The following is a 72,089-nucleotide window of genomic DNA, read 5'->3' on the forward strand; positions in this document are numbered from 1 at the left end:
ATTCCAAACTATTTTCATTCAATTACATTATTTATTATAATTATAGTTATTTGTCACCTGAGTAAAATTAAGAACATTTTAAAAGTTTCCATACATAAAAAGAAAACATTTACTCTGTATTATAATTAAGGAGGAGTAGCCCTATTTCCAAATAACGGTGATATACATAATTTTTCATGTAACCCTTTTCTCCATGGCTAAAAATTCCTAAATGTTGGTAAACCATTTTACTGAATGTGCAAGTATCAGCCTAATTTTTCCAAAGTCAGTAGTGATTTTGGGTCCCCAAATGAGGCTATGCCTTCACTGATGGCGCAAATTCGCCGCTGTCAGATCGATTTCTCTGGATTGACTCAGCTATCAGTGAAGACCCGGTCAGTCAATCCAGAAATCAACATATTAAGACCACCTTCTCAAGTGGCGTAGCGCTGCGTTGATGAGAACACGCGCAGTGCAGTGAAGACGGCGCACAGAAGAGAAGCAGAGAAGTTGACGGGAGTTGACAGGAGTTTTTTGCTTAGCTTGCATAACTCTGGTCGACTGCCACCAAATCTCAGAGGTAAATGTAGACAAGCCCTGAGACAGCTTTAAGGGGTCTTATTTGCTGAGGGCCTATGCACAGCATTCCCTAAAAATCAGGCCCATTTTAAGACATCTCAGTATAGCCAGCCGTGGTCATCTCAGCCAAAAAGGAAGACACTCAGAATCACTACCCACCTTTTGGAAAATGAAGACTTTTTATTTTTCTCCCTGAAGTAGCAATAGTAATTAATGACTTAATAACAAAGGTGGAATAGTCATTTGTTGATACTCAGCACCTCTGAAAATCAAGCAATGTAGTTAGGCACCTAAATATGGAAGTGGGTGCCTAATTTCAGACACGCAAAACTGGAAATGTTGAAGTAATGATTTGGGGACTCTGTCTTACAAGTTATGAATTCTGGATGATGCTATAAAGATGTTCTTCTGAAACTGCTATATTTTGAGTATCTCTGCTGTATATCGATTCTACCTTTGCTTACAAGGGCTGTGCCACGTCTCTCCCAAACCAGGTACAATGGAGGGATGTTAGAATTTAATGGTCACTTATTCAAGTAGAAATGCTGTGAGGCATTGGGTTAGTTCAAGCCTCAAAGAACCAGTTTTATCTTATCTCTCTGCAAGGGCCTGGTGAAGTGGAGACAATGGAAATTCCCAAACAGCGTCAAGATACAAAGAGATACAAAACAGGGAGCTAAAAAGGACTCACAAGGGGAAGATTCTCAGATCCACTCAAGAAGTTTTGGGCAGGTGAAGGGAAGAGACCAGCAAGCTTTTGTAGCAGGGAGGGCTGGTTTAGCTACAGGACCAGCCAAGATCAAGGCAAGAGAGTAGGGGAGATAGAGACAGAAATGTTCCATGGTTGAGAATACAAGCCATGCACTGCAGGAGAAGGATCCCAGAGAACTCTGACCCCTTCAGAGAATGCTCTGGATTGGTGAGGCAAGGAAATGTGTGTAGGATTTATTATTTTGGTCTAGATCTGTGTATTAATCATGCTACTATTTAAAAAGCAATGGTATTTTAGAAACCCGAGCGATGTGTGTGTGTATGTATGTGTGTTACACTTTTCATGTTATACTTATCACATGCTCCAATTGACTGCATCATTGGAGTTCTGGTAGAGGCACTGTTTATGTTGCAGGGTAATCTGAGGAGTCAGCATTAGTCCCAGGTGTCCCACATGTCAATTGGACACACAGAATTATTGCAGTTCTCAGAAGGGGGTGCTAGAGAGAGGAGCTGCACCCCAAGAGTGGGTGTAGAGACCCCAGCAAGGGGCAGTTCCTGAAATTTGTTCAGATTCAGGAGGCTTAAAGCACATTGTGATTAAGCATTTGGATCCCTTCATAGCAGACGGGTGAGTGGCCAAGATTGAGAGCTCAGCTAGGTCTGAGATAGTGTGTATAAATGGTACTAGTTCTACCCTCTGCATCTACTGTTTTCCATTGTGAATAACAGCACCTGGCTTTGGAATAGGGTGTAGAATTTGATAATGACTTCAGTTTTGGAAAAGAGGTAAGAGTAGGTAAAGGAAACAGAGAAAAAGTGTGGCTTTTGTACAGATTTGTTATGAAGGTTAGTGCCTTTATACATAGATTATTCTCTCTTTTTCTGAAGCAATAATAAAATCTGACCCCTTAGCTGACTAGCAAGCAAATGAAGCAGCTGTATGACATCTATGCACAGCTGCCATGGCTGATTCACATACAGAGCATGCTACACACCAGTTGCTCATCTTTAGTTAGGACTGGAGGAGAGGTTTCCAACAGACAAAGGGTAAAAAGAAAGTATGCAGCAAAGGCCCTTGAAGCATTTTTCTACTCACTGCTCTCCTTTTATCTTCTCTTCTTTTGTTTTTGTGGGTTTTTTTTTTCTTTTCCTCCTACTATGGCAGTGCTGCTGAATGCTGATGAGACAGCACGCAATGTAAACAACTCCAGGCCATCATTTACTGAATCCAGGAACCTGAGCTGCATGGTGATGGGTGTGAGGTAGGTCCAGTTACCTGAGTACATGTGAACATATCGGTAGCAGTTGCAGATAATTACTTAAGCTGGCTGAGCTTTTTAATAGCCGGCTCAGCTGCAGCTGGATGAATACAGTAAAAGTGTGTTAATAAATATTCTTGGGAATAAAGCCCTATGGTTGGTTTTGCTGGAATTCACAACATTCACACAGAGCAAAAAATATTATGAGTAGCCCATTAAGAAATATCCATGAGGATTTTCCACAGAACTATTTGTGTGGCCTTTTCAAAAAGGTCTTTATATTATTGACACAATTAAAAATATTGAAAAATTCTGAAGATTCTTATATAAACCATAGACAACATAGGCATTCTACCAATTGATGAATCAGAGGATACCATAAATATAGTTTGCCTTAGGCGACATGTGACACAAAGAAATAATCCTTCCTTTTTCACACCTTTTGTCTTCAAAGCAGGACTGTGTGTTTGTACAGCACCTAGCACAATAGAGTCCCATCTTGGTTGGGATCTGTAGGTGGTGTTGTAATTTACATAGTAAATATAACAACAATAGCCACATTTGTAAAATTCATGACCTGCTTCCAGATAATTTGCAAACATCCAAATGTATTAAATTCATTGAATAAAATTGCTTGCTGAAGTGCATTTGCCCAGCTCTCATTTCTATATAGAGTAGGTTGGAGAAGATGAAGTAGAAATGTCACTGAAAAAATAATCCCCTAAAAGGAATATAAGGTATTGATGACAATAAGCACTTTGGGATACTCACTAATTTGATGGAAAACAGGAGATGAGTGTGAAGAGTCATCAGCATGTACTTTCTGAACTTCAGGAAGCCTTAAAAAAAAACCACAGAGGCTATCTGCAATGTGAAACAAGCTGTCAAAGTCAGCAGTGGGAGTAAAGAGTATAAATCAGCTCAAGAGGGAACTTGAGAAATTATTGGAAAAAGGAGAGATAGCCCCTAACTAAATATTTTCCCACAGATTTTCAAAAAGTATTGCACAAAGTTTTAGCTGTATGACTTCCAATAAGTCAGCGGGAGTGAGGCCATGTCTCGCCATTGCTGCAGAGACATGGAGTCAGCTCAACTCTGCACTATTATTGTGAGCGTTACAAAGACATCGTGGCTTATCATTGAGTATTTTCAAAGTAGAGCAAGAAGCCGAAGCACACACAACAGTGATGCCACCAAGGCTGCCTTGCTACAAGCTATCGAGCAGAACAATTCCCGATTGCTGCAGGCTGTGTGCATTCCGTGGAGCACCGGTTCTGGTGCAGGGAAACAAGCACAGACTGGTGGGACCGCATCTTTATGCAGCTGTAGGATGATGATCAGTGGCTGCAAAACGTTTGTATGCGAAAGGCAACTTTCCTGGAACTGTGCTCGGAGCTGGCCCCGTCCCTGAAGCGCATGAATAGTCGCTTGAGACAAGCTCTGACGGTGGAGAAGAGAAGCTGGCAACCCCAGACTGTTACCGCTCGGTTGGGAATCAATTTGGAGTCGGTAAATCTATAGTGGGCACCGCCGTTATTCAAGTATGCAGGGCCATCAATAGACTTCTTCTACGAAGGATAGTGACTTTGGGAAATGTGCAGGACATAGTGGAGGGGTTTGCCATGATGGGGTTCCCAAACTGCGGGGGGGCCATTGATGGGATGCACATCCCTATCTTAGCACCTGCCCACCTAGCAACGGAGTACATAAACCGCAAGGGGTACTTTTCCATGATCCTGCAGGGGCTTGTGGATCACAGGGATTGTTTTGTTTCACCGACATCTATGTGGGGTGGTCTGGGAAGGTGCATGATGCACGCGTATTTCATAATCCGGGGCTGTTCTCTAATATGCAGGCAGGCACTTTTTTCCCAAACCAATAAATTCAAATTGGGGGTGTAGAAATGCCCATAGTGATCCTGGGGGATCCTGCTTACCCCTTGTTCCCTTGGCTAATGAAGCCATACACCTGACAGTGACAAGGAGTGTTTTAATAAGAGGTTAAGCAGTTGCAGAATGGTTGTAGAATGTGCCTTTGGGCCTTTAAAGGGTATATGGAGGAGTCTCCTCACTAAGCTGGACATGACTGAGAAGAACCTCCCTTCTGTGATATCTGCGAGCTGTGTTCTTCAAAATGTGTGTGAAGTGAAGGGGGAAAGGTTCCCCCAGGTTTGGGCTGTGGAGGCAGAAAGACTGGCCACCAATTATGAGCAGTCAGATGCCAGCACTTCGCTGAGAGCTAACCGCATAGCGCTTTGCATTAGAGAACCTTTGAAAACTGGTTCTGCAATGAGATGAAGGACTGATTTCTGTTCCTGTATGTTGTTTGCCTTTGGTGAAACCACCACCCCACAATCGATATCTGTACTCACCGAATCCCTCCAGAACAAGATATGATTTAATGAAGATACGTGTTGAAATGATGCTTAACTTTATTTATGAATATTCAAGTCATGGGGGAAGAGGAGAAGTGTTTATTCATCACTCAAGGGGTAGGGTGGTAGCTTGCTGGCCAGCTGTCAGCATGACTGCCACTGCTTTCTGCTCGCCTCCACCGGGGTGGAGGCAAGCACGTACTGCAGCCTGGCCAGTCTCCTCAGAGACCAGCTGGGGACGGGGGAGGGAGCAGGCATCAAAGCCCTCGGTCGAGGAGCATTATGCAGGGGCTGCAGCATGACTTTGACCTTCCTCCGCTCTTCCTGAAGCTCCACAAGCCTCTGCAGCATGTCTGCCTGGTCCCGCATGATTTGTAGCATCTCCTGTGTGGTACTGTGATCATGCTCCATCATTTCTCTGCGAGTATCCATGTCCATGTTCATGTTCTGGGACAAGGTGAGCTGCCATGCTCTGTGCTCTGCAGCTGCTGAGGCATTCATGAGCTCGTAAAATATGTCATCTCTTGGGGGTTTTTTTTCCTCTTTCTAATCTGCAATTTCTTGAGGGTGGGGCCAAGGCCGAGGTGTCTACAGAATGAAAAAAAAAAACAACCCAAAAAAATAAGGTAGCCACTGTTAGCATAGTGAAGAAAATGATACAACTGCAACAATGTAGACAATAATCCGCATGCAGTGCACAGGGCAAACACAGAGCCTCATTCCATTCCTGATGTCCCAGAAGGGTTTGCTCGCTGTGCCCTTACAGAGATGATCTGAGGACAGCGTGGTGGTGGGGGTGGGGGGAGTCTCTGCTGGTATTTTAAACCCTTACAGAGACGAACTGCGGAGAGCATGTTTGTGTGGGGGGAAATCTCTGCTTAAAACAAAGATTTGCTAGACACAGCAGGGTACCAGCAGGGTTCCGCCATGATGCAGGCTCCCTTGATTGCAGCAAAGTATCCTACCGTGGAGGGAGGAACCAGGCAGCCCTCCCCTGAAAAGTTTTGCGAAGGATAACAGATTATATACACGAAAGTTTCCGTGAGATATCGACTAATGATAAACGTAGCATTTCTCATCACATAAATAAACTGTTCCCTGGGTAACCCTCCAGTATAGTCACCGAAACGCCTGAAATCCTCTTCATGCCCCGCCCTCCCACCCCATGTAAAAGGACAGAACTGCTAATAACTAAAAAAACTCAGCAGATGTGCCTTCCATGGGATCATTAGTGCTGTCCTGTGTGCTGCTGGACTGCTCTGGGATCAGGAATATGTCCTGACTTTCAGGGAGAAGGGACAGCATGCTCTCATGCAACGTGATCTCCCCAGCCTCCTCATTGTCCATGGAGTCCTCATCATTGTCCATGCACTGTGATCTAGCAGAGGTATCAATGCTGCGGGGCATCACCGTGGTGGGATTGCCACTGAAAATTGCATGTACCTCATCATAGAAGCTGCATGTTTTGGGCGAGGAGCCAGAAAGGCTGTTAGCTTCCCTGGCTTTCTGATATGACTGACGCAGGTCCTTGACTTTCACGTGGCACTGCTGAGCGTCCCTCTTGTGTCCTTTCTCCAGCATGCCCTGTGATATCTTCCCATAAATGTCCAGATTCCTTTTGCTGGCTCTGAGCTGAACCAGAACAGACTCCTTGCCCCACAGCCCAATGAGATCTAAGACCTCTTGTCGACTCCATGCTGGAGCATGTTTGGGCTTTGCAGTAGCCATGTAGAGAACAGTGACAAAGCTCTCTCCATGCTGGCAGCACAGGAAATGAAAATTTCAAATCTTCCTGGTGCTTGAGGGGAGGGGACATTTCCTGGTACGTGACCACAGAGCAGCACAGCGTGACTGTCCAGAGCGGTCAAAACGGGGCATTGTGGGATACCTCCCAGAGGCCAAAAAATTCGATTTAAGTGAAGTTGTGTCTACACTGACATTAAATCGAAATAACAAATTCAATTTAGGTGCTACGGCACTTGCAGAGGTGTTCTTATTAAGTCGATTTTCTAGGCGACTTAATTCGAATTAACAGTGGTGCCAGTGTAGACGCAGGTGTACGTAGGTCAACATAAGAGACTTTATGTCGACCTATGTCGCCAGTGTAGACCAGGCTGCAGACAGCTAAAACCTTGTGCAACTCTTTTAAAATATAAAGATGATGTATAGGGTGATGTTTATTTAATGGGTTTATAAAGATAAGCATTATAATGTCATCCTCAGGTCTTTAGTGTTTCTTGCTAACACTGTATACTATATAGAGATATTCAAAGCAAAATATCAGGACAACTGTAAAGGGGGAGGAGGATTTCCAAAGGTATGTTTCTGGGAAATTGTCAGGGAGTTTAGAGGAGGCTATTAATAGAGCTGGTTGGGAATTTTGTAATAAAATGTTTTTCATCAGAAAATGCAAATTCATGAGAACTGAAAGTGTGGAGAAGTGTTGGTTTTGCTGAATTTCCTGTTTCGAAAAAAAATAGAAACAAAGTTTCAAAATTGCCCAAGTGCCCTGTTTCAGCAATGAAAAGGGTTTTTTTAGTTTGAAATGACTTTTCATTTCAAACTGTAAGTAATTTTATAGTTCAAAAAATCTAAAAGAAAATAAAGGTTAAAATCAAAATTAAACTTTTTTTTTCCAATCAGAATAATTTTTTTAGATTTTCAGTTTGAAAATTTGCAAGATTTTGACTTTTTTTTCCTGATTTGGGATGGGAAATTTTTTTGAAATCTTAACAAATCTCACAGGATGGGAAAATTGTTTCTTGCCCAGCTCTGTGTTTTAGCAGCTGAAAAACATAAATGAGAAATTCAAGGTATCAATATGTGATAGACCTGATGGGCTTAGGCCTTGAGTTGCAATGTTATCAACAAGGTGTCAATTTCAACAGCTCAGTTTGAGCGACTCCTTCAAGTAGCTAGGAGATGTTTATAAAAACTACGATAAAGCATTGTTATTCATAAAACCAAGAGGGATAAGCTCTGAAATCAGGGACAAAGTCACTTAGTGTACAGTACATTTTTAAAATGTCACTAGTGAATTTGAATGGCTCAGTTCCTCAGTGTCCAACTTGAGACTACTTAATGAGGGCAGATGCTCAGTTTCTTTCAGGTGTCTCAAGGAGGGCATACAACATCTCTAGCCTTTTTTTTTTTTTTTTGAAAATCAAAATCTATGATATAGAGCAAAAGTTTCTTTAAACCCTCAGTACCATAAAAGTGTCACAACATTTATGTACTAGAAGTCTGCTTAAATGAGTTGCTCTGCTACAGCTCATTTGACAGAAGGGACTAATGTCTCCATAAAATATAGCAGCTCTCCTTCAAGCACTACAGCATAGGACATTTTAGTTCAGTAAGTCAGTCTTACAGTAAGGCCGCACTACGGCTGGGAATGAGTGTTCCACCACAGGTGGATAGACTCATGCTAGTGGGGTTTGTGCTGGTGCACCTAAAAATAGCTGTGTGGTCACTGTGGCACCAGAAGGGGACACCCAGGCTCAAGCCCAACCTATCCCCAGGATCTGTGAACGGATGGCTAGCCCAAGACCCTGACTGTGCTGCAACATCCAGACTGTAATTTTTTAGTGTACTAGCACTAGCCCTATTAACATGAATCTGTCTAGTCAGGTTGGGAGGCTCACTCCCAGCTGTTGTGTAGCTAAGTGGTTCGTGTTTTACTGGATGGCAGTGCTTGAGCTTGAGTGCGTGCAATTGTCCAATTAACTGTATTCTGTTCAGATGTGTTGTATGTTACCTAGAGTTCTGTTTTAAATTTCAGGGTTCTGTATTGTTCTGTATTATGGTTTCTCCTTATATGTTTCCCTGGAGTCTTATGGAATGCTACAGGCCTGGATCCATAACTGCCCAGCATCTTTGCTTCATCTCCTGAACTCCCTCCCATTCTAACTGAGCCTCTGGGAGCTGTATCACTCCATGATGGGGTTAGAAGAAGATCAATGGTTGCTGGAAGAGAATGTAGAAGTAAAGGGATTTCCTTGGGGATGTTGTGGGAGAGCAGAAGTAAGGTGCTGTGCTTCTTTGCTGAGGCCACTAATCCTCTTTTTCAGCACTCTGGAAGGCTGAGGATCATGGAGACATCCCCCAGCAATGTTTGTTTCAATAACTACGTTAGTTTGTGTGGCTTCTGAAGGTTGGGACTGGGGTTGAGTTGAGATCATGTGTCCTGCCTTCTCTGCTCTTTGGCCAGTCCTGATCAGGGTGGAAGAGAGAATATGATAGCCAAAAAGTTGTCTATTTGAATCTCCCAGGTCAGACATTCCTTAGGAATGACTATTTCAGAGAAATCTTGCTACCTATGTGGAGGCCATAGAAAACTCTTAAAAATCCCATAAGACTGCCCAAAACTTTAACGGTGTCCCACCTCCATCCTCTCTGAGTGCACAAAATCCAGGGCATTTCAGGACTTGAATGAAACTAAGATCCTAGACCCATAGATTATTCATGAATAAAAATGATCGTATTCTTATGCAGGGCCTGATTTGCATTTATACTAACGACTTGTCTATGCGATGGGGGTGTGATTTGTAAAGTGCAGTAACATGTTATGCATTAATTAGTTCATGTAAACTCTGGTGGTGTGCCTAAAGGTTCCCTAGTGTGTTTTAATGTAGCACTGTTTCAAACAGCGCTATGTTAAAGCATAGTAGAAAACTTCTAGTGTGCACCAGCAGGGTCAAAATGGATGACTTAATGTGCAACACATTAGCACACTGTACAAATCAGTACTTTGTAATGTGCATTACCTCACCATGTAGACATGCCCTAAAGCCACTTTACCCTACTCTGGTAGCTTAACAAAGCCTCAGAGTGGATGTAAATATATATTACTTCCACTTTAAGCCCTCTTTATACTGACAGAATGATTTAAGTGATCTTATTGTAAATGACAACTAGGCTGTCATTATTTATATAGTTGTGCCCAGTGGCCCCAAACAGGTTCAGGGCCCTCTTTTCTGCTAGGTGCTGTACAAATTAACATAAGGAAACGCTGCTTTACCAAAAGAGGTATTTAAAAAAAAAGACCACTAATACTCTTCCCCCTGAATGAAGCTAGATTAGTTCCCAGTTAATGAAAATTAAATAAGTTTAAAAGCACACTTTTATGGACTTCCATCTGGGACTGACGTTAAAGAGAAAAGACTTTTGCAAGCTATAGGGTATCTAAGAAAGGAAAGAATTCCAATGTGATGATTAAAGCTGAATACTTAATGATTAATTTGTTTAGACTGGTTGTGCACTTTCACAATTTTCCTGAATAGCAGTACATTGCTATAATATGAAGGTAGCTATTACAAATATACAATAGAACTTTTGTATTCTGTTGAGGGTTTTCATAGCTGATTATTTGAAAGAAATACAATAGAATATGTCTTTATTGCAATAATATTTTCTCTTACAGAAATTTTCATGGTACAATAGCAAAAGAGAAGTCTAAATATTTCAAGAAACTGACACAGTTTTATGAAACATTAACAAATAAGCTAAGACTTTACATGGAGTGTACAAAATCATCTGAGATAGGTTTGAGTACTTTCTCAAATAATGATATCGCCAGCCCATATTTAGTGTAGATACTCATTTGTCACCACTTACCAGGCTTCATGTGGAATTCTGGGTACTAACATCAAAATGAGGATAGTCCATAGGGAGACCAATGTGACTTAATGCCTACAGTCCCAGACATTATTCACAATCTTTGATTCCCTCATTGTATCACCCATGTTTCCTGCTTCATCTCTATGTCATGCAAAAACATGCCTTCTTTTTCAATGAGAAATACAACAAGATCTGTTGTGACCTCATCATTTCCCCTCCTATTCTGCTTTCCTGGCCTCTGTCCTTGCCCTTCTTCCACTTCTTTCTTTGCATCTTATCATTGTGTGATTTCATCTACTCAAATGGTTTCATCTACCATCTTTGCCTCAGTGACTCACAGATCTTCCTCACCGCTGTCTAATTCCGTCCAATACCACATTCCAACCTGTCTTTCTTTGTGAGCATAATACTCTGCATTGAGATAAGCAGGCTGAAAAGGGACCTAATTATGTTATAGGTATCCAAAGAGGTCTAATAAGAATATAAGTATGAATCTGTTCACCGTACCTGATCACTGTATAGATTAAGGTAAAATCCATGGGGATTAAGCCAGTTTCAAGGAAAGGAATATCCAAATTGGACATTAGGATTTTTTTTTCATTTGTAGTCTGCCAAATGAAACAGTGAAAGCTATTAGTGTAAGTGTACAAGAGTTTAAGAAGAGAATGGACATCTGTCTGGAGATGTGGAACATTTAAAAAGTGCCCACTGAGAATTAAAAGTTCTGCCAAAATGGAAAGAATCTAAAAATGTTTCTTTCTTGGGACAGTCCATGATTAACTCCATTTTAGTAGCATTACAAAGGTAATATTACAGATAATTTGTCATCTGATTAGTGGAGAAAGCAAACTATGATACTGACATTTCATTAGTGTCTACCACTATGATCTAAGATTAAGAAAACATGAGCAAAAAGAGAAATACTAGAACATGCAACCTGTACCATCATTTTTTTGAAGATTTACTCCTGCCAAAGATCTCTGGGAGTAAGAGATCTAGGTCAATAACTAAGGATGTTGGATCAGGGTCAGCAGACATCCATGCCATTTACATGCCCAAATGCATGAATTCATTTTTTTCCCATGATTGTAGCTCACATTTATCTGGCAATTGAAAGCTATGTTATCTACAATGAATTCAGGAGCTGGGGATACAAGACTCTATTTCTGATTTTCTAATTAAAGTGCAACTTAAGCAATATTGATAATGGTAGAAACTGGCAACCACTTTGCTAATAATATCTGCAATATTAATTTACAGCAAATAAATAATTCCAACTCTATTTTTAATACTGGAAATTCTGGAATTGCAATAATGATTAGATGTCTCAGCTAACTTCCAGATATCAATGAGATTGTGTCCAGTATTTTTTATTATGAATATATATGGAGCTAGTAAAAATAAAGATTTGTTTACTTATATTATGCAGTACAAACTTCAGATAATATACATAACATAAGAATGGCGATACTGGTCAGACCACGGGTCCATCTGTCCAATATACTGTCTTCCAACAGAAGCCAATGCCAGATGCTTCAGAAGGAAAGAACAGAACAGGGCAATTATTGAGAGAACCATCCCTGTCATCCAGCCCCAGATTCTGGCAGTAAAATTAATACCAGTATAAAGAACATTATGGCCCAACTCCACTAAGGGACATGGGCATTGCAACAATCAGCATGGCAACTTCCAATTTTAAGTGTCTAGAAAATTCCTGGAATCCACAAAGTCTGAGTTTGGTGCCTAGACTTCCTATACAATAAATGCAGAGAGATAGATGCCTCAGAATGGGATCTAGAAAAGCCAGCATGCTAGCTGGCCCCTTGTATAAGCTAGCCAATGGCAGATGCTAATGATGTGTCTTCTAAGGCCTTGTCCAAACTCAGAAGTGTTGTCAACTCAAGTTACAGTGATGATCAAAAAGCACTGTAATGACAATGCTTGTGCCTGTCCATACAGCATTTGTTGTGTTGCCGAAACGCGTCCACAGTTGGTGCTCTAGCATCGACTGTGAAAGCAGTGCACTGTGGGCAGCTATCCCACTGTGCAACTTGCGATTTTATGCTTCTATTGTGGGAAGGCGGAAAGGATCTCAGTGCATCATAGGTGTTGTCTCTGTACCCCGTGATGCAGTGATTTCCATCCAGTCATTCCAGGGGTTTCCAGCTGTGTTTTGCGGCATTTTTCAATGGCCTCAGTTTCATGAGCACCTGCCATCTCTGCCCGCCATCTGCTTTCTACTGTTGTCAGTGTTCTGAACACATCATGGCTGTCTATGCAGTATATCATGAGTTCCCAACTGGAATTCAAACCTGAGGTGCATGACTTGCTGTGTGCCATGCAAATAAACAATGCTGGATTACTCTTTGCATTCACGGAGCATTTGCACAGTGCATCGCTGCTTTTGGGTGCATGAAACAATCACTGAATGGTGGGATTGCATTGTTATGCACATCTGGGATGATGAGCAGTGGCTGCAGAACTTTCAAATGTGCAAAGCTGCCTTCATGGAACTCTGTGCAGAACTTGCCCCTGCCCTGCGGCGCCAGGACACCAGAATGAGAGATGATTTCTAGGTGCAGAAGCATGTGGCGATTGCCGTATGGAATCTGGCAACTCCAGATTACTACTGGTCAGTCACTAATCGGTTTGGAGTCGGGAAGTCCATGGTTGAAGCTGTGTGCAGGGTCATTAATCACATTTTGCTATGAAGGACTGTGAGTCTTGGAAATGTGCGTGAAATAGTGACCAGCTTCACAGAGATGGGATTCCCTAACTGTGGTAGGGCCGATAGATGGCATGCATATCCCAATTTTGGCCCTGAACCATCTTGCAATGGAATACATCAATAGAAAGAGATACTTCTCAATGGTACTGAAGGCACCTGTGGATCACTGTGGGTGTTTCACTGACATCAACGTGGGTTGCTCAAGGAAGTTGCATGATGTATGCATGTTCAGCAACACTGGCCTATACAGAAAGCTGCAAGCAGGATCTTTCTTTCCAGACCAAAATAGTCCAATAGGGGATGTTGAAATGTCCATCATGATTCTGGGAGACCCAGCCTTACCCCTTACTGCCATGACTCTTGAATCTTTATATGGGCAACCTGGATAGCAGCATGGAGTGCTTCAATAACAGGCTGAATAGGTGCCGAATAACACTGAATATGTGTTTGGCATATTAAAAGCTCACTGATGATGCCTTTATAGAAGGTTAGACCTAAATAAGTAAAATATTCCCATAGTTATAGCCACCTGCTGTGTGCTCCATGATGTTTGTTAAGATAAGAATGAAAAGTTTCCCCCATGGTGGAGCGCAAAGATGGATTGCCTCGTGGCTAAATAGGAACAACCAGATGTTAGGGCTATTAGAGAGGAACAACAGGTGGCCATTTGAATCAGTGAGGCCTTGAGGAACTATTTTAACAATGAGTACCAAGACGGTATCTTTGTAAACAGCACTGTGCTATGCTATGACTACTATCGAGTTTGTACTATGTATCAATGTGGGGCAACCTCCATGTGCAAGATGAAAACAAAGGGTATGTCTTCATTAAATAACATTAATTCACATAACACACATGAAAAGCTGGACTGGAGGAGAGAAGGCAGTGAGGGGCAGTGTGAGCTATGACATCTGGGTGTAAGTCCAGCTATTCTTCTGGAAGCTGTCTAAAGGAGTGGAGAGAACGGGATAGCAAGATGGGCCAGGTGTTTGGTAGGAAGGTGTGGGTGAAGTTTGGGGAGGGCATGGAAAGCATTTCTGTATTGGCTGCAAGGGGGAGGGTGAGCATGAATTCAGTCTGCAGTGTTATGAGTGACTTTAGCAATTCTGTTTGCTCCTCCATGGCTTTTATTATGCATTCATGACCTGCTATCACTCATTCCTGATTTTCTCTCCTCTCCTGCCTATCAATTTTCTAATTTTCAGACACAGTGTGTGTCCATGCTTTTTTTCTTTTCTTTTCCACCTCAGAGGACTGGAAGAGTTCTTGGAACATCTCCTCTTTGCTTCTCCAGGGTCATTTTCTTATCATCCACAGGCACATGGTGGGTGTCGAGGGGTTTCCCCACAAGGACACATTTGTAGAAGCACAATGAACAGAAGCATTATTTGGAGTGCAGTAACATCATTGATGCATTTCTGTAAAACACACCTCTTTCTCTCTGTCCCCTGGCAAGTGCACAGCTAGATGATCAGCCAGAGCATGGTGAGTTGTGCCTGGGGGAAGGGGGCACTGAAGCTGGGGAAAAGGTTCTGGGTGATTGTTTGGGGGTATTAATGCAGGTAAATAAGGACAAAATTTCAAATTGTGCCACCATTTTCCACAGACTGGGGGCCATAGAAGCCAATATCTCACTCCTGAGAGTAAGCAGGGATGCTATGATGCATCTCCTCCATGCAAGCAGCTTCAAATCGTGTTCCTATGCTGCTCGTTTGTGTACCACTTTGGTCCCTGCACAAGAGATTGCCGACTGGCACAAGAAAGTATCCTATAACAGGGGAATAAACAAAGCAGCTCTGATGAGGAATCTCTGGCAGAGTATTGGCAAGTACCTCCAGGAAAGTTTCCTAGAGATCTCTCTGGAGGATTCTCACAAAATCTCAGTGTGCATAACACACATTTCCACTGTACTGTCTAGTTGAACAGGGGAATGGGAAGCACATGCACATACAGCTACTTTTGTGCCTTTCTGTCCCTTCAACCAGCTGTATCATGCAACAATGCAAAGGACAGCTGTATCTCATGTAACCGAGCAGCACCAGCTCAAAAAAATTACTTACCTGAGCTCTCCTCTCCTGCATCCAGCACAACAGAGCTGTAGGACTGGGACTGGCTCGAACCATCTGGGATCGAGAAGAGGTCTTGGCTCCCCATGTCAGCAAATAACCCAGTCCCTGCACTCCAAATCGACCTCCTCATCCACGACTTCTTCGTTGGGGTTGAGTCTGGTGTCTGCTGCCTTTGGGCCTGCAGAGGTATAAACGGGTCTCATGGTGGTGGAGATGGGGTCACCACTGAGGTTGGCTTCCAGTTTCTTATAGAAGCGGCAGGTCTTTGACTTCATCAGAATGATGGTTTGATTCCCTAGCTTTTTGGTACCCCTGCCACAGCTCCTTGATTTTCACATGGCACTGCAATATATCCTGTTCATAGTCCTTCTTCTCCATTAAACAAGAAATTTGACTGTATGTATTGAAGTTCCTTCGGCTGGAGTGGAACTGGGACTGTGCAGCCTCCTTTCCCCAAATGTCAATGAGATCCAGAAGCTCCAGTGTGCTCCAAGTGGAATAGCATTTGGTGAGTGGAGCCGCCATGGTCAGTTGGGAAGGTGCAATGTGAGCTCTCCATGCTGACCAAGCAGGAAGTGAAATTTCAAAAATTCCTGGGACTTTAAAGGGGGGAGGGATGGATCACTGCAGGGCAGCAGAGTTCAAACAGATGGGTGGAGTGTTCAGGATGGGCATTGTGGGACAATTCCTGAAGGCTATTTACTGCGACATAACCAAATGTGGTGTCTACACTGATGCTTTGTCGCTAAAAGTTAGGCGCAAAAAATCGACACCTCTCATTGAAGTGGCTTTATTTTGTCACAAAATCAGGGGAGTTGGGTCCACAGGGGGGGTTATTACAGTGTGTATCACTGTTTTGGCACAAAAAGCTAACTTTGGTTGATAAAAGTCTCTAGTGTAGATCAGGCCTAAGATCTGCCCCTATCAGGGACTTAAGATATATCTACACTGCGTGCCACTTGTGGCAGGGTATAGGGCCTGTAGCTACATACCACAGTGAAAAGCAGGCTGTGTCTACACTGCAGTATGTAGCTACATGTATCAATGAAAAGCACTGGCAATGATAAAAAGTGATGAGCTGTGGGATCCTTTCCTCACTGCCTTCCCACTGCATGAGAGTGTGGCAGGGAAAGGCTCCAGCTGTGGGGAGGTAGCAGGGCACTACCCTGCTAAAAATAAGAGTGTAGACTGGGGAGGCACAGCTTGGATGAGTATAGAGCTGTATATAGCCAGGTACACAACCACAGGGTTCACGTGAGTCTTTATTCTACTTGCCTAAGCAGTACCACACACCTATACTATTATTTATATCCATGCTTGGAGAGTGTGTGTAGTGTATGTATTCTACACACCACCAAAAGAAGTTTGCAGTATAGATGTACCTTAAGGCATTTAAGGGCATGTCAACACTATCAGCACTACGGTGGCCCAGTTGCAGCATTACAGCTGTGTGGCTATAACGCCACAGTGTAGACCCTGCCTATATCAATGGAAGGGATTTTTTTTTTTTTTTTTTTGTAATTGATGGAGGTAATCCACTTTACTAAGTGGTAATAGCTAGGTCAGTGGAAGTGTTCTTCCATTGACTTAGCTGCCTCTACAATGGAGGCTAGGTCAGCTTAATTAAAGCATCCAGGGCGTAGTTTTTTCCGTACCTCAGAGCAATGTATCTACCTCTCAGATGTGTACCCTAATCACAAGGATATATATTATAGAATCACTTTTTGCCTCTCCCTGCCCCCAATGACTATTTAAGTATTTATCCAAAGTAGAACAGTTTCAGCAGGAGATTATGAAGGAGTCCCTACCCCCATCAGAATAACCCATAGCCCAGTGGTTGGGGAACTCACCTGGGAAGTGAGGGATACCTCTTTAAATACTTTCTCCCCATCAGGCAGAGAGGGGAATTGAACATGGTCTCCCACATCCTGGGCTAAAAGTTATAATGTGGGCACCACCACCTCCTTGTCCAGCTGCATTTTGTATGGGGCCTGATCGCATAGGCATGCTCAGAGCACATCTACCAGATCAGGCTCAACAGGCAAGATGGGGGTTGAGGAGGAACCCCTATCTTCACCTGATTTGAGGATCCTGCTCGATGAGAAAGACATCCAGACACCTAGAGCGAGGCATAGTGTGCGTGCCCAGAGGCAGAAAGTAAGGTGTGTAGGGGGGTATTACAGCAAGCAGTTAGGCACTGAGAAATTTGAGGCTCCTACAGGGTTAGGCAGCAGGTGAATGGGGACTAGGGAAGGGGAGTTGAAGATCTCAGAGCTGCCTAAATTTTGGATTCAGGCATGTAAAATGGGGAGTTAAATGCCAATGTCCTTTTGTGGACCTGGGCCTAACTGACTGTTTTGACTTCTAGCAATTAGAGATGCGCATTGGCAGTCAGGAATTCTCGATGATATTCTAGGCCTACCACTGATTTTCTGTAAGACCTGGGACAAATCATTTGACCTCCTTGTGTCTCAGTTTCCTTCTTTGTAAAAACTTTATTATGGGTAAAATATAAAATATACAAAATACTAGAATTCCTATTGATTGCAGGATTGAGACCCAGTACAGTTATCATTCAATGCACTTATACAAGATTCCTTGTAAAAGAAATCAGGTAAGAACGCCATAGCACTGGACAACTTTTTTCAAATATTGAATAATTTTTAAGCCAACAAACAATTATCTATTAGTATTTAAGGTTGTCAGTGGTTCCTGTGAACTATGGGAATCTTACCTATTGAAAAGTAGCCTTAACTAATGTTGGCCATTAATTAGCTATTTAACATCAATATGCTGGTCCAGCATGCAAATCCTCTTTAACAATTCCTATAGATCTTATTTTCTATACCTACTTCCTAGTAATTTCTTTTGAAGTTCTATCATGCTGTATAGATTGAAAATGGTATTCCATATACACATTGATCAGTCTCCTTGTTCAGCCTTGGAAGTATAAACTGCTTCATCTCTCAGAAGATTTTTCAAAAATATATGAATGCATATCTTATGTGGGGGCCATATAGTGCAGACACTGAGACGTTAGCTAATGCAGCTTTAATGGTATTGTGGAGCAAAGAATTTAGTACAGTTTGATTGTTTCATAACCCAGCAAGAAATCCATCTGGAGGCTTTTGGTAGTTTCATCTTCCAAAATCATCTTTCATTTCCTTTATAGTGAAGTTGCCAGTCTTGTCACTGAACTGTATCAGTACTACAGCGCTCATTCTATCTGAGAGATCCTGAGAAATAAATGACAGCTGTATCAGGAGAACAACAAACTGCTCCTCAAACAGCTTCTGCAGGGTTTCCACTGAGGCTGACACACACCATCCTTAAACAAAAAGATCTTACATATAATTGTGGAGGAGAGGCAAGCAAGCAACAGTGACAGTTCCAAACTAGTAACATAAAAAAGACTATATGGTACATTAACTTCACTCTAACCCTTGCTCTTCCAGAAAAGTAAAGGCTTTTCTTTTCAGAAAGCTATGCAGAAAACATTCTAGATGGGGAAAGTAGCAAGAAACAAATAGAAAAGTTTACAATCTTATCCTGAGTTCTGCCTAACATGGGCAGCAACCTCCCAATTATTTAAAAGTAGAAATAAAACTAAAAATGTCTCTTTCTTCCTTCCCAGCCTGTCAGAAAAATATTTTAATTTGGTTTGCTTGCTTTTCTGCTCTGTTTGAGTGAGGAATTTACTAAGAGAGTGCTAAGATCAAACACATGTGTTTTGACCTTAAATCAATCAAATGGTCATTCTTATCTCTAGTGGAGTGAGTTCTACAATCTAGATCCAGCTGCTCTATAAATACTGTTTTTTGCACCCATCAACCACACCCTTCAGGTCCAGTGTGGCATAGTGTCATGGGAGGTCAGTGTCATGAAGTCAATGTCATTGATGGCTTTGAATGCAAGGAGAGAGACCTTGAAATGATCCATGTTTAATGGGGAAACACTGCAGAGAGCAGACCATCAGGTGATCTATTCTGCTCCTAAGCCCATTCACTACTTCATTTTATACCATTTGCAGCTTTTGCAGGATATGGCATGGGATAGAGGAACGAAGCAGGGCCAAGTGTTGGGGCACTCGATTTGTGTGATAGGGTGTTCACCCCACACCAGCCTAGAAGGGGTGCATGAGACTGAGAATGCCCCATTAACCAGATAGGCCATAGCTGAGGGGAATTTGGGGGCCTTACTAACTTCTGAATGATGATGGAGTCCAGAGGAGAAGCAATAAGTGGAGCATGTATAAAGCTAGGAAGTTGACAGCATTAAGGGAGCCTGCAGCTTTTCTCTGGGTGTTAGAGAGAGAAGGAAGGAAACCCGGGGGAGAGTAGAAACCCCATGGGATCCAGGCCCTAAAGGGAGGGTTTATCCAAGAGGGTGATGGAGTAGAAAAGGACTCAGGGAAATGGCAGCATGGTAGGACATTGCAGACCTTGGCTGCTGATTAGAGAGTCCCTGACCTGGAACCCAAATTAGAGGGCAGGTTTGGGTTCTCCTAACCCACTGGAGAAATGGCATAGTCTGGACAATGATTGGGAAGACTGCCTGAGACATGAGAGACTTTGATACCCCAGATGGGGGAAAACACATAGTGACCTGGCAGGAATCCAAGCCACAAAGAGAGAGCATCCTGAATCACAGAGAGAGAGAGAGAGAGAGAAGTGACAGGGCAAGAAGTGGCAGGGTACAGAAAGGAACGACAGAAGAGAGTGTCAAACCTGGAAGAAGCAGCCAGGATGAGGCACCCTTGTGATCAGTAAGCCCATTATACCTGGGATGTGGGACACACAGATTCAATTTCCTGCTCCGCCATCAACTTCCCCTGTGAACTTGGGCAAGTCATTTAGCCTCTCTATGCCTCAGTTTCCCAATATCACAGGGGTCCCAGAAAGATGGGCACCACAGGATAAAAGCACCGACCATTAAAACACTATGGAATAATGCCCTATGACTGAGTAATAGGAGACATGAATATGTTAGCTACATTAATATCAATCAATGTGAGGAGTGCAAATGAGTGAGCTCACAATCTGGTCTATATATTTATCTTATTGATTGCAAACTGATTTTGTGGATTCTGCTGTTTAGGATGGAAGCTGAACATGTAGGTACTCTTTATTCAGCCCCTAAGTCAAACTAAATGGAATATAAAAGAAAATATTTTTATGGAACTAGCTGAAATTGTTGGAGGATTTAAAACCCAGCAGTCTTCAAGTTTTAAGCAGGATACATGAGTCTACTGGAACCTTGTGGAGTTTCTCCATGAATATAAATCCCTACTAGCTTGAAAAATGTGACTCACTTATACTAACAGATTTGATGCTGCAATCTAAGGAGCTAATAAAACACATACAGAATGTGGATAATAAATACACAAAGCAAGTTCAGAATGTATTTTGACAAGGGATCCAAAATTGAATATAGAAAATTATTTTGAATAAGTCAAAATAAAAATGTATATTAAAAATACACAAGTAACAAAACCCAGCAAAAATCAGTGTTATCCCATAAACAGTCAGTTTAACCACAGACTTTCCCCCAACACATTTTATGTTTTAGCTATTACTACTGAGTACTCAATTGCAAAAATACGCAGTCTTTACTGTCCAAAAATTGACCCACTCATAGATGATAGCGTACTCATAGATATAGGCAGGAGTTAGATTGGGGGGAAAAGGGAGTTGTACTCTTACAAGATGCACCCATAAAATAAGTTCTACCCACAGGAGTCTCAAAATGAGATGCCACTCACTGTAGGTTGCACAGATATTCAAAATATTGTTATGCTGAGTTCTGGTGACTGCATGGATCACAATCCTCACAGAGATTGATAGTTGTGAATGCACCCCTCAATTAACATAACTGTAAGGAAGAGTTAATTACTAGTCTCTACCTAAAACAAAAGGATTATGTGACCCTGCCCAGGAATTTTGGACTAAGTGGGCACAGGGGTTTTGCTGAGTATTGTTTAGATAAATAAGTGTATGAGGAGAGGGGCAGAACACAGCAAATCAGAGAGTGGAAGAGACAGCCTGAAGGAACAGCTGAAAGAATGGTGTATGAACTCAGGGAGAGGTTTTTGGGATAAAAAGAATGCTCTTGGTGCTGTGACCAAATGAGGCTGTTTCCTGCTATTTTACTTCTTATGTGTCCAGAAACACAGGACATTGTACATTTTTTGTGAATAAAAAAAACTATATCAAGGAAATACCTATCACCAATTTCTTCTTTTAACTGCAACAACCTACGAGACTCCAAATTTTTGACTAGCTAATCGGGTTCAAAGGGATAACACTGTGATCATGTGTGCCACTTGGCTCAAATAAGTTATTTGAGCTTGGCTCCCCTTCAGTGGGGTTTAAATAAACCCATAGATTCTGCTAGAGTCCTTGGGTTTGGTTCTGTCTTGATTAAGGAAAAAATGTGGCACTGTGGTGAAATGTCACACAGAGTAAATAGTGCAGATCTGTGATTCTACCTCTCTTCTTAACAAGATGTATGAAATAATTTCCACTTTAGCCTGGCTAACTATCATCACTGGGCATCTGAGGGTATGTCTATACTGACGGTGGCAAAGTCGTCGTCGCCGCCAGATTGATCTTTCTGGATCGATTGAGCGGTCAGTGTAGACACACTGTTTACACTCAGTAAAACCACCCCCTCAAATAGCGTAGCGCTGCATTGATGGGAATGCAGTTCCCGTCAGCGCAGTGCAGTGAAGACGGCGTGCAGGAGGGAAGCACAGCAGTCGATTGGAGTTACGCAAGCTACTCTGCATAGTTTGCGTAACTCCCATCGACTGCCGTTGAATCTCCAGGTAAGTGTAGACCAGGGCTGAGTTGACACCAGATGAATGGGATAGTTCACATCTCTCAGAGCAATTGTTCCAGGCTCTCTGCAGACTCTGCTCTGTATATGTTACAATCAAGGTATCTCCACTGTACATCCAAAACAGCAGAACAGCTATGATACTGCAGTTGCACCACTGTAGATCTGTAGTGTACATGTTTCCTACATTGATAGAAGGGGTTTTCTGTAGATGTAGTTAACTCACATTTCTGAGAGGCAGCAGCTAGGTGAACGTGGACTCGGAGCAGCCTGAAAGGCCTTAGCTTTAGGAGTGTGGGTCTCTGGAAGCAGAGGAGTTGCTTCAACTGAGGGGCGGGGTGACCGAACAAGAATACTAATAGGGCTTTAACTGAAGAAATAATGGCTCATTTATTTAGTCATTAATATTAAGTAAAGAGCATAAATGTAAACAATACAAACATGAAACCAAAGAAAGATACAAAGACCTAATATTTTTCTATGCATGCAATCATTTTTCATAATACACAATTCTATTAATGGCCATTTTATGTTTACAGATAGATATCCTCTGGGAAACTCTCAGTTATTTATAGACAGATGGTCGTTTGTAAAATCCTAGTTACTTTTCAAAGACAGATAAACAGACAGATGTTTGTTTGTTATCTTAAAGCAAGTGCTACTTTCATACGTTACCAAAAGCGCTTCTCTCCTTAAGCCCCTTAGGCCGAGTTGACTCTGATAAATGTTAGCCATCCCTTGGACGCTGCTGGTTCATAGAAGGGCTCAGTCCAGCTACTGAGGATCCCAGAGGGCTGCAGTCGAAAGTGCCACTGACTTTTGGGGGTTTAAATATCCTCAGGCTGATCACCAAACTGATCAGCTTAATCAGTATGTAACCAACCAGTGAACAGTGTCACTTTTGCTATCAGTATGTAACCAAATAGTGAACAGTGTCACTTTTGGGTCAGTATCATGATGAGTGAGCATTTCTGCTGAGGCATCCTGACTTATAGGCACTTTCAAGTGTTATTTAGCTGGGTGTGGTCAGCTCTGGTCAGCTTTTGTTTTTATGTTTGCCCTCTATTTGTGCTGTGATGTGCTAGCGCCCAGACAGCCCTTATCAGGTCCTTTCAGGTCCTTTTCCCAAGCTATATACTTTACTATTCTATCTTAAAGCACAAAACCCATTAACTATTCTTTCTCTATTCTATGGTGAACAGAAGAATTCTTCTAGCTGCACCTACCCGAGGAGCTTGGTCGACTGAACTACAATGCTCAGGGTACAAAATGCTTAAGAGCCCGGAGTGACATAGATAGGTTGATCTAATTTTTAAGTGTACACCAGTCTTCATTTAATATTTTTTTGAGTTTTTTCCCCCACAACCATAACAACCAGAGACTGACTCTAAAATAGATAGATAGATAGGTAAGCGAGCTGAGATTCTGGCGAATGAGAGAGTAGCTTTAATGAAGTGATAGTATGGTGTATGGGTACATACTGACTGTGTGCAAGCCTTGGTTGTGGGTAAGGAATTCCAATGGTGGGGTAAGAGAGAGACTGCATAAACGAATAATATGTACTGAAGATGCTGTGAATTAATACTTAAATTATTGTTAACCCAGATCCACTCTGTTTCTTTCCTTCTGGCTAGGGTTAATGACATCAGGAATCCTGGGGATGACAGAATCAAATAGTCCGTATAGCGTGAGGACAAACACGAAGTGACGTGCTTTAAGTAGCAAGTAGAGAGAGATCTCACTGACCAGAAAGTCCCACCATTTATGAAGCTTCTGGCTTCAACAAATCCTGGTCCTCTTTAGTAACAGCGGAGGACCAGGAGCTCTATAAATACTCCACATCTCTCTTTCTTTATAATAATAATAATAATAATTAATAAATAAAACTCTTAAATTATGAAGCAATGTATTTACAAACAATTGGAAATAAATGTCAAATTCCTTAAAACTATTTACAATACCGTAACCCCTTATCAATCCATGTAAATTGTCCTGAGCAATATTCTAAAGATCGAGTCTTGGTTGGGTTCTGATCATTAGACAGACCCCTTCGACAGTGAAGCGCAGAAAAATATCACTGATTTCAAAGTATTACCTTTTGGATCAATTAATGCAGGAGCCACATTTCAGATGCTTGTTAATCATGTTTTTAATGGGTTACAAAACTTTTCACAGGCCTCTACTGATAACATTTTAATATTTTGCAATTCTTGGTCAGATCACAAAAATGGCTTAGGAATTAAGTTGCCCATTTTACAGTGAAAGTGTCAAAATGCAGGACTGAAGCATCCATATTCTCTTATTTAGCATTTTTTTTGGGGGGGGAAGAGGGAGAGGGTTGAGAGGAATTTCCTCAGATCTCTATCCATTGTTAACTGGCTTATACCCCAGATTAAAAATCAAGTCCAAGTATTTTATAGGCTTGTCTAACTATTACCTCCAGTTTAAAAATGGTTTCAACAACATTGTGCCTGCCATCACAAACTTTTGCAAAAATACAAAACCAAATAAAGTAGTGTGGATGGTAGCTTGTCAGAAAGTCTTTGAAGTAAAGAAAAGTTTGTCAGGAAAGCCTGTTTTGTCCAGTCCAAGTTTAGACAAAATCTTTAAACTGTGCACTGATGCACCGGACATAAGTCTAGGAGCAGTACTGGTGCAAACAGGGGAAAATAACAAGAAGCACCCCATTGCTTTCTTACATTTAAAAAAAAAAAACCCTGATACCCACTGAACAGAACTATTCTGTCATAGAAAAAGAATGTTATGCATTTGTGTGGGCAGTCAAGCAGCTAAGGCTTTACCCATTTAACAGAAAATTCCTGACAAACCGCTTTCCATTGTTATGGCTGCACTGGACAAAAGATGCCAAGTTCAAACTGCTACATGGAGCATAGCCTACCAAAAATATAACATGGAAATTGTACACTTAAGGGTAAAGAAAATGTAGTAGCTGATGTTTTAACGAAGCAAGAAGGTCCTGAGATAATGCCTATGGATTAGTCAATAACTGACCCCATTGTGCCAGTGTAAGAGGGGAGGTGTGACCCAGGAACCTCCTGATGCCAGCTGTCAGCCTGTGTAAGAGATCCATAATGGTTACAGGAGTCCCCTGAGTCTGGTATTCATATTTTAGTTAACCAAAAGGGGTCAAGTGAGGTATCTGATAAGAGCCCGTGTCCCACTGGTCATCAACATCATTGCAAAACACAGATGTACAGATGTTGAGTAAGGAGTTCCATCTATACACTGAAAATAATGTTCTTAAGGTCTGTGCCTAGGGACTGATCACCAGCAAAGGTTAAAAATAGGTTCTCTTTCAGGCAAGACAGAAATCTGTGTGGTTACATGAAAATTAAGTACTGTATGGTTCACAATGGGCCTCCCCTCACAATGCTAATGAGCGATTATGAAATCTCCAAAGAGAAGAAATTAACGGGAAGAGGTAAACAGCAGGGAATATGCTGTTAGGGCTAATGCAATGAACATTGGAAGCTATAAATAGGGTACAGATGAACCCTTAGATATTCCTTCAGTCTGTGAAACCAAGCTATCGGTGGGGTTAATCTTATGAGAAGGGGTCTGAAACAAACTGGTTGAAAATGCTGGGGAAAGCTTCATTGTAGGAGATAAGGGAGTTCCTTGTTAGCTAAATTTAGTCTCTAGAAAGTAGGTTATAATTTTGTATGTAAACATTTGTTTCCAATATTCTTACTTACTATCTTCTGAATCTCTGTTCTTTGACAATAAACTTTTTTTTTTTCTCTATAAATATATCTCAGAGCTGTGTTCTAAGGCATAACTAATAAACTAGTGTGTCCTGTTCTTTTGGGAACAGCTGGGCTGGTAATTTTGTGAGTATTCAGTGGTTAAGAGCTTGACAGGAAATTCTCCAAAGACTTAGGTTGGTGTGTGACTATCACTACCTGTACAGAGAGAGCGAGGCCTCTGAAGGCTCAGAAGGCAGTGCTTGTGTTGCCAGATGCTGGTGGTTTCAAGGAGTTTATTCACAGCAGGCATGGACAAGACTTCCTCTTTCTGAGGGCAGGTGGTGACAAGGTACCTCTCAAACTTGGGTGCTCCCATGAAGCATCACACACATAGCTAATATCAGGTCATTTATCTGGTATTCTTACGCTTTCTGTATTAAAACAGAAGCCATCTGGAATAGCTCAGATCTATGGACCCAAGCTTCCTGAGTTACCAAAATCTAATTTCTTTAGCACTTCCATTTATACCATGGGCTCCACTGCTGTACTGTGACAGGACTGTGCCTTCTTCCTGTTGCAGCTTTCATCAATCTCCTCCCTGATTTTCCAGTTTCCTTATTCACCATTCTGGCAATCCAATGGTCTCTTTTCTTTCCTTTGCTCCTTTAGAGAAAGAGATTCATTCACTTCTTATACATGTGGTATGATAACATAAACAAAAAGTGCCAGGTATTAAGCAGCAACTAGAAAAAAACTCACTGACCAGGATGTCCCCATGTTTATTAAGTTCCCCACAACACATGTTGGTCCTCCCTGTTAAGTGCGAAAGACCAAGAATCTTATTTCTGATAGGGAGTTCTTCTCTCATGATTTCTTCCTTCATGGCTTTTCATGAAGTCCTCACAAACGGTATATAGGCTTTTTATCATTGGGGTCAAGAAAACGCAGTGGATGACTTACACTAGAAAAACTGGATTTCTACCAAGCCTGTAATGTTTCCCACCTCAAGTCTACTCAGACACTGCTTCCACTGAGGCTTGCAAGCCAGTGTGTCTAATTTCCTGTTCCATTTATTACAGCTTTGTTATTGTGTAAAGTTTTTCTGGTCTCAGCTTTAAGAACAAGAATTTCCCAGGTAAATAAAACTACATGAAGCTATCAATATATCCTCAGGTTTATACAAGGAATTTGCAACTGTGGTTAAAAGGTAAATCATCACCCTTTTTGCCAACAAGACATTTTTCTTGGTTAAAAAGACACAGTTCAATGCTCAAACATACCAAAAAAATGACAAATTTGCTCAAAGCAATGTTAATTTTTGGAGATGTCACTATTTTCACGGCAACTTTGGATGGCAAAAATCTCCTTTCACCATTGTGACAACAACAACAACAAAAATTCTGTAGTGGCCAAGTGTTAATGTGACTTTTCATTGGTGGTGCTAATTATTTCACATCTCTTTAATGTTGATCTTTTTGTTTCATCCATAGACATCATGTGGCACCAAGAAAGCTTGTAGCCTTCCAGCAGTGAATTTAAATTATATTGAAAATGAATAGACAACATATTTTTCTGCCAAAAATAGACTCCCAAACAAGAAGTAAACCCACTATTTAATTTATTAAGCCCTATATAATCATATGGGTTATGCTAGAAAAATAGATTATAATACCCTTGATATTTTGCAAGTATTTTTCCAACAGAAGTGCCTACCCAAGAAAAACAATTCAAATATACTCATAAGAAATCTGAAACTGTCAATGTCCATAGCAAAGCAGCAAGCTTTGAAAACATTAACTGCCATTCTGTTTCTGATCCTTAATGATCTGTTTTACATTTCCATGGGATCAATGTTGTACAAATTTAAAAAGCATGAGGATGGCGGTTTATATAAATCTGCTATGGTACTGTAAACTTTAATTTTCTGTTTGATCCTGACAAACGTAATCTTTCCTTAAATTCAACATTTTAGTATTCCAGTGAGATCATATTAACCTAACATAATAGTCCTAGGCCTGGTATGAATAATAATTTTATAATTAGAAATTGAAATAAATAAAGAAATCCTCTGGCATTCCAACAAGCTGCTGACCCAAACCATTATAAATCGAAGTAGATTCTGTTCATGTGTGTTACTTCAATCCTAGTACACCAAACCTTTTATTGAAGTCAACTTCATTTAAGCTAAGGTGACGTTTCTGTGACTAACAATGCAGGATGGGGCCTTTAATGTTGGAAGGAAAAAATATTTGGTCACATGATGACTTCAGTGTCATAGAATGTGTTAGATGTTCCAGTGTAACATGAATTTGCTTAAATGATGCACATGACTTCTAAAGTATACATGTCAATACATGATATTAGAGCCAAGAGAAATTTTTCAGCTGAAACATTTTTTGGCAAAATTGCAGATTCAGTTAAAGTGGAATGTTTCACAGATTCATGTCCACTTTAACAAACTGTTCATTTTGCAGGGTGGAAGAAGGGGAGGGGAAGGGAAGCATTTGGTTTCAACGTTTTCCAAATCAAAACATTTTCATTTTTCAACAATATTTTTCAACAATATTAACAAATACTCAAGGCCAAAGAGAAAGGAGAGGGAATTGTTGTTTTGTTTTTCCTGGGGAAAATTTTAAGTTTCTCAGTAGCATATTGAAAGCTGAAAAGTTTTGTCTGAACATTGTCTGAATATTTTCAACCAAAAAGCAGAAACATTTCAGTTTTCGGGCATTATGTTTTTCAAGAAAATATTGAAATTTTCTATGGAAAGCAGACACTTTGGGGAAAAAAACATTTTGTCAGAAAATTTTAAACCAGCCCTTGCCCTATGTATATTTACGTCTATAATATTTTTAAAAAAAACTATATTAAAAGAACTTTAACGTTACAAATGAATTTGGCCTGACAATATTCTTCAGTATGCATAAGCAAGTATCATTATCTTCATTTACCAGTAAAGCAACTGTACTCTTACATTCCAAATTTCCTAATTAAGCAATAGTTAAGCTAGATCAAAAAGAAGCACTCCCTGTTTTCATATCCTTTTAGGTGTCTGGTTGCCAGCAAGGTAACTGAATTACAGAAAGGGTCAATGCCTTAGCTGAGGAAACTTGTGACAAAATCAAGAACAAAAACCACATCTCCTAACTGCTAACCCCACACCTTAAGCTCAAACCTGTATTTCTCACACATCAATTTCCTGATACAGCCAGTATCCGAAGTGCTATTGTCCCATTTCTGGAAATTGTACACAAATTGTACAGATCTAAACAATGGTAAATCTGTCCAGAATAAAAGTCTAGAGGTAATCAAGATGCTAAGCTAACTGTATTTTTGGGACACAAAATATCTTCACTGAAGTTAAGTAAAGCTTATAAAAAAGAAGTGATCTTCAACATTACACTGCGGTCTCTTGAAATAAATGAAACACGAAGATTAATATAGTGTATTCACAAAGATAAGGTGGTACCAGAAACATGGGTGGACACTTTATTTGTGCTCTGTTAACATCCGTGGCAACTGTAAATTATTTCTTCATAACTCATTCTCTTCATATAGATATAAGGAAACAAAATTAGTCAGACTCATGAATTCTGGGCAGCTGTCAGCAATTGAATATAATACATGAATAATCCTACTTCCAATATTAAACATTTGTAATGTAATTAAGGATTTAATTCCTGTCAGCATTCATTGTCTGTAGATGTTGGTATGCATCCTCTGGTGGGTTTCCTAACTCTGCTTCCATGGAGCTTAATCCTGATTCTGCTTAATACATTGTTCTACATTACTTACATATTCAGTCATCAGATCCAGGAAATCCTCCCCCAATTTGCACACTTCTACATTCTCTGCCACACACACACACACACCCCAATTCCTAAAAAAGGAAGTTACAGGCTCTCTATAAGAATCACTTACCGGATCATTAGGCATGATGCTGTCCTTTGCTACAAGAGTTGGAGACATCAATTGATAGATAAATGGTGAAAAAGGCCTCCAAAAGCAGGGAAAGAAGGAAGCAGCAGCTCCATGTTTTGTTCTGCTCTCCCCAAAGCTTGAGTATACCTCAGAAGCCTGGCGCAAGAAAAGATCAACAAATAAACAACAGAAAAAAAAGAGTTGCAAACAAGTGAATTACTAGCTAGTGTCTTGACTCCTCACTGGTCGAGCCCAACCACAGAAAGAGCTGCTGAGAGGCCTTACCCATAAAGGACTAAGGTTCAGTAACGCTTTACCCTCTCTCCACCTTCTCACTTAGCATACTGAATATAAGAATGTGCTTCCACAGGAAGCATCAGCACCAACTCTGCCTGGGGTGAACCATTTCTTGGACCAAACCACCATGACTGCAGTATCAGTCCTGAGCATGAACCATGTCTGTTAGTGTTTTCACCAATCTTTCATAGGGGAAAAAAATCATTAATAAAGTAGGACCACACATATGACATAGAGACCAGGAAATGTGATATAGGTCCCCCAAACTCACTTCCATTCCAGACACCTGAGGGGGATGTGAAAACCGTGATTGCCTCCTTTTGATCTAGCTAAACTATTGCTTAATTAGGAAATGTGGAATGTAAGAGCATAGTCACTTAACATAATGAAATATTTTTTTTAATAGAAATAACGGAGAACAATGAAGTAATATGTATCTGTATGGTTTTGTACTCATTATACAATTGACAACTCTAAATGCATTATTTTAAAAAAAAATGTTGTCTTAGTGTGTTTTCAACTCATCGTACCATACCATACATTTGCAAAACACAATCATGGACATCTCAGTAGTGCTCAGAAAATGGTAGTGCTACAAGCATCTATCATAGGGCTGCAAAAGACCAAATCACCTACTTAGGTAGGTGATCCTGATTGACATGGCCATCAACAAGTTGTACTTGTACCACCAGAAAACTTTACTCATTGGCGAAGGAAGTGAAGCTGATAATCTGTGGCACAGTCATAAACAATAGCTTGGAGGCAGAAAAATCATATCCACAAAAAGCTAAAGTTTCAAGGAAGTGCTACACCTGGGCATACAATTCCTGTTCTATTTATCTTCTTTTTCATTTCCAAGAGTAGTTTTTACCAACTATATCCTGAGCATTTACTTGCATTCATGTCTTTCCCGATTCCTGCACATTTGAGGTTATCATCTTTCAATATGCTGCTAGTACTAAACTTTATGACCTATTTCTGTCAAAAAAGACAACAGATGAAATTCATGATGTGCATGGATGTGTATGTCTAGACATGAGAGAGCTTAACAACAGCTATCTACAATCACTAAAGATGCTGGCATTTCTAATATGCTCAGGCATTTGTCCAACAATCCAAAAATTATTTCTAATACACATGCCAAAGATTGACAACTTGGTGCCCAACGTTAGCATCTAAATCTATATTCAGTCACCTAAGCACCCATTTTAGACACCTAAGTTGTAATTTAAGTGATCATAATGGATATTTAGGTGACTGTGTTTAAGCATCCATATTTTCAAATTGGACCTAATGATTCCACCTCTTTATATAAAATGAAAGCTGACCTTTATCTTATTTGTAGAATAATTTTCCCGTGTGGCAGGTGTGCCTTCACTGAAGCAAAGAAAAGCTTTACTATCCACACACTTGTGAAAAAGAAGACTGTAGCTTCCCCATTCCAAGAGGAAGGGAAAGAACCTCAGATCCCATTACCACTTTTCCCTAGGCCAAAAGGAGCAATCTGCCTTCACCTGTCAACAGTGCTGTCCTTAAGGACAAAAATACCCATTCCGAGAACATCCTCAGATCTCTCTCTTCTATCCTTCCCTAAAATCTTGTGTCCTCATCCTCAGGCACACTGCTATGTGTTGCACCAAGAGCAGCCTTCTTGTGATGATTTCAAGTGATTTCAAGTAGTCTAAACTTGAGACAAATGTGGCTAGGTCCTCTTCCAAGAGCCATTCTAGCTAGCTGGATATGAAGGACAGCATTCTTAGTCACTATGTCAATCTGGTTGCTCAGCAGTGATAAGCATGACGTGACTCTCAGGATTCACACATTTTGATAATCTTTGTTTTGCTGTTCCTGCTAACTGGCAAATTTCATGTATTGGCAACTCCCTTAGTGTTTCTCCTTTCTTTCTGACATCACTTCTCTTGGACTGAGCTTGATCCAGTAAACTATCACCTACCTCATGTGTCTTTCCAGACCCTAAATGAGCCTCCTTGCCATATATCAGGTAATCACTTTTGCCTCTGACAGTGCAGTCTTATGATTTGCTTCCATTCCTTCTGTGCCCATGGAATACTCCCTCTCCGTGTGTTACCTAAGATTAGCATTGTGGAAAGATAAATGAAGCATCTTTCTCTGAAATCCCATTCAATATTGGCCACACTGGACTACACAACAAGGAGGAAGGGTTGAATTTGTCTAGGGCAGCAGTAACATACACTATTTCTGCTTAGCTTTTGAGTGTGTGTCAGGGGGTGGGGAGAACAGAGAAAGGAAAGGCTGTTTCCCTGAGCCACCTTTTCTCTGTTTATGTGGCATGCTCTCTTTTTCTGTAGATATGTACATACATCATACTGTGCTCCTTGTCCTGGTCTGTGCACTGGAGCAGCATGGTAATGTTGTTCTTTTGTGTGTAAATTGACCACTTTTCCTTCATACACAATGACTGTGACCCCTTTGCGTTCTGCACAAAAGGTGGATGGTTGGGCCCTCTATAAGTTAAATGCCCACTTCGACTGTGTAAACTGCCAAGAAAAAAGGTAAAAATGAAAAGCAATGCAAAGAATGTCTCACGTGTATTTGTTCCCCCACTCCAACCCCTTGGTTTCCCCTCTTCATTTTAAAGAGTTTTACTGTAGCAAAACTAAATACTTAATTAAGACAGAAACATCCAACTAAAATACAACTACTGTGCAGCTGTGATTCCAGAGACAATGGTTCACAACCGGCAAAGTCAGCCAATTTTCACCAATTGGGAAAATGAGGGACATTCTGTTGTCAAGGAGCTTTCAATATTTCAGTAATGAGATGGCCGTAGCTAGTGCTGCAGCTAGTGCTATTAATGACCCTTTGAAAATATTTTTGTTAGTTCAGCCATTGGCATAGGAAGATATTGGCTCAGTAGAAGTATATCCCCACCAATATTTTGTCTTATTTTTCATATTATTGCCTGATATACCCATTAATTGAGCTGTTAATGCCTGTTCTATACAAACCTTAAAATAGCAATGTGATCTGGCATTATTCCTCTTCAGTCAACTAGACTTGAGAATGTTTACTGCCAAGAATTTTCCCCTATAAAAAACATATATTCCCTGCATAAGCCTGTTTATGATTTGATCTGATGCAGATATTGAAGATGTTGAACTTAGAAATGAGAGAACCACAAATGCAGGTGCAATTGAATTCAGTAGTTTCACCAGAAAACAAGCATTCAGTTCTATCCGTTGGGGGTAATAGATCCAGAGTGATCTCACATTTGAAGGCTGGTTGCAGGGTGATTTCAGGTTTCAAATTATATTTGGCAGAATAGCAATCAGAAATTGATCGCCTACACTCCTCACAGCACATTTTGGATGGGGAGAGCAGGGTTGCTGCAGGTAATTGAGCTACATTGACAAAGCTGCTTGGGAAACCCTGTATAACCCCTTCTCTCTCTATACTTAGTTTTAGCCAGGTCTATTAGTGCCTATCGATTCCTTTCATAAGCAATACATTTCACCAAATTCCTCCCAACACATGAAAACAGGAACACACATAGGGCACATTTATTGTACATTTTACTGTTGTCCCAACTCAGTGAACCATTAAAAATGAAGTGAATCACTGAACCAAAGTGAGCTGAACAACAAAAACCCAAAATCAGTAAAAATATGTTTAGTTCAACAGCTTTTTATTTCACTTAAAAAGAAAAGTTATCTCTTCTCTGATGTCCGTGACTATGGACAAATCATTTTTCTACATTTTCTTCACTTCCTCCTTATCTCCTGACCTTAACATGTGGATGGCTTAGGTCTTTAGGCGTGTCTCCAAGGCATAAGGTGTGAGAGTTAGTTCATTTTTATGAATGTGCTGCTAGACAGATAAATCTTTTGGTTAGTGACAATAGCCCTGATAGACCAAAAAACATATGTGTTCGCTCGCGGGGACTGACCCTTATTTCCAGAAAAAGAAACACAAATTCTCATCTTTAATAGTAGTGGCACAAAAGAAATAAGAAATTCTGGTTGATCTAATGAGTTGAAGGAAACTACAGCATCTAATGACTCGATTTATTTATTTTTTTAAATCTGCACAGCATCAAATGTATCAAAATATATATAAACTCCACAAGAGTAAATATGTAAATATATATTCTCTATTTACCACTGAGTCTGGGCAAATTTAGCACAGTTCAGCGCAAAGCTAATAAGGGAATCCAGAAGTAATTTACTAATTTTATACTTGGGTCTGAACTGCAATTCATGAGTGTAACCCCAAAAGGCAAAACAACCTGTATGTTTGAGGGGGTAACTGTAGCTACCATATCAATACCAAAGAGTAATATTGTATCACTGGTATAATCCTGTATCCAAAGGACTGTCAGGAATATTACAATATGCAGGTGTTATACAGCTGTGGCTCAAATATTCTCAAACAAACAGGGGAGGATTTTTCCTAATCAGAGGCCCTATTACCTCCAGTGCTCAAAATATTGTGCAATTACTTGAAATGCACCATATATTGCACAGGGGGCGGAAATGTGCTGTCTGTTAGCATTAAGAAGCTGAGCAGCATAAATTAAGCCGGGTGTGATGGAGGTTATAGGTGGAGGATAAAGGAGTTTAGTAATAATACAAGTATAGTCTAGAGAAGAGAAGTTGCTTGAACATAGGCTATTCCATGGTAACACAGGAATACAATCATACAATCAGCTTAAAGATATCTCCTCAGGATATCATAAATGAACTTAAGAAAACAAGACTGAACAATGACATAAGATCCAAACAGAGTGCAGAACGATGGTGCCAGGGAGGTAGGGTGACCAGGTGTACCGATTTTATAGGGACAGTTATGATACTTGGGACTTTGTCTTATATAGGGACCTACTACCACTCACCCTCTGTCCTGATTTTTCACACCTCCTATCTGGTCATCCTACAGGGAGGAAAGGTTAAAATCACTCTCTGTGTGATAATATGGATCAAAAGTCATAACAAAAATACTTACCCAATCAGTAAAGCAGAACAGAATTGTGGAAATGGCAGGTACATGCCATACTCTTCTTCAGTAGAGACCAGCTCATCTCTTGCTATCCCAGGGCCAGATTCTGCCATGCGTACCAAACTCTGACTAATACCTTACTGCAACAGCAATCACACTGATTTGAAGTGGATTTATTTGGGAGAGCTCTCCAAGTAAGGTATCCTATGCTGTGAGAAAGCATGGCAGAATTGGGGCCTGAATGACTTGCAATGAGCCCTATCCCAGGCATTGATGGATTTGTATAGTAAAGTAATTGCATCCTCTAAAAAGGATATTAGATATCGGGTATTAGAATTTGGGGAACAGTCAGCATCCTCAGACATTGAGATAAAGAGTCAGAACTAGAGCTGGTTGAAAAATGGAACACATCTTTCATGAACATTTTCTGGAAACATGTATACCTTTTTTTTTTTTTTTTTAATTTTTGACCAGCTTTCACATATCATTATTTTTCGTCCTCAGAGACTTTAGAGGAACCTGGGGTAAAACACTTTACAACTCCTAACAGGTTTGGACTCTGCATCTCCCATATATCTGCAACACCCCTATTTCGTTAGGAAATGATGCCTCTTTCCACTTCCAACCCCTTCAAAATGTCAATAGGTGCGTAAAACATGCTTTTCCTGACTGTGCTGCCCACTGACACACAGCAGACCTATTTGACATTGCACCATTCATTGCACATGCAGGCAAAATTGTTGCATGCCATTTTGGATTCAGCTTTCACTTTTTCGATGATTGCCCTCTGCCTTAGTGCGTGCCACACTTTTAGTGGGGTGAAAACAAATAGTAAATCATATTTGATAATTTTATAATGTACTTTATATTTATATTGCACCTAGCCTTAGTATCTTTGTTCATGCTGAATGGTACCTTATGTGAGTACTCCCATAGTCTTCACAGAGGACTACTCTGAGTACTGTAAATTGTTATGCAATATGGTACTTTTCACCCAGAGATCTCAAAATGCTTTTTAAAGGAGGTATCATTACCTTAATTGTGGATGTGAGGAAACTGACACACAGAGAGCTTAACTGATTTGTCTAATGTCAGTAATAGCAATGACTTGTTCAATGTTATTAAATCAGTAGCGGAGAAAGAAAATAGAACCTAGATCTCCTGATTGCATGTCGTGTGTCCTATCCACCAGCTGTTCCGCCGCACCTGATTTGGGAGGTGTTACTAAACTACATCGGACTATATAAATGTGTATGTATTGAGGGGAGGGGTACATGATGTATAATATAGTGAACTGTGGACAGCACAGGCACTACTATAATTGTTGATATGTAAATAACTGAAATGGACATAGGTTTAAGCCCTGATGTAGATCTGAATTTCCTTGCTTTTGTAGCTTTTAGTCAGACCCTTAAAGCATGTGGAACAGAATTTTTTGTAGTCTAATTTGCTAGAGTTAGTGCTAAAGTTCCTCATGAAGCAAAGAGCCAAACAGAAATACCTAGGGAGAGGAACAACAGCCAGAAGGTGAGACAAAGACAGAACATGAGAAGTAATCTCAGCTGGCAGGTCCAGCCAGCCACAACAGAGTGATAGTGTAGAAATTTGTTGAGAGATATTTCTAGGACTCCCATGTCCGCACAGAAAACAGGGTATGCATTATGCAGTTCAAAGAACAGGACTCACTGTTACTGCTGCTGGCAGATGTCTATGCATGGTAGCAGTGGATTGCCCCAAGTGTCACTTATATTTCTATCTCAACAATAGCCAACCATCTTTATACACTTAAAATCTGTAGCAAGGACAGGATTGCTTTTTAAAAAACATTGTTGCTAGCAGTATTTTTCATGTGAGATTAATAAATCTAACATTCCAGTGTCTGACACCAAAATAACACCCTCTGTTTGTCATGAATGTGACAGCCTTCAAAGAAAAAGAAGAAGGTTTTTCAGAAGGCTACTCTGGAAATTGTATGCAAGCAAACTGAGATGAGCTGGGAGAATAATGCATACTGGATTTTCAGCAGTGAAGACTATGCATGTGTAGCTGTGAAGCATACCAGAAAGTAGTGTGCCCCCAAAATGGGACTTGGGTCCATTTTGCCTCTTTTCAGGGTCATATGTACCCATTTTGGGCACTTTCACACTTCTCTAATTATAGCACATGCAGATTGAGTGGCTCTGGGAGGAGTGATTTAACAGCAACTCCCAAGTGGCTGTGTGGTCAGCAACTATAAAATAAAAGCATAGCAGCTGACCCAGGGCAAATTCTCAGTGCTTCTGACCTGGAATGAGAAAGAATGAGCAAGTCTAGGAGAAGGGAGAGAGCACAGAGAGTGGATCCCTTTGGTGAGTTGCAAAACCTGCAGAAATATGGTAATTAATGTCACACCAAACTCTGAATTAAATTGGAAAATGTACAAATGATAACAGAAAGGCTTTGACAATGAGAACCTGTGCCCAGTTCAAAGAACCAAGTGTCAGTAAAGAAAACTCAGAATAGAAATATAATCCAAAATGAAACAAAACCAGGTAAATGATAACCAGCCAAAAAAATAAATAAACAAAAGGAATAATAAATGAAAATGACAAGAAAATGCTACATATAAGGACTTAAGGAGGTTCATTCCTTCTTCTCAATTTCTTTATGGGGGATGGATAGGCTCTACTAAAATTGTCTGAGAGCATGTCCTTCCTTACGAAGCTTCAGGGGTAGAGAGAAATTCTACACATGGTACAATCCAGATGGATCCCAATTGTGCTCCAGAGATTGTAGCTCATAGCCCACATTTGGACACGCATATTATTTTTTGGATGTGGGAGTTACTGTACTTTGAATAGCATACATTAAGATATCTCCCGTCCATTGAGACATCCTTAATAAAGGCAGCGTTAATTTGTTTTTAGTGCCCAATTTCTTCAGTATCAACATGTTCTCTAAAAAGCTATTCTGTTTCCACAAAGTCCTCTGTAGAATATGCTCCTTCTAAGATTTTTCTTGCACTTTTAAAAAGTTCCCTCTTGTGCTATTTCTACTATGTACAGTAGGCTGAACTTGAAAATTGTGTTTTGGGACCCTTGCAATATTGTTTTTATTTTGATTATTTAATTGTTTCATCTTTATGTTTTTATAATGCTGTACATACTATAGCATATGCTGTTTACTCCCCAAATCACTCATATTACTTTCCCTTTATATAAAGTCTCATAATGTCTTCTAAAAATGGTTTTATTCTTAATAGCGGAGGGAAGCTCATGTTAACTTATGGTTTAGAATATTATTTTTAGTTTGCCAGATGCTGGCCCAGTTATAAGACAGGTTAATAAATCAAAAGTAAAGATGTGTGGTTGTTTTACTATCTGGCCCTATGGTATTCATAAAATACCCATACCTACTATGGTATTCTCTGCACTCAACACTTTATCTTAACATTTTTCAATATCAGGCAAGAAAACTTGGTCCCATTTAAGTTAGTGACAACACTGCCATTTATTTCAATAGCACCAGGATTTCATCCCCAGTGTAAATAAGTCTTTTACTATAACATCCTGCTGAGAAGAATTGCTTTCAGACCAATCACCTTTCACAGCCAGTGAAACAGCACACTTTAAATTAGCTTGTTCCACACACAATAGTCTAAGGGTACACTGATACTAAGAAAGGGACCCATTGTTGACAACCCTTGTCAGCTGTCACCCTCAATCCTTCATCAAATGATGGTGAAAACTGGTTGTCTGACAGAGTAGACAGGATCAACCAATTTTGAATTTTGCAATGCAAAATAGGGTTGTAAACCAGTTTAATCAGACTTGAGGAATCTTCCTGATTGAGGAAATCTCCAGGTTGCGTAGAGGCAGAATAGCTTAGTGTGGCAGTCTGGGAACTTTATCTAAGTAAACCTTATGAATGGATTTTATAAAATTGCAGTATCACTGAACGTCTCATCATATACTGAATCAGCCATTTGCTATTAGGATTTGTGTCATGTATCTCCAAAACCTGGCCTAGGGAGATTCTACAGGAAAAATTCAGTTTTATTAACCTGAATGGTCTTCAATTCAAAGAGATACATGCTAGAACAATGAGAAGGCTGCAGCTTAAGGTTGTCTGCAGGGTTCTTCTCAGATTGTCTGCAGGGTGTGGGGTTGGAACAATGAAAATGACTCAGCAGAAAAGAAGAGACAATGACAAAAGGTATTAGAAGTTGCCATTAAAGAGGGACACTCTCGCTGAGCTAAGGGGGAGTCTTTTGACTGGTGGACCTAAACAAGCTAAGGGCAGCTTGTTGCAGGTGTTAGAGGAGCATCCATGATGCTGAGACTGAGCCATGGGAGTGGCGGCCAGAAGGAACCTGGAACCTCTGAAGTACTGACTGAAACACAAAGAGAACTCAAGAATGATGAGAACTCTAAGGGATGAAATTGTACACAGGTATTTATTGTTTTTGACTAAGAACTGTGTGTCTTTTGAGCTGTGTCTTTGATTAAAATAGAAACTCCTCTGCAAAGTCTGTGGGTTACTTGCTTCAACAGTCATGTGCCCGTGAAGGGTTAAAATATAAACTGGAGTACCTATGAGGTGACGTTCTGGGGAGGGTGTACTTGAGTGACCAGTGTATCTTAGCAGGTCAGCACTGATACTGGTTGCAAGGTTCTGAGTAGAATGAAAGGTAAGGTAAAAATACATTAACTCCTCGTAACTTTATTGACCAAAAGGTCTGCAAGTCTGAGTTCATTCCTTTCCTTTTTTCTGAGATATATCCAAATCTATATAGATTTTTTTTAAAACATGTTTTTAATTAAAATTGGTCAAAAATGCCAATTATTTTTCACTGGAAATTTAAAAAAAATTAAAATTTTCTGCAGACGTTTTTGTTTCTTTGTTTCTCAATTGAAAATGAAAAAAATCACTTTTTGAAAAATGTTGGGAACAAAAAATTGGTTTTCCATAAAACTTCTTATTTTTGAATGCCGAAAAGTGAAAACGACTGATTTGAAAACAAAATTTTTACTAAAAAAAATCTTTTTACCAAAAATTGTGAACGTCTACCAATTTGTTCACTTTCTGTTTTGTCAGTGAAAAACTGTAAAAATGTGACCAAATGAAAATTTTCCATGAAAATGTTCGGTTTAGTGGAAAAGCCACTTTTTGTCAAAAACAAAATAAAAAGCACCTCTGCCTTCTGTTTTGTTGAAATAATTTTGACCAACTCTACTTTTAATACATTCTAAATAGTTAGCATGGAAAGCATAATACTTGTTCTAAAGATTTTGCAAATTCCCTTGTTTCTTTGGGTTCTCCCTTTGCTATAGACTGAAAAGTACCATAATATTTCTTACACCTCTCCTTTTAAGATGAGATGCACACAGTGGGAAGAGGGGGATAGAGGATTGTCATGGAACCCATATGGTATTGCTGCATAAGAGGCATGGTAGAAAGGCTGCTCAGCTAAGGGTATATATACTCTATGAAGACTATACTGGCATAGCTATGTTGGTGTAGTCATGCTGGCAAAGTCCTAGATGTAGATGCAGCCTACTCCAACAGAAGGGTTTTCCTTTCGGTGTAGGAACACCACCTTCCCGAACAGTAGCTATGTTGACCAAAGCACTCTTCTGTTTACATAGCTGCATCTGTATTTAGGACTAGAGATTAGGTTGGCATAGCTATGTTGGTTAGGAGTTTGGTTTTTTCACATCCTTGACTGACATAGTTATGTCGACCTAACTTTTAAGAGTAGACCAAGCCTTATAAGTTTCCACATCTCCTATGTTTTCAGAAGCTGCTTCTGAGTTTTCCAGAGGGGAAGGGGGTTTTGGGAATGGGTCAACGGAGGGCTACTTTGTCCAGGCTTCCATGGGGCCAGTGATCACTAACTTCTACATAGGAGATGCTGTGGATCGGCTGAAGGCAGCTGGAATAATGGCTGCACTGGCACAGTATTCTGTACACCATGATTTCTATTATTGTTTGTCTTCTATCACTTTTTATCATTTACATTTATACAAGATATATTTATGAGGGGAGAGTTTATCCTTTTGTGATTATTGGCTTTCCAAATTGTTTTCTCCGGGCACTGTTGTAAGAATCTATTAGCTGCTCTACAGTTAATGTGCCACTTACTGTCTGTTAAACAGATTTTCTATTATCTTCTATCCTTTGCCAAAAATAAGAAACAAAAAAAAAAAACCCAAACACAGAAGGATGGGGGAAATAAAAGTTTCTCTTATGTCCAAGTGCGATTCTCCAGGTTCCTGGAAATGTCATTTAACTTTCTGTGTTTAACATGGTGACTACCCAGGAGCTTGGTAAGTCTGGCAGCCTTGGCAGGTATTCATGACAGCTTGTCAAGCCCGAGGCAACTGCACATAGTTTTTCCTCCCCATAATTAATAATTAATTACTAGCCATTATTTTTTAATGAATGGTTCTTTTGAATTCACCAGTATTTATTTTACACAATTTGTTTTGTTGTTAATTTTTTTTTTAAAGTAAGAAAGGAAAGCAATGTGCATTCTTTCAAGCAAAAGACAAGCTAGCTCACTGCCTTCATGGGGGAAATAATGCACATATTTATAAACATACATACCTACCTACACACAATGCATATGATAGAATCATAGAATCAAAAAAGATTAGGGTTGGAAGGGACCTCAGAAGGTCATCTAGTCCAACCCCCTGCTCAAAGCAGGACCAACCCCAACTAAATCATCTCAGACATGGATTTTGTCAAGCCACACCTTAAAAAAATGTGCATGCACACCTATATATACACAGGGAATCAAGCCCTTGTTTCCAAACACAAGTAATTTGAGCACCTTTTTGCAAGCCCAGAAAATTAAACACAGTCTAAACCACATCATGTAAATTGTCTACTAGCTAACAAAACCGAAACCACAACAGAAGTATCATTTCACTGTCATTTCTTAGGGTTCTCCTATCGCTATAGTTAATCCACTTCCTGAGAGAAGGTAGCTAGCTTGAAAGAAGAATTCTTCTGTCGACCTAACATGGTCCACCCCAGGGATTAGGTTGGCTCAAGTACATTGCACAGGGGTGTGCCTGTTTCACATTCCTGAGTAACGTAACTCTTTAGTGTAAACCTGGTCGTAGTCATTTGGAATGCCATGTTCTCTGGAACTGTAAAGAGGTCATTCTCCAGAATGCAGTCATGTGATTGGTATGAACTTCCTCCTCAGAGACATCAAAAGGAACAGTAGAAAGCAGGCTTAGGTTGGACAGAGGAAAAGGTGGATGGAATCATTTTAATCAATGTGAATAATAAATGTTATTTGTATTTAGCCATGTGCTCCAGTTAGTCAGAGAATCACCAGTTATAATGGCAGTGTGTGAAATAATTCTCACTTGATGCAGCACAGCTGGAGTACTTTTTCCGCACTTTGAGAATAGGTTACACACACGCAGATTCCCTTACGGCCTTCACATAGCTGTCTGTTTTTCCAGAACTGAGGAAGCATTGGTAGTTGTATTTATGAAACAGGGCCTGATCCAGCAAACACTTAGCATGTGAGTAACTTTACTGGGGCTGTTCACATGACTAATGTGCATGTTGGCAGGAATAGGCTCAAAGGGTTTGATTCTCTTCTAAACTGAAGTTCTGCTTGTCACAGGAGGATAGGGCAATGTCAAGGAGCAGGTTCCAGTCCCCTGATTCTCAGGGCTGTCACTAGCTCCATCAGGAACTGAAGATGCTTCTAGGCAGCTCTGACTTCTACCACACATGAAGCGGAGCTCTGATACGTCCTGTCTTCACTCTCTGTGTGCCCTCTCCTATTCTCTATACCTGGTATGGGGAATAGAAATACGGGGCCCAAACGAGGTATGTATGTTCCAGAAAAAGTTCCCCTCCATCAAGGGAATTTTCTGCTGGGCATTTGCAGGTGGATTGTGGCCCTTTTATGGCACCTGAGTGGGACAACACGGCCATAGCCCAGCATCAAGTGTGGCTGATAAAGTATAATATTCCCCATACTGGACTCATCTAAGCAAAAAACGTGTTGAAATGTCTGCAGTATTGAGACGTAACAAGGGACATCTCATGGGTAGAAGTAGAGGGATACAATCAGATACAAGTAGTCTTGACAGAATTCAGTTTTTCTGCTTTTTATATAAATATGACAGATAATATCAATCTTTATTTGTAAGCGTTTTCTTCTATTTTTATTGATTTAAGTTTTCACAGTTAAGAGAAATTATGAGGGAGAGAAAGACAATAACTATTTAATGACAATAGACATTGAGATTAAAGAATTTAAAGCTTTATAACTGATAAAACATAAATTTTCAACAACAGATGTCAAAATATACAAAGTAAATGTCCTTAAATCAAATTCTAATAAGGTCTTGAGTAGCATTTTTCTTACTTTGACTATCTATATATTTTGATTATTATTGATGGAAATATTTTTTCATCCATTTGTGTGGATATGGTGAAATTGACCTTTCCGACATTACCAATACAAATCTAATCTTTCCAAGTCTAGATATTTCATTCTATTTTTGCCATTCTTTGAAAAAACATAGCCAGTGTTACTGGAAAGCAAAAAATCCATGTATTAATTAATAAGGGATTAAAGATTAAGGCAAACCTTGTCTTTGCTGCTGCTTTAAGCATGTGAAGGCTGCTGTTCTCAACTAAAATAATAAAAGTAATGTTGCAACCTTAAAAGAAGAATAGATAGCACAAGGGTGAGTAAATGCACCCCAAGTGCCAACATTAACAGTCATATGCACCCAAAGGCTGCTGAGCTTTCAGCTAATATATTGCTTAGGGACAGAAGTGGTTATTTATTGCCAATATTTTACAGATATTTACTTCTATAAACATATTCCCTATAGCCTGTAATAAACTCTGCTTGATAACCAGAGGTGCATGTGCTAGTGGAGATGGGTGACGAGCTGGAGGATCTATTTTTGTTTGTTTGTTTTGCTATTGTTATGGAAGACATCTCCACATAGCCTTCCAAGTCATTTTTCTCAGTGTCTGTGTGCGAAAATTTTGATTCTGGGGAAGACGTTGTGTTTTTGTTAGTTTTAGGTGATTCAAGTCTGTGTGCAGAGGCATCTTAGAGACAGGGAGTTGTGCAAACAGCAGAAGAGTTTGCTGTCTGAATTGGGCTCTGATTAGAATAATTTTTTGAGTCAGAGTTGCTCTCTGGGAACTGGGCGTTGGTGTTGGGCTGAGATTCTTGGGAGAAGGAATTGCCCTGAATGCTTTTTGGTCATCTCATTTCCAGAGTGGTATACACCTGTAAATAAAGCAAATTATACTTGGAATATACTCAGACTGCATCACTGAGTCCTCCTCCACTAGCAAGCCCCTATTATCTGCTTTCCCCCTGTCAAAATGAAAGCATTGGTGTTAAAAGAAAGGGCAACCCTACTCCAACTAAGGCTGTAAAAAGTTGCTTAAAAAAATCCATTTAAACATTCTAAAATAGAATGGTTAAACGTGAAGGGCGGAGCTGTGCTGGGCTCTGCTCCTCACTGCCAAGTGAGAGCTGCCTAGCTGCGGCTTCCCCCCACTCTGCACTTGTCGGGGGAACTGTGCTGGGCTCTGCATGAGCCACAGCTGCCCAGCTGCTCTGGTTTGCGGGGAGCCCAGCGGCTCCCCTCCAGTTTAAACAGTAGTCAGCTGTTTAAAACATTTAAGCAGCTGCTTACCATTTACATGTTTTAACAGTTAGGCTTTTACATCCCTAACTCCAACAAAAATCATTTCTTAGATCCATAACCAAGGAATGAAGTAAGACTGTGCTGGAAACTTTGTCCCTGAAATTATACCAGTTATAGTGATAGTATACCAGTGTATTCAATTCGTGTACTTTAGGGTGTGTATATGAAGGACTTGTAGAGCAATGCCAGGAATAGCCTCTTTTTGGAATTGTTTCCTTTTAAAATACTTTATACTCATTATAAATGTGTTCCTTTCCAAAAGGGGGAGAAAAAAAGCTGCTTTTACAGAAGTATTTTTAATGGACCTAAAGGGTAAATAGTATCTGGCAGGGCTAATTAAGTAAGCAGTATTTAAAGAAGGAATCTTATTCCACTGGAGGCAAGGAAACAACCCTCCCTCTTATTTGTTCACAGTGGATTTTAAAGAAAGGGTTGCCAGGAACTTGCACTTCACTTGAGATGCTGTATTGACAAGAGGATATGTTAGTCAATCTAATAGGTCTTTCTTAGCTATAATGAGGATGAATCTCCCAAAATTGTCTTTTCTCAACTGTAATTTAATGTAAAGATCCAAATAGTGCATTGTGGAGGATAAAAGTCTTTAATTCTTTCCTTTGTGATATTAAGTGTAATATTAAAAAAACATGATGGAATTCTGCAGAAAGAAAGTCTTGTAAATTTTCATGGTTATAAGAGATCAGCTGTTTCCCCAAGTAGTTTCTGTCTGTTTTTTCAAGGACATAAGCCAGTGGAAAAGGACATGTACGATAGACAAGAGAGAATATCTCCAGAGGATCAGATAGCTAAATATCCTTGTTAATTGAAATCAGTCACTTTTCTTCATTTGTTATAACCTTTGAAACCCAGGAACAAATCAAGGAGAAGTTGAAGGCAATATAACAGATATTGAATATTACATTTATGCATGGGGAAAAGTGCGTAGTTGTAGTGCAATGGGGAAAAGAATGAGCTTATTCAGGACTATTCTGGATCTAAATTTCAAACTTAAGTTTGCTCAATTATATGTGCAAAATTTCACAATCAATTTATGCATTATTTATACTCATACTCCCCACTGCTTGGCCTGGCATAGCTAGCCCAGTGCTATCTTTAAGCTGTCCCAATGGCCATCTAATTTATAATCCAAAAGGTTTAGTGCAAACTCAAATTCTCGCCACACTCTGTCCAAGCCAATGTCTGGAAGTAGCGTAAGCTGCCAATATCCTATAGAACCATTTCTCATGTGAGTGCTGAATGTCCAAATGGGAGGTACAGCATTGCCAACTCCAAACAATTAATTGTCATGAGATTGGCTTACAAATAATGAGATTTAAATAAATAAAAAGGTTGGATTATTGTTATTTGTCATTTGATTCTGAGTATTGGGGTATACTCACTTCACATTTCAAGCTTTTCTCAAGCTTTGTCTAGTAAGGGATAGACATTCACTTTTACTTTTTTCAATGAAAGCTAAAATTCTCAAATAGTCACATTAGTCCAGGAGTTGTGGATTAAATAAAAGGACCAAATATTGCATGACTTTTGATAAAATTGTAAGAATTGGCAACATTAGAAATACCCTAGTTTATAGAAGACATAATGACCCAGCGCTTCCATCCTGCCAAATGGAAGTCAGGGACAAATTGTTTTAAACACCAATGAATTTCTGGCCTGCCAAACTAGCCCCCTGACAACCAGCACTGGACACATGCCAATGCTGTGACAATAAAATAAATAAAAAAAAACAACTTCCCTGACCAGACCTACAGGGTGCAGATGGGAAGGCAAAATCCACTAGAGCAGTATGCCATCTTTAGTTTGTGAGAAAAAAACTTCTTTCCCAATGATCAATGACATTCATCTCTGCCCTCAGCACACCCAGAAGTCCAAGAAAACAACATCCTCCAACTGAAACCTAATTATTTAGGAATGCAGAGTGGTCAGCACAAAATGATGCAGACTAAAACAGCTTTGCCCATGAGGAAAAATATAAAGTGTTCTGGGGACAGGTACCATATGGGCCAGAGGAGTCCTGATGTTGCCTGTAAATGTCTCAGTCCCCAACAGGAGACAAGGGATATGGTCAAGGCTGCAGACTGACACTCAACCAACCCCTACTCCTCTCTGAGTGTGGCTCCATATAGGAGCTACACTGCCCATATCAGGGAGTGGGGGAAGAAAGGAAAGAAGGGTGCTAGATTAGTAACTCAAACTGGTGGAGTGTCCATAGCCCTGCTGGCTGCGACTCAGCTTTACTGATTAGTAGAGTAGGCATTTTAGTTATCTCAAACAGAAATAAAAAGACACAATACAAAATGAAGGTGTCTGTACAGGCACCAGTTCTACTAAAACAATCAGTAGGCTAACAGTAACAGCAATGAGCCAATACTGGACGGACCAGTAAGTAAGTTAGTAACAAAAAACCAGCAGGTGCAATATTAATGGAAGACACAAGGGGACCCAGAACTTTGTGTGTTGTGCCATCAATTCTCAGACTTGCAGAGGATATTGACCATAAATAAATAATTGTTCCATTCTGCTTTTGATTAAAATGTTAGTAAAGATACAGAAATACATGTGCAGAATCCAAAATCTCACCAGGACTGAGAAAAATCTATAAAAAAGGTCAAGGCAGGTTTCCCTACTACTCAGTCTTCCTCAGATTAATACCTATTTCCTTGAAGATAGAATTTCAGAAGGATGAGCTGTTTGAAAAGCTATTCTAACTCACTATACACGTATTGCTATACATAGTTGTGCTACCCACGTTATTATACATATCAAGAGCTTGTCTTTCTTAAGTATGATATTACTATTCACAGGAAAGGGAAAAAACAAAGAAAATTTGAAGTGAACTAAAGCTAAATAGAAGTACATGTATTAAAAACAATTTAAGAAATCAGGAATATGATATACTGCCCCGAAACATGGACAAACCAGTTTTTGCACATCTGAACTGAACTGAGCCAGAATACTTTTTGAAAATTGAAACAAACTTATTTTCATAACACTTTACATTTTCTCATACCTTTGCATTTATGCCAAAAATAAAATAAGATAAAGCTTATAAAAGGGGTATTCATACAAGGTTAATATCATTCTGCATGAAGTACTTTACTGATATGTAAATTGTTTTAAAAAATCAGTTTACTGGATTAGTATTCACCTTTTCAATGTGCCCGTCAGCATAGCATCTGGTAGCTCAAGTATAAGAAAAATCTGAGTAACATCCAACAATTTAATATGTAGGCATAAATGATTTGAGGCTTTCCTCATTTAAATAAAAGATAGGAATATAGATTCCTATTTGGGTAGATTATATGAAATGAAATGAATCCTTTTTCTTTGCATATTGAGCACAGATTTTTTTCTAAACTATTCAAAACTGGAAGGAGGTTTCTTTTGTTTGATTTGACTGGGTGAAAAAACTGTCAGGCTTTCTAAAAGTTGGAGAAATAAAAAACCCCACCTTACATTAATTTGAAGATATATTTCTTTTTGGATACCTCTTTTACTTGACTCCTAGCAAAATACTGTGTACGGAAAGAAAGGTATCATCAAGAACAGGGAAAAACTAATGGTTGTCCTAAAATGCAATATCACTGGTCATTTGTTTTAAAGAACACAAAAAATGCCTCATCTCCATTTCCAGTGATCTTAGGAAAAGAAATGAAAAGATAATGTGCAGTTGATGTGGTATTTCTACTCTTCACTCTCCATATGAAAGAGGTTTGGAAGATATAAATGTTGACATCACTACAGCCTAACTCTGCAAAGGGCTGATTGCCTCTCACTGATTTCAATCTGCTCTTTGGCATCTCCCTTTAAACCATGGAAATGGGACAGTGCTGGAGGTTCCTCCTGCTCTCCAGGTACCCTCTAGAGTGTGAGTGTTAGCAATGGCTATAATAGCCTCAGGGTCTCAATACTGGCCAGGTTCTATGACCTGGCATGAGGATTCCCCCCACAGTTCCTTGTGAAATTATATATTGCCCAGCCCAACTAATTAGGAAGGCTGATAATATGGACTAGCTGGTGGCTCAATAGGTAGTGAACTGGCCTCATAGCAGCTGCTTGCTAGGCATGGGGAAATGGGATTAAACTAAATAAGGGTCTACAAATGAGTAGAGAAAAGGAGGGAGAATTATGAGCAACTTTCACTTGGTGAAAGAGGTCTAAAAGCACAAAAGTGACAGCTAAATTGGAGAGAGAGTTGATGGTTATTTTGGAGAAGATGAGGTCAAAAATACACATTAGGCAGCTGAAAGGAGGAAATATGAAGGTAGAGCTTTATTATTTATTGGCAGGGCTGGGAGAGGACAGAGTAATCCAGGAAAATACAGAAGAGATGTGGATCATTATGGATTTAATCAAATATGAACCAGATCCTTCTGGAGTTTAAAAATCTTTTAGTATTTCACATATTGCTTGTTCCTTGTGATTATCTATTCATCCTCCCATTTTTTCTTTCTCTAAAGATGGCAGATTTCTTCTCCAACAAATTTTGATACACTAGCAATTACATCCTGCCACTGTCAGAAAAAACAAAAGACACATTAGAGATAATCTTCAAAATCAAGGTAGTCATGAATCAGTCAGAATAATTTACAATTTTACATAAAAGAGGACAACTTTTCCACTCATTGATAATGTTTTTCTTCACTACCAGATTACAATATCCATGTTGCACTTAATCAAAATGAGATAAAAAATACATTGAAGATTTTTTTGTCAAATGTTCTTCTGTTATCACCTAATCTATTTGTGATATCTAGTTTTGTTTTAACTTTGTATTACTTTAATTGGATAAGGACTGAATTGGGCTTTTGTAATATATATAATCTGTACTCAGTACAATGCTTTATTTCTTGAACAAGCTACTGAATTTGCTTCTTTAGAAGATATGATGCATGGGTCTTAAAAACACTGTACTTTGTAGACTAATTATTATATGCATTTACTAAAAGTTCTTTGTCATATCTTTTCAGTGTTTGAAGCAGTGATGTGAATTTTCAAGCAGAAGAACAAAGAATTTACAAATTGTGAAATTTAATGAGCAAAGCTGTAGTTTTTTTCTCTCTGGAAATATCAAAAGTAAAATCTGCCAATACTGCTCCATAAATGCAATGTTCTGTGGGTACTGGATAATTCTTGGCCAATTTAGTAAAGATGAAAGCAAAAATCTTTCCACAAGGATTTTATATCTGATTTTTTTTTGGTACAAAAAATCATTGTTAACTTATAGTTATGGCTGCTCAACTGCACGACCTATCAACACCATTGCCAAAATCCAGGAAACAATTTCGATATCAACATATATAAACCATAATTTGCACGTCTAGTTCCTCACAGTCACACTCAAATACCCAATCTGAATGTAAATTTCTTACAGATGCATGGGTAAAATCTATAACATGATGCTTGTAAATTGGCAACATATGAAGTTGGATTTCAGTTTCTCCACATGAGTGGGTATGTGAGAAAATGGATGTGTGTATTATTGCTAACCCAATTTGTTAAAAGTTAATGAATCTGCCCTGTCAGGGAGTTGGCTGTGTGCTGTGGGCTGGTAGTATCACCTAATTTTGAGAGTCCAGGAGTTGCTTTCCCTTGCTTTTATGGTTCAGGGTAGTGTCACCCACTGGCAAGAGGTCAATATCTGCCTTGACTAATGGCAATAGCTCAGGGTAGTGTTGCCCAAGAGTCCACAGGCCACCTTCCACAGTAGCAATTGCTCAGGGTAGTGTGGCCCACTGGTGAGAGTTGGGGGAGTTAGGGGAACCGGAACAGCTGTACTCCACTGGGTTCTGACCAAGAGCTCTTTGAAGCCTTGTACAGGGCCTAGGGTCTGATACCCTTAAATGTGCTCCCTGAGTCACTTCCCATCCTTGTTCAGTCCCTCTCGTGTCATCTTTAGGTACTTCCTTTGTTCCCCACTGAGTCGTTTCTTGAGTCTCCTCAGCTGGCAATGGCAAGTCATCACCTTCAGTTCCCGCGGTCAGTGGGCTTCCAGCGGCTTGGCAATGAGGCTCGATCCCGGTGGCTTAGTATCATGGTGGCTTCCCACTGAGAGACTGCTGCACCTAACTGCTCTTCTCTGCAGTCAGCCCAGACTGATCTGAGTTGGTCCCTTTTCAATGTTCCCTCCACTGGAAGCATGCCCTTCAAAGTGAGGAGGCATGCCCTCTTGGGCCCACAGCAGCTCTTTAACCCTGGCCTCAGCAGTGCACAGCTGGTACACCCCTTCATATGCCCCCCCCCAAATGATGAGATTAGCTTTAAAAGTCAGTGATTTTTAATAAGAATGTTGGGTTCTTTTCACTTAGCTCCTGCTCTTTTTTTAATCTTTATGATACTATCAGGTCCCATGTTCAAGCCTTTTTCCATAACTACTATTATGTAAAAGAGTATCTCAGCTTTCTTCATGTATCACATGACTCCAGGAACAGGGGCTTTAAAGAATACATGAAATATCAGAAAACGCTTGATAAAATAGTGAGAGTTGGCAACACTGTGTGTGTTTTTGTGTATGTGTGTTTCCCTCTAGATCCAGATATTCCACATCAGTGGAGGTAATACCCATGTGATACCCATGTATCCATGTGATAAATTGAATGTATCACCTACACTCTCCCCACTAAGCCATCTCTCCTGGAACTATTTTTAACATCCCAAATCTAAAACTGCCTTCAAACAACTTTCATTATTTTAAAAATCAATCTACTTGAGAAATGTTCCCTGTTATATCAAATACCAAAATGTGATATTTTCCACCCAAAAGCATGTTGAACTGTAGCCCTGTAAGGCCAATAGAACCGTGGAGATGTAGAGCTGGAAGGGACCCTGAGAGGTCTTCTAGGAAGGGAGCTCAAGAGGCTTTGCACTAAGGCAGGACCAAATAAGCCTAGATCAATAGGTGTCTGTCTACCTGGTTCTGTAAAATCTCCAGGGATGGAGATTCCACAACTTCCCTTGGAAGCCTATTCCACATCTTATAGTTAGACATTTTTCCTTAATAACTAACCTAAATCTCCCTTGCTGCAGTTTAAGCCCATTATTTCTTGTCCTACCTTCAGTGGCAATGGAGAACAATTGATCACCATCTTTTTTATAAGAGCCCTTAACATATTTTAAGGCTATCAGGTCCCTGCTCAGTTTTCTTTTCTCAAGACAAAACATGCCCAGTTTTTTTTTTAAATTTCCTCATAGATCAGGTTTTCTAAACTTTTACCATTTCTGTTGCTGTCCTCTAGAGTCTCTCCAATTTGTCCACATATTTCCTAAAATGTGGCACCCAGAATTGGACACAGTACAGTTTTTTCCCTTTTATCTTTCCTAGAGACTTTCAACTGGTCTGCCTCTTATCCAGTTCTAAACCTCAGAACAAGTGTATTTATTCTTCATGTACAATGCAACACCTCTTCTCTTTTTTCCCTGCCGTCTTTTCTGAACAAGCAATACTCCTCTATAATAATATTCCAGTCATGAGACTTATCCCATCAAGTCAGAATCTGTGATACCAATTAAGTAATAATTTAGCTTAAATACTAATATGTCCAGTTCTTCCGGTGTATTCCCCATACTCCTTACATTTCTATATAAATATCTAAGGTGTTTAGTCAGTTCTCCCACTGATTTCCCTCTTCTTGCTCCTATGACCCTATTATAATTTTCCATTCCTCCACTCCCAACATCTAGCCCACTGTTCAAGTTGCCTTTTTTATGCTTACCTGTGGGCATTTGCTACCTGCCCCCCTTTGAACCTAGTTTAAACCTAGGTTGGCACATCGCTATGCGAAGATGCTCTTCCCCTTCTTGGCCGGATGGACCCAATCTATTCCCAGCAGACCTCCTTCACAGAACAGCTTTCCATGGTTGAAGAAGCCAAAGCCTTCTTGTCACACCATCTGTGCAGCTATGCATTCATCTGCAGGATGTGAATGTCCCTACCTGGACCCTTACGTCAACTGGGAAAACGGATGAGAACACAACCTGCAGCCCGAACTCCTTCACCTTTACTCTCAGAGCCCTCTTGTCACTGCTGATCTTCTCAGTGTCATATCTGGCAGTGTCATTAGTGCCAGTGTGGATGAGCAGCATGAGGCAGTGGTCAGAGGGACAGATGAGCCTCAGCAACCTTTCTGTAATGTCTGGAATGTAGGCTTCAAGCAGGCAGACATCTCCCAGGACATTATGTCAAGTCATCATATGGATGCCTCCATCCTCTCAGAAAAGACTCCCTGACCACCAGCACTCTATTATACCTCCTCCTCTTGGGTGCAGTGGCCATGAGCCTCCTAGCTCTGAGGGCAAGTAGTGCCTCTACTGCAGCCAATGGGGTCTGTTTCTCATCTCCTACTGTCCGTACAGCATGCCAGTTCTTCACGTCAATGAATGTAAGACCTTGGTGGGGGATGGAACATGTTCCACTACCCAAAGTGACCAGCACCAGTCTCCCCACATAGAGCAGCTGGCTCTCCTCCTCCTTTGGTGTTGCTGTTGTCATCTGTGGTGGGCTAGCATCCTCCATCCCAGATGTTTCAACATGCATCTTGCCAATGAAGTCCTCATGCTCACAGATGCTACACAGAGGAGCCATCTCTTTCTGCAGTTTTCTTGCATGTTTCTTGAGGGATTCCAACCACAGACATTTCTCACACTGGCTGGTTCCCCCCACATGGCTTTTGTTGGTAGGGACATGCAGGCTGAATTCCCAGCAAGTCAAGACCAGGATCAGGGTCAGGATACCTGTCTGTCAGGGATCACCAGAGGTGTAGGCCAAGGAAGAACTAGCGGTATTGTTGGCAACACTCTGTTTCCCTCCTTGCAAGTTCTTCTTTGGGGAGTAGCTGCAAATTAAGGAAAGGAAAAGAAAAAAAACAACACACAACTCTATCTCCTTGCCTTCCTCCGCTGGCAAACGTAACTTGCTAACTTCCTTCCCTCATCTGCCTTTGTCTTACCAGCCACCGGAAGCCTGCCTGCTTTATAAAGCAAAGGCACACACACAACTGGAATGGCTGAGCCAATCCTTTTCACTCGGCCGCCTCTAATCACTGGCCTATCCATTCAAGAACTGCACTTCTCTCACTTCAAAGAGTGCCCATTTGAGCCCTTCAAAAAGCCATGTTATAGCCTTGCTAGAATGCAGGTGCTAACTCACCTAACTTCAGGGCAACCTAGCCCAGACAGTCAGCAACCAAGCCTAGATTTCAAAATTATAGCAAACAACACTGAGTCCTGCCAAACTGACTGGTTCCCAGCACAAAGTGCTCTGCTTTTGTCCCCCCCAAAATTATTGTTATTAATCAATAACAATAGGACAGAAGGGCCCCAGAGATATTCACCAGCTGGCTAACTCCCTTAGTCTCCCATCTGCCTTTATATCATCTGCCATGTGTCAATATTCAGAGTTGAACCAGTGATGGTATATCATCCAATACTGCAAGACCAAGATAGATAAAAATGGGAGCTCTATACCATTGGAAAGGGAGATATCCAACGTCCCAGTCAAACCTGACACTCACTTTTCACCAGGAAGACATTATAAATGAATATGACACAATTTTGTATTTAAAAATTGTTGCTCTTTCTAAAAGGTTTCTATGGATTCCTCTAAATCATGAACAGTTGCTTTCATGGGGGCATATTCAATATTGCCAACTCCAAAAAAGTTAAAAAATAATGAGTCAAACCCCAACAATTCATGATATTGACCAAAAAGTCATGAGAATTTTAAAATTATAAATAATAAAAGAGTAGGCTTCCAGGACAGACATATGTGATGTAAACAGAATACACGGTGGTGAAATATTGTATTTTTTTCTTCAAAAATGCTTCTAGGATGACCTGCATGACTGATTTGTGGCTTTAGCATTCATGAGCAGTGCAGCCATCCCAAATCATGTGAATAAAATCTATATACATACCACACATTCAAGTGTTCTCTATATACATAGAGAACATTTTTTGGATCTTAAATATGTACGTAGGTGCTAGTATGATGATATCTTTCATTTGAATAATAATTGTCTCTAGATAGTCAATAGCATTTTGGAGTTTAGAGTTTATTGTCCACTCTTCATATACCTATTTCATGTACAGGAATCTTTAAGTAACATGTATATACAAAAAAGTTCCATTTTAAAAATACCTTGTTTTTTCCACTGCTTATAGCAGAAGCATTAATGTCAGCAGTATCTATATGGGTGTAAGAATCTCTATGCACTGATCACTGGAAGATGAGGGTCAAAGTACGTAGTAGGTGAGTTCTGCAAACCCTCACTTGCATGAACAATCCTTCCTCACTTTATGATGTTGCTGTATTTATGTATTTGTATTGCAGTAGTATCTAGGGGCCCCAACTGGGTATCAGAGATCCTTTCTGGTAGGCACTGTACACACTCATAGCAAAAAGATGGTTCCTGCTCCAAAAGAGATTACCTATTTATAACATTGGGTCTACTCAAGTGCAGAAAGATTTCTAGGAATGGGTCCAACGTTTGAATATCAGTGTATATAAGAGATCTATAAACTTATTGCATCGCATTATTCTTATAGCCCCAATGACAGCTAATATGATTTTACATCTTGCTTTGGTAACATGCATGCTATAGTAACTTCCTCTTCATTACTGCACTTTCTGCTTGTGTTCAGTTTCTTGTACAAGTGCAATTTTACACAATTTATGATCTTCATAGGACATGAAAAGTAAACATAAAGGGCTTCTTATGGGTAATACATTATACAAACTCTCTGATACCTTCGTAATTGTAGGAGGCTAAGACTGAGGTTGTTTTCCCAAATCAGTAACATTTAACCCAATAGATAGATAGATAGATAAAACTTCTTACATCAACCTCAGACCAAGAAATAAAAAGACCCAAAATAAATTACCACCAATGATTAAAATGCAGTCACAATTCCACCAATAAGAATATGTTCTAAGAAATTATTATTAAATCACAGCATTTTGGAAATCCAGACATTTTCAGTCATTTTAAATTTAGACAGACACAAAAGAAATACAAATGACACCAAACATGGCATCAAAGGGTTTTATTAACCGGTACATTAGACATGAAGCAGTAGCCTTTGTAGAGCAAAATTTTCCTGTTTGTTGGTTTCCAAACAACAGCTGTTCAAAAGCACCAGTTAATAATAACAAAACAATGACATCTTAATGAAGGGTATAATTTAATGAGCCATTACAAAAGATACAAACTTCTGTTGATACAAAGAGTTTTGTTTTTGTTTTTCTACATTTACTTATTTGTTCTAACTTAAAATGACAGATCCACATTACTGCTGATAGATTAACACAGAGGTTAATAGTGGGAACTGCCTGTATACATGGTCTTCATTAACACCATATAATTAAACTGAGATTTCTTAAGCTTGACTTGTCAGACAAGATCTTATCTAGATGAATGGTTTTCCTTGCTTTGATTGCTTGAATGATTCTGAGAGTCATTTGACACTTGGCAGCCTACATTATGACATGTTATCAGCCAAGTAGTGCAAAGAAAAATTAATTATTTCAGAGAAGAAATACATGACAGAAATATTTTAAAATGCAACAACAGCAGTGCTGGCTCTGAGAAAAAGAATTACAAAGCAGAGACAAGTCCAATGAAGAAGAACATCTTTCTTCAGAAAACTTGCAACAAAGTTACCAATCAGTGAACACAGCTGTCAACTATCAATCCCCTGCAGGAACATTATTCTGAGAAAGTTAAAACAATTCATGAAATTGTATTCATTGTACTCCTCCCCATAAATTAACATAACCATTTTTCCCGTTAATACCATTATCTTGGGGCTATTTCTTGACACACTTTCACTCAAGGGCAGTCAGAAGACAAATTTCATGTGGAGAGAAAATGCTGGAATGCCATTTCTGTCCATTCCACCTTAATTTCATCATCTTTCTATGAGTCCCTTCTCTACAAAACGCTGTGTATCCTCAGCTTCTAAGAGCTCTCATAGTTCATCAATTGAATTACCTGTAGAACTAGCTCAGTCTTGATAAGAATGGTGGTCTTGTGGCTACAGGTACTGGATGGGACTCCGAAAGTGGCATTTCATTTGCAGTTCTGCCACAAACTTGCTCAGGTAAATTGCTTAGGGCTGGTATGCTCTTCAAAAGTTCTACTGACTTAACTGTGTTGGTAAGGAGTGTGATTTTTTTTTTTTTGCCAGACTAGGTGTTCTGGTAAAAACCCTAGTGGAGAAGCAGTTATACATGTAAAGCTTATTTTGGTTCCCAAATCAAAATAAGCTACACTAGTATAAGCACTTTTTTACCAGTATAACTGCATTTGCAGTGTGGGTTGGGGGATGGGGGTAAAAAGAGGATACAATTCTTACTGTGCAAGTATAGTTAAAGCAATAAAACTTTTGAGTCTAGACAAGCCCTTAACCTGTCTAGTCTCCTTAGTAAAGAGGGGATAATGATACCTCCTCTCTCCCATTCTTTGTCTATTCAGAATGTTAGCTTTTCAGGGCATGGGTTATCTCCTATTCTGTGTTTGTACTGTGCCTGCTACAATGAAGTTACCATATTAGTTGAGGTGTCTAAGTGTTACCACAATAGGTATAAGAACATCAGTTTTAAATGTATTAAACTTAAAAGTAGTACAGGTACATTTTCTACCCATGGCAAATGCCAGCATTCTGGCACTGTGTTCCCAATATGGCCTTACTGGTGTGTAGTATTCTTATCAGAAAAATTAAATATACTTTGTAACTTGATAATCTGTCATCATATAGTCATTTCAAAATTGAAAATAACACATAAGCTTCCTATTATTATTATTTAGACCTTAGGTTAATTGCTTGGGAATGATATACTCAGACTAAGCTACCAGACCTTATCCTTTTGAGAGGCTACTAATGCCCTTTTTGTGAAATTGGCTGGATTAGGGGGACCGTTTATGATATTATTTAACATCCATATGTCAAAATTACAATAATTCATAGGAGATATGCCATGTCAGGTACTGTTAGAAAGGTTATAGTTTCCTAGGTATGATGATATTGTTTATGTGTATGTGTCATATTTGTATTGAAAGTTTGTACTGATAGCTTTGATGTATCTGTATTTCAACTTGTGCTGTTTCTGGGTGACACCCCAGATTGGCTGGTGGGTTGGGAAGTCTGACTTCAGTGTCACCCACCAATGCTGGGAGAATCTGCTCTCCTTTTGCAGCCTGCTCTGACTTTGGCATTTTCAGGTGGTCTACCATAGGCATGGATGGGTCATGCTTTTGTCCTTTAATTTAATGCACAGCATCTCTTATGGAACCAAAGAAACAAATCCCATGACAAAAGTTGGAGGGTAATGTTAAGGATGCCTATATTTATCCTTCAACAAATTGCATGGAGGTGCTGAAGATGAGTATACTTATCTTGGGCACCTTCAGCTCACAATGCCTGCACAACACATAGCCTGTCCACCACAACATAGTTCCTTCTTTCTCCTTACCCTCTACAAAATGAGTTCTCCCAGACCTTCCAAATATTCCCCTAGTTATCTATATGTATATGGTCTACTTCTCCATTGCCTTGCTTCTTGTATAGTGAGCATAAAATGTTACCAAATCATAATGGTGGTGTTTTACACTGACCTTGCTCTTTGTAAATTATTACATAAGGTGTAGGACCGTGGACCATCAAAACACCACTTTGATATCCATGCAAAGAAATCCTGGCCCTGCAGGCACATGCCATTTCTGCCAGCTGCCTCTTGGGCTAACAAAGCAGAGGGACATGACTTTCAATGAGAGGTCCAGCCAAAAATAAGAGGATGGATACAGTGGTGGGAAATATGGCAGGTGGGACACAAATTCTCAAACGAGTATTGACTCAGATCCTCAACCAACAGCCACATACACTCCACCTTCAATTCCTCAAGACTCTTTGGTAACTTAAACAGAACTCTAAAAATTAGTCAATCCTCTAGTTTACTGAGTAACTGACCAGTGTGCTAGGGCTAAATGTGACTCACCAATATCACACAAAACACTGTATTACCTGAGGATTCCTATAGCGCCAGAATACTTCTCAAATGAATAGTTAGGGCAGTTATATGGTTATATACCCTATGAACTGCTGCAAGAGCACTAAAGGGCTGTATTGGGGCAAGAATCTGTCCCAGAAATGCAAAGATCGATGATGATGATGAGGTCAGTGAGGAGAATAGTACTGAACATTTCAAAAGCAATGTAACTTTAAACACTTTTATATGCAGAAATTTGCTTCAGTAATGCTAAGGCAGACAGAAATTAATATCAGCATGAAAGATCAGTTAAACAATATCACAAACTGAAGATAACTAAAAATAATTATTAACCCTGGAATTTAGAGTATTTTGCATTTTATAAACAGTGAATGATTAACCTTTCAACAGCATTCGGAGATATGTGAATAGGTTTATTCTGAGTTTATAAATGAGGAAAGTGAGGTGGAAACAATTGTACACTTACTGGTGTACCCCATGGACTGGGATTAGTTAATTTTAGAATTCTGCACTTTATTGACCAGGAAATTTACAAAAATGGTGAATAAACATTGGAAGTGTGCTGTTTGCTCCCAGATCCTGTACCTTTGATGTATGTGCAAGACACTTTTACATTTTTTACAAAAAAATTCCAGAGCTTTACAAAAGCTAATATTCATTTTTTAAACCAATTTTCATCCTAATTCTAGACCACTCAAGTACATGAAAATACTGACTATATTAAGAAAATCCAATACATTACATTAGGTAGATGTTTTATGTTAATAATAAATTAGTCTAAGTGTGAATGTGTGTGTGTATTACAGGCAATTGGAGTGCAATACACATGCACACGTGCATGTATGTGTACATCGGTGCTCAAGTCCTAATAAAAGAAGTGCTGGAACTCCCTGGACCCAACTCCCTTCTCTGGAAGCAGAGATTGAGGCTTGGTTTTCTAGGTAGCCCAGGTGACAGATGTCATTTCTCCTTCCAGAGTGAGGAATCAGATCTGGATACTGGGGTTCCCTCTGGAAAAAGACTTAGCAGCTCAGTAACCTGGGTGGATCTCAGGGGAACCTAGGAAGAGCCATTGGAGCCAGCATCCTGCTTCAGAAGGAGAGATGGCGGATCAGTAACCTGGGTAGCCCAGATAACCAAGTCACCATCTGTCCTTCTGGAGTGGGCCAAAAGAAGAAGGAGTGGAGGAGGCAGCATGATATGATGGTGCCCTCACTTCCTGTACATCCCCTGCTTCAAGATCCATTCCAGGCCCACTCCCGAAGGAGGGATCATGTCTTGGTAACCTGATATTCACCTTTTAAAAAAGTTTCTAATAAACAAACTGATAAACTGCTGGGAAATTTTAAACAAAATAATAACCTAAAATGAAGGGTTTTGAGCATGTGGCACATAATATTAGAACCACATATCAGACTGCAGTGGTTGTTAGTGAAATCTGTGCATATTAACTTTAACACTATACTGCTTATCAATTGTTCCATTCAAATAGGGAGCACTTTTAACAGTCTCCAATGGAAAACCTATTCATTTGTCTCTGCTAAGAAGAATGGTGGTTAGACGCAGGGGCTTAAGTTAGAGACAAGAATAGGAAAACGAGGGGCGGGAAATCCTGGAAATTATAAAGATGTTAGCTATTCTAGTTTATATCTCTATTAGTGCAAGATATTGCCCTCTAGTATTTGTTTTGGAAATTTTCTCCAATCTACATTAGAGAACTACTAGTCAAGAAGTCCATAAACATGAGTGTAGTCCCACTGATGTCAAAAGAACTACTTGTATGAGTAAGGATAACTTAACTAAGTAAAGATTATAGGAACAGGCCATGGTTTTATGGTACTTCCCAGAGAAGTTTGTCAGACAGAATTTTTCAGTATTTCCTGTGCTGATTGTTACTGATAGTTTAATTAGCCTCTAGATACTTAATTATTTTTCTCTTAATATTTGTTTCCTAACCATCCATTATTTTACTATGGATGCATATATTGTACTGGATGGTAATTGTCAAGAAAATAGTTATTGGAAAGACAGCAAATTAAATTTTACAATAATAAAGTCTTTCAGTGACAAAAGTCTGAAGAACTCCCTGTGATAGACTTTGTAAGATAAGATGATAAATATGAAATAATTTGAAGACAAGAAAAGAAACATGAACAGACTATATATATGAAATTTCATCTACAAATATGAAACTCGTCTACAAATATAACTCCTGATTTATACAGACTTTTATCTATTTTCATTGAGTTATGGAATAGTAGTCCTATTTTTATGTATTTGCATCTTCTTGAAGTGTTGAGATTTTGTATAACTTTGTTACTTACCTTGCCTTACATGCATTCATTTTTTTAAATACATCTGACAAAGATTCCTTATCTGAGTTCTCAGGAGCAAAATCCTGCTCTGCTTACTCACAAGAGTAGTTCCATTGACTTCAGTGAAACTTCTCCTGAAAGTAAAGTTAGTTTGAATTAGCCCCTCAAGCTAATAATTAATCCTTCAAAATGTAAGAAGGTAAGAGTTGTAAATTCACCTGGTGACGAAGACTCCCAAGGGCTTTCTTTTTATCAGAATTAACCCAAGAAAAATATTACTTCTTTAACAGAAAGAGGTTAGGATTTCACTACCATTATTTTCAAATATCATCAGAGTGTACTATTCACAGCAAATAGTTCATTTGATGAATGTGTCCTTTTTGTTTTTGAATTTTCTGCAAGCAGACTTTGAGTTTTGCAAGTGTACTTACATTTTTTATAATGTTTCATGGATGCTTTCTGTGAATATATTTCAGCAGTTATATTTGCTTTGGCTATGCCTTAGTGTCTTGGACCCTATTTATTATTCATGGTATGTGCCTAGGCACCAAAGTCCACCTGGTATTGATTCTGATTTCTAAGGGGAAATCTGAATCTTTTATAAAGAAGAGGGGAAGCAAAGGGATTACAAGATAACCATGTGAACATTTCTGGTGCAAGCAGATATTTGCAAGTCTAGTTTTGCTTTCTGAAAATATTATTAGGTCCTTAAGAAAAAGTCACTCGTACTGTTTGTTTTAATTTGTAGTATTCACTTCACTTTAGTCACAATGTAGAAATGACAACATAAGTCAGGCTGAGAAGTAATACCATCTAGAGGAGGCATATAGATCAGTTGAATATTGAAGGGTCCCAATACAATATCCTCAGTAAAATGAAAACTAGATATTTCCTAATATTTCCTAATGACATTGATATCTAAGAAACAACTCAAAACCAGCTTAGTTTAGTATTGTAAGTGATCAATTTAGATGTTAAAATCAACAGTCAATCAAAATTAGAATGTTTGATCAGCTGGATTCATATCTCTTTAATAACTGCTGATAGCTCTATCCAGAGCATGCTGTATCAGTGATGCAGTATAACATGATGAGAAGTCAAACCGATTTTTTCTAATTGGTGATCTTTTGCTGAATAGTAATAATGATACTTTACATTTAACTTTCATCCTGCAAAATCCGAACATGTTGCTGTTATTTTATTATAGCATGTAGCATCCCTAGACTAGGTCTCTGTTGTGCTAGGTCATATACAAACACAGAACAAAAAGGTAGTCTCTGCCCCAAGGGTTTAAAATCTAAGTATAAAACAAGAACCCACAGATGAGTATGAACAGACAGGAAAGAATACAAGTCAATAAGGAGACAGTGTTGGTCACTATGATAGGCAGTGGTTGCTATACAGCAGCAATCTAACTACTTTACAGATTGTGTCTCCATGTACTATTTTACCCACCACTGAAATGTAGCACTGTCTGGGGTGGAAATATAACAGCAGTTTCTATGATATATCATCTTGATATATGAAACATATATAACCATGTTTCTCCATGGTAAATAAGTATGAAAAAATGAATTTAAAAAAAGATATACGTTTTACTTTTTATTTCCTATTATTTATTTATTATTTATTATTAATTATATTATTAGTAATAATCAATTTTTCAACTTTCTGTTTGGCTGTTTCTCCCAATGCACGAGTTAGCTTCCTCCATCTACTAGATTCCCCATTGTGAGCGGAAGCATTAACAATGTGGTTTAGATTGCAAATATTGTTTTTTTCATTTGTAAGAAATTCCACGAACAAAAATTAATCTTTTTCACCTGCTTGCACAATCCAGTGAAAATCCAATTTCCACCTCTAGGGATGAGTGCAAAGTTCAGTTTCTCCTTTCAGTCAGTCCCTGCTTTTCTGGCTGAGACTGCCCAAAAGGTGCCATTTGGTGTTAACTGTAACATCGGTTTTTGTGATGTAGCTATTGGGCACTGGCCTGAGATCCACACCTTTTTTTTCACAAGCCATTGAGAGATGGTGACTGGTTTCCATTAGTGACCTAGTCATGATTCAAAAACAGAAATATTAATTAAAAAATTGGAACTTGTGAATGCTGCATCAGTAGACAAAATACATGGCTTGTGTTTTTTGGACCATGTATAGTTTATATATATGTTACTCACATAAAAATACTCCTACTTCTACTTAAGTTTAATGAACACTTCAAAAATGTCCCTTACTCTTATGAAGCTGAATAGCTGGTTTATGGAGAGTGGATGTGCTCCTTCATATAGATAGATAAAGGGCATCAAAGCAGAGGAAAAATATTGAACAGTCACCATGGTTACAAGTTCATTTATTAGCATCCAAACTGAGAGTTCAAACTAAAAATCCAATTACCAACGATTTAGCAGTCAACCTACAAAAATGAGTATCTAAAATGAGCATTCAGGCTGACAATGAATTCAAAATAATACTAATAAAAATAATAATAGCTAAATCCAAGGTATTAATATACATATCTTGAAATGTCACATGCAGAAATTGAAAGAGCCAAATTCTCAATTAGAGAAAGCTTAGCAACGGAGGTAAGTTGACATTAAAGTTGAAAATGGCATGTATGAGCACTCCTCCCTTTGTTCTGGTTGAAGATAGGAAAAAAACAAAAACAAATAATTCAGACACCATGATGGCACTTCAGAAACGAATAGTAAGTGAAGGTGGACAGTCCAGTCTAGGATGTTCAAACAAATCAGCAGTAGTAATAAGGGGGAAGAAAAGTACAAGAGGAGAGCTGGGATCAGCAATGTCATCTCACATGGACCTCTGTGCTCCAGGCAATGGGATTAAGCTGAATCAAATAACCTTCAATTTACCAAAAATTCACGTGACATCGTCTTGAGCTAACTGAGTAACAACCCCCGGCTTAATTCACTTTGTATGATGAGCAACTTAAAATAGTGTTTACAATGGCAGAGCAACATTCATCTGGAGCTATCAAGTGTACTGGGTTTTGTGGACTGGTCTGTACTTCAGCTTCACCAGGTTCCTTGTTTTGCAGACAAGAGAAAGAGTGAGGCTCCTATGACTCAGTGCCATAAATTGGAGCCAGGAGCCTGTGAGTTCTAACCTGATGGCTGCTATTTCTATTTTGTGTCCTTCTGTGACATTCCTCCCTGACAATCTGGATTGGTGTGTAGTTATGTCACCCCATCCCTCACTCCTAGGCCCCGACTTACTCTGCTTTGCTGTATGGACCCCCCAATCCTGGGTTGGCCCACACCCAGCCTCCTGTGAGTAATCACTCCCTGACCTAGTGAAGGAGCGCTTCTGGCCAGCCACTCATGGGATAGACCCCCAGCAAACACCTCCAGTTCCAGATGCAACCCAGGGAACTGCCATTTTGTAGGGTTCAGAGCTGTATACTGCACCCTGCAAGCTCATTATATTTGTCTGTCAATTTATCAAAGAAATTGATATGCACCAACTCTGTCACTCTAAGTAAAATCTCTACACACATTCAATCCACATGCACTGTTTTAGATAAAACAAATAAATAAATTTATTGACTACAGCAAGATTTTAAGTGATTATAAATCAGATTAATATGAATCAAGGATTTGATCACAATTAACTAAAAGAATAAATCACATCCTAAACTAAACTCTTCAGTAGCCTTTCAGTCCTTGATGTTAGCATACCCACAGGCTGGCTGAGATGAAGCCCACAGCCCCCCCGTCCCACCCCTGTGGGCAGTCAGTCAGTGTCCTTGATGTTACATTGCAGCTGGATTCCAAGAGAGAGCTCCAGAGACAAAGAGACCTCTGCCTTTTAAACGTTTCCTCGTGATCTCCTGTGGTCAGCTGATCGGCCATGTCCAACAATGGGCATGTTTTCCTCCACTTGAGTCAAATGAGTGTAGCCTTATCAGGTGCTCAGTCCAGTTTATTGTTCCTGGATGCATGCCTTTGCAAGGTGCGCCTTTGCAGTGGGTGAGAGCAGACTCCATGTGCAGCAGGGAAACCAGGGTCACAAATCATTCTCTGGTCTGCTTCTGGAGCTACACATTGCACCTCATTCGGCGCAGATTGTTATGTTTCTATCTAGCCTTGGGTTTGCAATGTATAAAGGGATAGAAAAGAATAAAATTGTGTTGGAATAAGTACTGAGAGTATATTACTGGCGTTGACTGCTCTAGTGCAGCATGAGCAATGAACATGGCTATTAGTGCTGACAAAGAGACATCCTCTGTAAAAGTACTAAAACAATTAGTGGTTACAGTAACTGTTAAACTGAAAGTTCAGAAATTAATTAACTGAACTCAGGCTAGTAGGCTCTTATTTAAAATAAAATATATTAAAATATCTCTTTTATTTGTCCATATTCTCATTTCAAATACCACTTTATTTTCTTTTTGTCCGCAATGGTGACAAATTGCAGAGGCTGAGCAGACCTGAATGAATACTACAGAAACATATCCATACATGTCAAAGAAATTATTCATAAACTATTACTTCATGAGTTCTAATGCTGAGTAAATGCCGAATGTATTCCGTTCCCTGTACCACACAATTTACTCTGATTTCTAGTGAAAAACTTGGCATGGAAAAAATGGTTTCATGGAAAAATTGGGTTTTGTTAAAACATATAGTAAATCAGAATTTGCTATATGCCTTTTTTAATCTATGGGCCTAATATTTTTTACTTCAGTGGGATCAGAATAGATTCCTTCCTAAAATGGGAAAATCTTAGGTGCACAGGTCTAATCACACTTAGGAAATATAATCACAAATCATGATCAGTTTTGAGAAATCTCCCAACTTGCAATAATTTTGAAAAAAAGTTTTGAAATTGTTAAAATATTATGTTTCAACACCTTGAAAATGAAAAAAAAAAATATTTTTCTCTTGTGTAGTAAAGTTGCCACACCAGCATGCCCCCTTCTGTCCAGATATGGTTCTGCAGCAACTTTTACCTCAGTTTCCCCCACTGTCCTTCAGCCTACTCCACTAGCAGGACTGACCTTGCCCTCTAGGAAGACCACTTTGTAGAGTCCAGCTTCTCCTGGAGCATCAGGACAGTGGGGGAAATTGAGTCCAACAAAAATATAAAAAAAAACCAAACCTTCAGCCCGGATAGGCTCAGAAGACATCAACTTCATTGCAGGTGTGCCTCTGTTGCTCAACCCAGACAGGCTTCCACTCTCACTCTGTCTACTCATCTCCCCTTCCCCTTTCTCAGCCTTCTTTCAGTCTGCATCCCAGAGAAAAGGAACTCCTCACTTCCTCTTCTATGGGTCTCCTCTTATGGAGAGAAAAAAATGCTCTCTTCCAGCTGGTCTTTATCTCTGATTATGCCTGCCCCCTTCCTCCAGGTTGCCCCTCATGCCCATTTTAATCTTTTCATGGCACACGTGGGGTAAGCACTCCATCACACAATTTGAAACATTTTGTTTTGAAATGGAAGGTAACTAGATTTAAAAAAGGTTTAAAAATTAAATGAAAAGGAAAATTATTGAAATGTTTTGATTGACCCAAACAGCAAAAAAAAGTGGGTGGGTCTGGTTCGTGAAAATTTCTGGGGTTTTGAATTTGTCTTGATTCAAGACAGGAAAATTTTTTGAACTCTTGAAAATATTTGAGGGACAGGAAAATCATTTCTCACCTATCTGTAGTGCTAGCTTCTTCTAGCAAACATCTGTTATGTATGTGTTCAAGAAGCCAAACCTTTACCTTGCAAATCTTGCACACTTTTTGGTGCAGACTACTAAGAAGGATGTGCTAAATATATTTGTCATCATGTGGTATTCTCAGATTTCCTTGTTTCTTTTCATACTCACTTTCATTCTAGCATGACACTACAATAGTAACCTTGTTTAACTATCCATGGTGACTCTGCTAAATTACTATGTCACTCTTAGTAAGCCACCCTATAAAGAGAACATTAGAAATAAGGATATACCTAGCTACCTCTGATATTACTTTTTCATAGGTAAAAGTGTGTGCGTGTGTGTAATCCTTGCTTGTGCTGTTTTCATTACTTCAGAATTTGTAAGAATCTTTAGGCCTGCCTCAGCATCTTAAAAACACAGAAAAGCTTGTTTTTTTATGCTTTCAATTTGTGAAAACATAAAATATGTGTGGGAGTCCATCCAAATGTGCTTGGATAGTGGAAACATAAAAACAAACTATTCTCTCTCTCTAAGGCTCCAGATCCATTAACTGTTGTTCAGTTTTTCTTATCATAGTGATGATCTATGAAGTAAACTAAAAGGTAATGACTGACTACAAAAGGCTTTGGGCCATACCCTGACCTCTTGGTATGTGGGAGTAAGAAATAAGTTGTCTCCTTCCGCTTTTAAACATCCCACTAGTAACTTCTTCGCATCATTAGGCACCTAAATGCCTTGAAAAATATGGACCTTAGTTGCTTGTACATGCACTCTATACCAGGCTCACTGTTCCTGAGTTTGGTCTGGCTGGTGCAGAAAGTTTCATGGAGTGGACTCTGCATTGCAGAGGTACTATGTTTGGGATCTGTGGAGTTGCTGAGGGGGGAAGGGCATTTTTGTAAATGAGTTCCTGCTTCCCTGACTATTCCTCCTCACATATTTCCCCTTTTTCTTCCCTAAGGAGGCTCTGATGATCCTCCTGAATTCTTAAGAATGCACTAACACCACTGGAACTACTATAAAGATGTAGAAGTAGAGGAGGAGGAGGGAACAGAAATGATGAGTGTGAGATTTTTGGAGTCACAGGGAAATATGCCTTTGCCCTATCATTTCCCTCAGTTGAAGGGTCTTTCAGAAGCATTGTCCCCTTTTCTGCAACTGAAAACTCAGTTTCAGAGCTACTGAAGTTTCTTTGGACCTTTTACATTCTTTATGATTTTGCTTAGTTTGGGAGACTGTGTTCTCATTTTAGGATTTCTGTAGAGGCACCACTTTCCCTGACCCCATTCCCTAATATTCCACATCTTCCCCTTCTGATAAGTTTCAGCAAGCTTCATGGTAGAGGTATGAGGTCTTGAACACTAATGACTATGAAGGTGTGACACGCTGTATCCCAGGTACATCTTTATGGGATGATCTGTGTATCATTCATGTTCACCCGTGTAGTGTAACAGTGTATTGTCTAATGCAAAGTATGTCACGTAAGGTGTTTTGGAATGCTCATAACATACTGCACATTATTGTTGTGGTACTATGTTTCCTTCAATGTCACATATGTACAGATATGAAACTCTGCTATGTAATGTCCCCAAAGGTGTGTCTCACAGGGTTTGAATAGATCCAGGCATACACCAAGCAAAATGCACAATTCAGGTAGCCTGTGCAGCAGAGTAGACTCTTCTGCCTTGCCTTAAGCACACATATACGATTTACTCCAGTGAACATGTTCCCTCACTAATGCCAAGATAAACCTTCCTGCAGGTCATTCTAGGAACATCGAGGAGTGGGGACACCTGCCAGCAAAGATACCTGCCATCCGCAGCAATGGAAGTCATGCTTGTGGATTAGGAGAAGTATGTTTCTCTAAAAGTGCATTAGCAATTTAGCAAGACCCAAAAGGACCAAGACACATTCATTTCACTGAATTCATTATGTAAATTTCCTCACATTGGTGATAAGCAGCTTATTACAAGAGTTAGTCCTAAACTTCTTAGCTGGTTTTAGACACCTTGTGTGATTCAAAATGTGCAGTTGGTGGAAAAATCACTGAACAGTTTTCTCATATAAGGGAAGTGCCACTACAAGCACAAATGTGTGCGTTTAAGACAAATGGCTGCACATATCAAATATGTATGATTACCAAATGGTCAGCTCACATTCTGCATGGAGTATCTATTTAATCTAGTCAAATGCTAAGGAGTAGCTATTGTTCTCCAAATGGCTCACTGAGTCCTTAGGTAACTGATCAAATTTCTGAGATTTCTGAGAAAGGAACATGAGCATTCACTTCAAAGCTGGTGAGGTTTTTGTTTGTTTGAATGATAACTCTGATATGATGAGGATAATGGTAAGTTTTAAAAAAAAACCACACATTTTTCCAGACAATATAAGATGATAAAGGGATAATAGATTTGTTTTTCAATTTGGATTCACAATGTTTATTTATCATAACTGTTACCCTGGTTAGATTGGGGGAGAGGAGCGTTTAGTATATGGTTTAACATCAATATGTCAAAATCATAGTAATTCACGTGAGATATGCCATGTCAGGTACTGTTAGAAAGGTTAAAATGTATTAGGTAAGATCATAATACTTATGTTCATGTGTGATATATGTAATGGAAGTTATGTACCTGTATTTCAAATTGTAATGCCTGTGACACACTCTAGACAGGATGGCAGCAAGACAATAGCCTGCTCAATGGCCCACTAAGACACTCACAGAGGCCAGGGGCCCAGGGAAGAAACCAAAGACAGGCCTGAGGAGTCAGCAGGACTGGCTCATGTGACTCTGGACTCCAGTTTGGTTCTGGTAAAATTCCACAAGCAGTGTGTAAGGGGCCAGAGGATATATAAAGACTTTGAAATCCATTTGGTTCTCCAGTCGGGATTCAGCTTCAGCTACCAACCTACCTCTGGATCAAGTCAACTGCAACTGAAGCTGTGAAACAAAGGATGGAGGCCCATCCAACTGGATGTATACCAGAGGAACTTTACAAGCCTGCAAACTCCACAATTCTTCTAGAAACCTAATGTATATGGACTTTCAAATCACTTGTATGTATCTGATTGCTCTAATCCTTTAACATTGCTCTTATGGTTTGTTTCTTTCTTTTTATAATAAACCTTTAGTTTTAGTTACTAAAGGATTGGCTGGCAGCGTGGTATTTTGGGTAAGATCCAAACTTATATTGATCTGGTACTGTGGCTGACCCTTTGGGGTCAGAGGGAACCATTTTGGTAAAGAGCATAGAGTTTAAATAACTGGTCTCTTTACTGGACCTTGTGGCTGATTGGTAGCCGGAGACTGAAATGCAGTAAAGGGGGCTGTGTGTATTTGTATACTGGCTTCTTGATAACCAATGTGGGGAATCAGAAGCACTTTTTGCGGCTGGTTGGGAAGTCTGACTTCAGTGCTACCCACCAGTGCTGGGAGAATCTGCTCTCCTTTTACAGCCTGCCCTGACCTTGCATTTTCATGTGGCTGCCCTAGGCATGGAAGGGTCACAATAACCTCAGTCCAGAATTTATGATGTTCTGGGCTAAGTAGACTCTAAGGGCCTTTAAAAGCACTGCTTACCAGCTGACCTGTTCAAATACATTAGCCCAGTGAAAGTGAAAATGACTTAACCCAAGACCTGCTTGGAGTGTGGGCAATGTACTACAACTACCATTTGAGCAGTGTTCCTTGCTCTTCTTTCCATGACCTGCAATGATAGCTATAGTCACCTGAGATCGCATGGATGACTGCGAGGAGTTTAGACAGCAAGAACATAAGAATGGCCATACTGAATCGGACCAATGGTCCATCTAGCCCAGAAACCTGTCTTCAGACAGTGATCAGTGCCAGATGCTTCAGAGGTTTAGGAAACCAGAGTCAGCTCTAGTTTAGGAATCCCAGAACTGACCATGGTCACCAGGAAACTTGTCTGGGAGTGAGGACTTCAGCTCCTGGCGGGCAAGAGCTGGGGTTGCCAGTGAAGCAGCCTGGGCTTCTAATGCTCCAGGCAGTGTTTGCAAGATGGACATCTGCACCTACAAGTTCTGTAGGGCCCCCACCAGTTCCACCAGGGAAAAATTGGACTGAGTGAGGTCCATGCTGGTGAGATGGCCCCCTAGCCTTTGTGTGGGGCTGCTTAAACTGCAGGTGAAAGGGCCATGGGTGGTCAGGCCTAGTAATGGAAGCAAGAGTTCAGCCTACCAGTTAGAGCTGGGTCCAGGGTGGGCAGAGTCAAGGAATGAGTCAAGGGCACTATTTGATGGGCAGAAGACAAATGCGAGTGCCAGGGGGTAAACCAGATTCTTAAACCAGAGGTGGAGCCAGGGATTAATACTGGAGAGACAGAAGCTGAATGCCAGAAATGGAGGGTTAGCCAGAGCTGTAAGCCAGAGGCAGAGCCAGGGATCAAAGCCAGAAGTCTGGACCCAGAGAGGAACATGGGCTCGAGCAGATCAGGAGCAGGGACAAGATGCAGGCTGGAGCAAGAACTGGAACAAGGGATGGAAAAAACCAGGAATAGGGACAGGAACAGGCTGGAGCAGGGCTGGAACTAAGCAGGATCAGGAGCAAGCGCAGCTGCTGATGTGGTACACAGGGAGCATCATCTGATCAGCTGTGGGGGCCAGGTTTAAAAGCCACCAATCATGGGCAGTGGCTACTTTGTGAGATCTAAGTCAGTACAGCTGGGCTCATTGCTTGCTTAGCAGTGCAGTTAGTCATGGAACAGGCCAGCAGCTGCTCCCAGCTGGTCTGGTCCCTGACATGCCGACAGCATGGGGTTGCATCACTGATCATCTTGGCTAATAGCCATTGATGGACCTATCCTCCATGAACTTATTGAATTTTTTTTTTGAACCCAGTTGTATGTTTGTCCTTCACAACATCCCCTGGCAATGAATTCCACAGGTTGAGTCCTTCCAAGATTCCTTGGAAATCAAAATGAAGGTGAGTGCAAAAGGGTGAGTCTCCAGATTTGGTGGTAAAATCCAGATTTTAGCACCCCGAGAGCCAAAAGAGAAGACATATCCTTTCATCCGTCACTTCCCACCATACCATCAGATTGGTGGTCAACAATACTACTTGAAAAGTTATAGAACATTCTTTTTCTTGTACTTTATACAATGTAATTGAAGGAAACGTGGTGAATACAAATCCCCTGGACTAATTTTAATTACATATTTTAGGATTTAAATATCATGGAGTTGGTCATAAGGAGAGACAGAGCTCCAGTATGCAGTATGCAGATTATTGACCTAAACACCACAATGTGGTTACAATACAGATTATGTAATTTTTTTTAGAAAAATAGGATGGGACATGGATCTTTTTCTGATCCA

At 39.9% G+C, this 72,089-nt stretch overlaps 1 long non-coding RNA gene across 1 annotated transcript; it reads left to right on the plus strand.

Annotated features, from left to right (window-relative positions):
• The first annotated feature begins 2,376 nt into the window (after positions 1 to 2,376).
• LOC137162870 (uncharacterized) lies at positions 2,377 to 49,938 on the plus strand. Its single transcript, XR_010922534.1, has 3 exons — positions 2,377 to 2,534; positions 39,349 to 39,488; positions 49,741 to 49,938. It is a non-coding gene; the product is annotated as an uncharacterized lncRNA (long non-coding RNA).
• Positions 49,939 to 72,089: the final 22,151 nt, after the last annotated feature.

This window comes from Emydura macquarii, unplaced genomic scaffold (genome assembly GCF_026122565.2).
Source record: "Emydura macquarii macquarii isolate MOO-44397 ecotype Brisbane River unplaced genomic scaffold, CSIRO-AGI_Emac_v2 contig_2473, whole genome shotgun sequence".
NCBI lineage: Eukaryota > Metazoa > Chordata > Testudines > Chelidae > Emydura > Emydura macquarii.